The sequence below is a fragment of the Dermatophagoides farinae genome, unplaced genomic scaffold (assembly GCF_024713945.1).
Source record: "Dermatophagoides farinae isolate YC_2012a unplaced genomic scaffold, ASM2471394v1 contig1, whole genome shotgun sequence".
NCBI classification, from domain to species: Eukaryota; Metazoa; Arthropoda; class Arachnida; order Sarcoptiformes; family Pyroglyphidae; genus Dermatophagoides; species Dermatophagoides farinae.
In genome coordinates this window covers 291,907-363,995 of record NW_027461514.1, presented here as the reverse complement: position 1 = coordinate 363,995, position 72,089 = coordinate 291,907, and the positions used below count along the sequence as shown (strand labels likewise).

Here is a 72,089-nt window from a genome sequence, read left to right as displayed (position 1 = left end):
CACTTCGACTAGTCTCGTCTACCAATGTACCGAACACAGTAGCGGAAGAGTATTTGAGTTTTATTAAAAAAAATAAAAAACAAATTGTTATAGCAGATATATCAATGTTTTTGCACTCCAAAATTATGATTCCCGGCCAAGAATACATAATTTGTGATTGATGGCAAAGCGGGAAATTAAATAATTTCAATTCATTTTTTATATAATTTTTAATGTAATTTTAAGCTACATAATTTTTAAAATGGACATTACTCTTGTTAATCAGCTGCTCGATGCTTTACTCGATAAAAGAAAAGAAGTAAGAGAGAATGCAGAACACAAGTTCGATGAATTAACAAATAACAATCCGGGAGTGCTCATCCAATGCTTATACAATATTTTGGAAGTGGGTACTCCAATAAAACAAAGTCAAGCTTTTGTTTCTTTGAGAATGGTGATATCGCGATTTTTGAAAAAAGACAGTACTAGATTTAATATGTTAGATCCGAATGTACAAAGTTTATTGACAGTTAATTTGTTTAGACTTATCACTCCTGAGAAAACTGAGTCATTCTTAGTTTCAGTGCAATCTTTAATTGTACACTTAGCAACTTTTTTGATTCCGGTCGGTCTTTGGAATGATTTTAATAATCATGTGCTAGCACTCACAAGCAACAACAATTTGGTTGTAAAGATTACTGGTGTTGAAATATTAGGTGATGTTATTGGTGAGCTAAGCAACAATCCTCACCACGATCTATATATATCTATACTTGATTCAGTCTTCATGATAGACAATGTGAGAATGCTCAACGCTGCGACTAAATTGTGTAGCAACATTATTTTGTATTCGTCGAAATCAGTTTTACCGAAATACACTAAGTACTGCGAGAGAATTTACCAATCATTACGAATAATTGCTCAAGATTGTCTAAATACGCATGACCCTACACTTTTCACTAACTTTGTAAACATACTAATGGAAGTTATTTTTATAAAGCCAAACTTTTTAGATAGAGTAAACGATAATTTGCTGAAACTGTTTCTGGAAATTTCTGTAAATAAAGGTTTTGATGAGTCTGCCAGAATAATTTCTCTAGAGTATATATTTATGTATTGTGACCGTCGCCCGCGGTGGGTTAGTAACCGCAAAGAACTTATGAATGCAATAATTGACGTGATTGTCTCTTGCTTGAATGAAATTGAAGAAACTAATGGATGGTTTTCTACACCAACTAACAGTGAAGACGAGGAGCATAAATTGGTACAGACAGCCGAATATGCCATCGAAAAGATTGCTTCTTGTTTAGAAACTGTAACCTTTTTCCCTATGCTTTTCAATAAGCTAAATTTACTTCTTAAATACGATGACTGGAGAGCTAAATCGACTGCATTTTTGATTATTTGTCAAACCTGTGAATACTTCACCGAAGAAATTATTAAAACAGAATTACCTGGAATTTTCACATTACTGTTGAACGGTGTGTCTGATAAACACTATCGGGTTCGATATGAGGCATTGTACGCAATTGCTCAGATTGCCGTGGATCACTATCCAGATGTTCAGTTAGCTTTCCACCAGCAAGCTCTTCCTATATTCATTAATGCTTTTAACGATCCAGTAGGCAAAGTTCAAGCTCAAGCATTTTCAGCTTACATTAATTTTGTTGAACAGATCGAACCAGAAGACCTTTATCAATATATTGATACAGTATTAAACATAATCTCTAGATGCTTGAGTGACGATTTTATACCTGACAAGGATTTAAAGATTTCTTCGCAGGAGCGCGACTCGATTTTATTGATGATTCGCGAACTGGCTGTTACCGTTTTATCAGTCACTGCTATTCACTTCCCGGATTTAATAATTGAAAAGTATCCAAACATAATATCTTTACTTAAATACTACGCATCTCTATATAAAAAGCAAGAAACTGAAATACTTTGCAGCCGTTCACTTGAATTTTTGAGTATCATTTCATTTGGTTCTACTTCTGGTTCAATGACCCAGCACTACAACGATATCTGTCAGGCTCTAATAAATATCTTTAATTCAAATTCAGAAAATCAACAAGTTAAAGACTATTCCATTGAGGCTATTAAACGTATGGCAAAAGCTATGAAAGCTGAATTCATTAGATATGCTGAGTATTTTATTGTTCCTATATTAAAAATCTTGTCTCCTAACAGTATTCACAGTATTTTCGATTTGAATTCTGACGCGAACTGCAACAATGAGGGTTACCGAGAAGACGACGAAGATTTAGCTATTAACACTGAACAAACTGAAGAAGTAGAAACGATACTTAGTATTATTAATAACAATAGCAGAAGTCTGTGATGTTGGATTTTCTCCTTTCATTGACCAATTATTACTTTCTTTGAATGAATTATTGAAAATCAAATATCCTGAAAATATTCAATCTTACTCTTTACAACTTATGTCTATTGTAATATCCATTCATGTTAAAGCCAATGTTCCTAAAGAAGTTATTAATAACCTATTGATAAACACAATAAGAGGGTTGTTCTTGTTGTTACAAAAACTCGAAGGTTCGCAACTGAGATATAATCATGCCGTCAGCGTTTGGTTAGACAATTTGATTCTTTGTATCGAATCAGCTGGTGTGAACGTTTTATCAACGCAGGATATTGATATGATTTTAGGTTTTATTATTAGACTATTGGAAAGTAGTACGCTTCGTAGATCGAAGATATTGAATTCTAATGTTATTTCAACTTTAGATGATGACGAGTTAGATTATTTAAAAGATGATCTGGAAAACGAGCAAGCTATTAGAGTTTCTTGTACAAGTTTGATTGAAGCAACAATGAAATTGAATCAGGCTAATTTCCATGGTGATTTTGTAGCCAAACTTATCAGTATCGCAGAACAATTTGTTTCAAGTGATGAAACAGATGATTCCTTGCTAGGTTATTACATTGCTACAGATATTTTTGCAATTTTCCGAGCTAATTCTTTGCCTGTGCTTTCTAACATTGTTGAAGCTTCATTCAAGAGTGTTTATACTCCAAGCGCGCTTATTGAAAGGTGTATATGCTATTTATATTCATTAATATTAGCCACCCCTAATATGAATAATGTCCTTGTTACACGTTGCATTGAGTCTTACGAAGGTCTTTTAACTAAGGATTTTATAAGAAAATCCGAGTTCCGTCCAGTTCTTGAGAACATTGCTAGTGGAATAATAAATTCATTTTTATTTTATCCAGATTTCGTAGTTGGTAAAGCTGAATTCTGGTGGAAAATTGCACTTGATATTATGCCGCTAACAGATGATATAGAGGAATCTGCTAAAGTTCATACAAACGTAATTAACTTATTTTCTCAACCTTCCTATCTCGAGAGGTTTGTTGTGAGCCAAGACTTTGTATTGTACGCTTACAAAAAGTTATATTTAATCTTTTTACAAATTTACAATACTCCTGAACTAGACGATTCAATGAATGCCATGATTGAAAAGTTCTTAAGATGGCTTATTTCCTTACCGACACTTGAACCGATATTAAGATCAATGCAATTAAATCCAAAGCAGTTACGTGGATATAAAAAACTTATAAAATAAACTGAATTAAACTAATCGGCTTTTTCAATAACTATCCATGTGTGTGTATTCAGATACAATTATTACATATTTCTTTAGTAAGAATAGTATATAAATGGGATTGCAAAAATCAACATTTCAATAAGTAGTGTAACCAAACATAAATTTATTATAAATTGACTAAGAAACCATTTCATTAATGACATATAATGCAAAAAAAAGTATGAATACAAATCGTATATTGATACATAATGAAAACTCAAAGAAAAACATCAGGTTTGATCAATTACTTTATAACCATGAAGATCCAATTATTGCTAATAATCGTTATCACCAATTGAAAAAAATGCATCGTCACTCGAAAAAACAAGAACAAAAAACATTAGTTAATTATAACAATTCTTTAAAGCGTTATAATTCTTGTCCAATATTGCAAAACCATTATTTATCTCATGAATACATTAATTCTAAATCAGGTATAAACCCAGAGTATCTGCAATTGGGATTAAATCCAATCATTCCTGGCTTAACTAGCATGTTCACATCTGAGGTAAATTTTAAAACGATGGGTTATGATTTAGAATCCTTCTTGGATAATGGTAGCAATTCTTCTTTGTATATCGTAACAAAAAATAATGTTAAATACGTTGCTAAAGTAATAGATTTACTCTCCAACGAATATTCTGGCAAGTCACAAAATATTCTATTAGAAGCTGAAATAATGCAAAAGATAAACAATCCATATGTTATAAAGTATATAGAATCGTCAATACAAAGAGAATATTTGATTATTGTTATGGAATATTGTGAAAACGGTGATTTGTTTGATTATGTAATATCGAATGAAAATTTAATTCCAGAGAAATTAATAACGAAATGGGTATTACAGATTGCAAAAGGATTGAATTTTATTCATAGCTTAGGCATTATCCACTGCGATATTAAAAGCAGCAATATATATTTAGATAGAAATCTCGACATAAAAGTTGCAGATCTAGGGCTAGCGCGATTTACAGAACAGGGAGCACTACATGCTGATAAAATTCCCCTTTCGACATCAATATATATGAGTCCTGAAATGTGGACGGAGGGTTCTATTAATGAAAGTAGTGATTGCTGGTCCTTAGGTTGTTTATTATTCGAGTTATGTAATAAAAAAATTGCCTTTCCAAGTCCATTAGATTTAGAAGTTAAAGATAATGAGTTATCACTTTACAAAAACGAAAAAGAATCAGTCTATACTATACAAACTTTTCAAACGGCTTTCAAAAAAATTTGTACCAAAAATATTTCAAATAAAAATAAACGCATGCTAAAAATTTTAAACAAAGATTATCAAGCTTTGCTTAATTTTATTTCTGCACAAAACGGACGAATAATTCCTTCTTACTATTCCGATACATTAAATTATCTCTTAATTTCTATTCTTCAACCGGAAGCTTCTAAAAGACCTAGCTTAATAAATGTCATTGAAAACCTCAATCAAATTTATCTTCATTAAGACGATTATAATATATAAAAAATATAGCTTATTGCTTGTATTATCTGCAGCTTTATCTATTTTGGCTCTTATTAATTTTTCAGAAATCGGACATTTAACATATATAAGCGAAAAGGCTGGTGAATCAGTTTTACAGTAAGTTTAATTTGTTGACAATAATTTTAGCTTACGTTTTAAATTTTCACATCTCGAAGCGACAAAAAAACCATGTATTTTACCCACATTATCACAAAATGAAAATTACTGCCATACAAATCCAGAAACATTACAATCATGCCAGAATAACGATGCAACTACCTATGGTTATATAGCTACGCCTCTTGACAATATTAATATTAAGAAGAGTAAATATTCGTTTGCAGATCGCATATTGAAATTATTAAATATCAATATCAAAGACAATAATGCTAATGTTTCTTATTCTGATATTTTAAAGAACAGTGATATAAACGAAAATCTTCTTACATTAAACGTGTTTGAAACTGAGAAGCAACTTGATAAAATTAGAAAAGAAGATGACTCAAATAAGTATCCACTTCAAAGACATTTACACAAAAAATTTATCCACCTTACCATTGCAAAGCTAAATGAATTTTCAAAATTTACGCATCGATTCTTAGCTACTAATATAATTATACTATTAATTCCTTTAGTATTTTGTTATTTTAACCTGACTTATATTGGAATTTATTGGTGTTTAATTTCTTTGACGGGCTACATTGGATATTTACATTTACCAATTTCAAATTTGAATTTGTTAAACCCTGTCAAATTTCCATTCGTAACTGATGAAAATTCTACAGCTAGAAATGATATTTACACGGTAGAAGTATATTCGCGACCATCTTCCAAGTACGGTGTTATTTTAATAATACTTCTAATCTTATCATTAATTGAAATAGTCACTGTTTTTTTAAAACTAAAAGTAGATCGTCTTTCCATTTTTGAAGCATTAAGCAAGAGAAAAAACGAAAGTTATGAAGCATTTCTCACCGACGAATCTGAGTCATCGACCGAACGAATTGGTGTTTGGGGAGTTCAACGAGTTTAAAAACTTTTTTTATTATTGTTTTATTGATTTATACTTTGATTTTCAGAAAGCTTGACCATTTCTCCGATTGAATATGAATGTTCTTTTGTAACAACTCGACCTGCAGCTGTTTTGGTTTTGTCAAGTACTTTGTATATGTTATCATGTAATATTATCTCCTCTCTCGAAAACGCTTTAATTAAGTCTTCTTCAAATGGAGTTATTGGGAAATTGTTTTCTTTATTGTTTTCAATAATATACATTGCGGATTCGAAGTGTTTTAAGTCTAATTTAAAAACATAATCTATTGGGGCGCAAAGAGAAATAACTTTCAACGGGTGAACCGCTATATCAGCCAAGTTTTCTTCATCTATATAATCATTGCCCAAAAAATATTCTAAAACTTTTTGTAAAAAATTTTTGTTCTTCCTATTGACGTAAGTTGAGTAATAATCTGCTACAGTTATGCCAGTAGTGATACTGTCTACAACAATTCCACTTAATTTTTTATTATCATCCTCATAAAGTTTTTTCACCGCGTATTTCATTGTTAGCAATGTCTTTAAAGGAATTGTATAAGTCACTGTTTTATTTTTTTCATTGATATATTTATCATTGAGTGTCTAAAATATAATTGTTACACAAACTTACAGTTTCTTCCGCTTTTAGTTTACTATAATCAACTGATGCGGCTTCCTTTAACAGCGTTAGGATTAAAAAATATTCGTTCTTGAGAAGAATTTCGAATAATCGAGGAGTGTTGATAAAGACCTCCATCATCACATAATAAGAGTTGTCAATTTTGGTTGCGTTTGCAACTTTATCAATTAAATAAGTTAAGAATCTTTTTTGTTCCTTCAGTTTATGTTTCAGCGAGCGTAAAGAATCCTTATCACTATCACTAAGACTTTTATTCAGTTCTACTGCCTCAGTATCTAACTGATCAATCATGTTTATCATAAAATTAGCTTCGATTGTCAAAATATCTTTTGTTGACTGAAGATCTTTTATTAGAAATATAGATTTCATAGCTTTGTTATTAAAGATATTGAAATTATGTGAATCTTCTGTGTATGCAGGTTGTGCAATTGACTGGTTTCTATATTGAGCATTGTGTCCTTGATTCAACGAATACACAGCGTAGACTAAATCATTTTGGTGACAAACTAAAACAACCTCCAATCCTTTTAAAAGAGACTGCTCACTGTACATATTTGCTTCAGAATTAAGGTGAAACACAATTTTTACGTCTATGTTTAGATTAGAAATATCGAGTTTATCATGATTGTTGAGTAGGTGTGATGGATTTGCAGACAGTGATGGCTGTGAAACAGTAATTTTTTTTTGGACCGGATTTGTCTCTGAAAGTAAATTTTCAACAATTTGTGAACTAATTTCTGCACAACTCCCACTAAATATAAAAATCCAATAGAATATTTTGGTGAATAATTTAGAGCTCATTCGATTTAAGCGTATTAAATTTACATTCTAAATACAATTGATATGAAAATTTTCAATAAAAATAACAATTACTTGAGTAGTTATAAAAATAACAAATAATTATAGGTGCAGCATTATCATAATTAAATTTTTTTTTCACAAAATATTTATTACGTTGAAATTTAGTGGAATATAATTTCAAAATAAAATTATTTTATTTATATAATTTGAAGCTTTTAAATTCTCTCGTGTAATAACTATTTTTTATTAAATTAATTATAGCTTTTTGAGTTTTTTATTCATACAATTATAATTGAAATAAACAAAATGCGTTGCAGTATTTTATAAGTGATCTATAAATATTGTCTAATTGGCTATAGTAAAATAAAAACAAGATTATGTCAGAACTGAATGTTGATTCTATAATTGCAAAATTACTGGAAGTGAGAAAAAGCGTTCCAGGTATGATGGTGATGCTCACCGAAGAAGAAATCCGTCAACTATGTCGTAAAGCTCGAGCAATTTTTTTGCAGCAACCGGTACTGCTAGAATTAAATCCACCAATAATGATTTGCGGAGACATTCATGGGCAGTACTACGATTTACTACGTTTATTTGAATATGGCGGCTGGCCACCTCGATCGAATTATTTATTTTTAGGCGACTATGTCGATCGTGGAAAAAATTCGATTGAAGCTATATGTTTAGTTTTGGCTTATAAAATAAAATATCCTGAAAATTTTTTCTTACTTCGTGGAAATCATGAATGTGCAAGTATCAACCGAATTTATGGATTTTACGACGAGTGCAAAACAAGATATAGCATAAAGCTGTGGAAAACATTTATAGACTGTTTTAACTGTTTGCCATTAGTAGCTTTGATAAGTGGAAAAATTATTTGTATGCACGGTGGTTTAAGTCCCGATCTACATAACTTTAACCAGATTAGAATGATTGCACGTCCTACTGCTATTCCTGATTCTGGGCTGATTTGCGACCTTTTGTGGAGTGATCCCGACAAAAATGTATGTAAATGGGGGGAGAATGATCGCGGGGTTTCGTACACTTTTGGGCCGGAAGTTGTGCAAAACTTTGTCAAAAAACATGATATTGACTTAATTTGCCGAGGCCATCAGGTAGTCGAAGATGGGTATGAATTCTTCTGCGACCGCAAACTCGTAACATTATTCAGCGCTCCTAACTATTGTGGAGAATTTGACAATGCTGGAGCCATGATGATTGTAGACGAAAATTTGTTATGTTCGTTTAAAATACTTAAACCGCTAGAACACAAATCTACAAATAGGAAATTACAATAATAATGTTAATATTATCAAAAGCTTATTTTATCAGTTAACCTGACTTGTAATTTGAATTATAATTATAATCCATAGTTAACTTATTATTCGTACATTCTAATTATGAAAACTTTAGGCTAATCACAACATGATAGTATTTTTACATTAATATGTTGACGTAGCAATTTCAGAGCGTCGATTCATTTTCTGTTTTACAGTTAAAAATTTTTCATTATATATCTAATATATTTGAGGAATAAAAGTATATTATTATTCTAATATAATACTTGATCAATTATATTGAAAAGTAATTATTTTGGCATATAACGTGTCTGGTTAAGTAGATGAAATTAGCACAAGTTAAGGTTCTTCTTGCTATTGGCGCCTTGAATTTGATTCACTGCAAAGTCAACAGAGAGCTGATCAGCCAACAAAATGACCCGCTATATATTACGTTAAAGCCGCAAAATTACAACGCTATCAGTATGTTAATAAAGTTTATAAAAGTTTAGAACAAAGCTCTGAGTTCCAGTATGTCAATCAGCCAAACAGTAAGTTCAATCAAAAATAAATTTTTAGTCAAGCTTGTAAAACCTAATTTTCGTATAAACAAAAAATCAAATACGTACAATAACACATTTGAAAATTTTAATAATATTATTTAAAATAATGGTTAGAAAGTTTGTCAAAGACATCAATGACTACTATTACGTGCAGTTCAGTTCGCTATATAAAAACGAAATTCAAGAATTTCTGATATATTTTCGAACTGAATGTGCTAAATTGTGTAATCAAAGGCTAGAGCATTTCAGTCAACTCGAAAATGGTCTACTTACGAATCTAAATTCTGTTTCTGAAAAACTTAAAGAAAGGAATGCGTTCATTGAAAATGCGTTAAATCAAAAACTTGTGACGGTAGAGCAGATCTCAGAGTGGAAACAACAAATAGGAGCTTTATCCGTTGATGAAACGAAAGAATATGTTAAGAAAACCGAGGAAAGGTATCAAGACGTGGTTAAATGTTTAATTTATTTGCATTTAAATAATGATTTTGTGAACAAATCAATGGTCTGGATTGAATTTTATCAATTTGAACAACAACGAATTGCTGAAAAAAAAAACATCTGGAATTATGAAAGCAAGGTTGCTGAAGCAGAAGTCAAACAAGAAGTAGAAAATTTTATAAAAAGACAAAAGGTAAATCGTTTAGAAAAATATTTTTAGGAAAAAAGAAAGTATTATTTGAACTTACGAAACCAAATGATCAGTCAAAATAATCTGAAAAAAGAAAAATATGAACTAAATAATAATAATAATAATAATTTAGATCAAAATTATAATACAGTTCTACAAGAGTTATGTTTGTAAAAAAAGTGTGCACACACACCATAGATAGTTATTAGTAAAACATATTGATATAATTCGGCGTAAACCTAGTATAAATGAGGGAAATAGTATCAATCCATTTAGGTCAATGCGGAGCCCAGCTTGGAGGAGCAACTTGGGAACTTTTTTGTTTGGAACATGGGATTTTTCCCGACGGAACATTACCTTCCAACGGTGACGGCTTCGAAGGGTTTGAAGACGACGCTCATTCCACTTTTTTTAGTGAGACGAGCGAAAATAAACTAGTTCCCCGAGCTCTGTTTTGTGATTTAGAACCTAGTGTAATTGATGAAGTTAGAAATGGAACTTATGGACAACTATTTCACCCGGAACAGTTGATAAGTCACAAAGAAGACGCTGCTAATAATTACGCACGAGGTCACTACACAGTTGGAAAAGAAGTTATTGATAATGTGATGGACAAAATTAGAAAATTAGTTGAAAATTGTTCGGGTCTTCAATCGTTCTTAATGTACCACGCCGTCGGAGGTGGTACCGGATCAGGATTAGGTTGTTTAATATTGGAAAAGTTGGCGTTGGAGTATGGAAAAAAATCTAAATTAAATATTTGTACTTGGCCCGCTCCTGAGATATCAACTGCCATTGTAGAGCCTTACAATGCTGTTCTGTGTACACATTCTTTCATTGAACACACGGATGTAACATTTTTAATGGACAATGAAGCTATTTATGATATTTGTACAAAGCAGTTATCGGTTGAGCACCCAAGTTACCACAATTTAAATAGATTAATTGCGCAAGTTATCAGCTCTTTTACTGTTTCTCTTAGGTTTGACGGAGCTTTAAACGTTGATATTACAGAGTTCCAAACGAATCTAGTACCTTTTCCGAGAATACACTTCTGTATGTCTTCGTACGCACCGCTCATCACACCGGAGTTATGTCGTTCCGAAGCAATTTCTGTTCAGGACTTAACTCGATCGATAGTACAACCAGAAAACCATTTTGCTAAGTTTAATCCGAACGCAGGTTCTTATATAGCTATGTGTTTGCTTTACCGAGGAGACGTCGTGCCAAAAGATACGAACGCTGCTATTAGACAAATAAAATCATTGCCTAATGTTAAATTCGTGCCTTGGTGCCCTACAGGTTTCAAAGCAGGGCTGAATTACATGCCACCTACTTATATACCAGACGGAGACTTGGCCAAAGTAAGCAGGGCATTGTGTGCCTGTTCCAATTCCACAGGAATGTCTGAAGTATTTTCAAGGATGAATTACAAATTTGACTTGATGTTCGCCAAACGAGCATTCGTACACTGGTACGTGGGCGAAGGTATGGAAGAAGGAGAATTTACAGAGGCGCGAGAAGATTTAGAAATGCTTGAAACAGACTTGAGAGAGGTCGCGATGGATGCGATCAGTGCCGTGCCTGTAGAAGTCTAAATAAATTAAATTTTTTGACAACTTAGAAACAAAATATATTTGTTTTATACATTATTAAGGTTAAGTTTACTTTTATAGATCACAATAGTTATATTAGCGATAGTAAATGAAGTTTTTCACTGGTAAATTCCAGTATAAGCTAAGCTAAGATTAGTAGTTATCAAATTTTCATAAGACCATGTGGCATATAAATAGGATATGTTATTTTAAACATTGGTGTGATAAAAATCAAAGTTAGGATAATAAAGTAGACAATGGATTATCTTTCGGTAAATTATTTATAATTTTTGATTATAGATTTAAATTGGTCGAAACCTGAGTTGATAAGCGGTTTCTTGTCATTAATTTTGCGTTTGGAAATAATACCATCACTGGAGAGCTCGTTGGACTCCAGCAAACCGTTGCACGTCTGCTGAATCGAATTTTCGGTGGAGTGCAGGGGCAACAGAGACTTGGCAAAAGCAGACAGCAAGCAAGAAGTTTTAGCGAGTGTTTTTTGGTAGTGTGAATTGATATTTAACTGTTCATTATGTTTATTTTCTAGATTTTGCAGATGATGCAAAAGGTCTTTATTGGTTTTTTGAGAATGTTCAAGCCTCATTTTGAGTTTAAACTGCTGGGCTTCCAGCTCCGCGATGTGTGCGTCAAGACTTTTGCTGACAGTTTGGAGTTGTGTAATAGTAGATTGTGAATTTTCGTAGTTGTTTTCTAAAGTTTTCATTTTTTCTTCTAATTTAGCGATGGTGTTGGATTTGTTCTGCAATTCGATTCGAAGTTCAGAAATTTCGGATTCGAGCATGATAACCATACTGGGAGAGTCGGATAAGCTGTGCAAGTTGGATGGTGAAAAACCAGAATAAGTAGAGGCTGAACCGCACACATTAGAATTCAATTTATTAGGTGGCTCGTCAAGTAAATCAATTAAAAATTTATTAATATTGGGCACATTAATGTTTGCCGGGATGGGAACACAAATGATTTGAAACGCGAAAATTTGCTGAGTCGCGATGAGTGGTTTGGACAACGAAATAATTTCTTTGCTGTTGAAGTCAGAGTAGGTGGACGAAACAAAAATTTTGTCATTGTAACCAGGGATGTTTTGCAAAATTGGAGCAACTAAAACTGGTTTATTTGATTCAAGCTTGTTTCGTCCTATCCAAGTGCCGTTGGTGGAACTATCGATCAAGGTGATTGCGACGTTATATCTGTCGTTTCGGGTAGTTGGAGGTTTGGGTTCGCTTTGATTTTGAATTTCAGTCACACATAAATTGATGTTGAGATGCGACGCGCTGATAGTCTGGTCTTGCAGCTTGATTGAGTCGGTTTTCTTCCTTCCAATCGTGATTGTTGTGAAAGCAGGAGTGTCGTTCAGCTGATTTTTAAATAACAAAAAAGAATTAAAGTAGCGCGACTCGTTGGGGAACTCGCTACAATTTTCGATTGAACGAATAACCACAGCGATGTTAGAAATTTCAACAAGTGTAGAAATGTCCATAAAAGCTAAAGCAGGTCTTACTTCATATAATAATAGTATTCGAAAGCGCTTCGAATCGATCTATGGGGGTTTTGCAAATTAAAATAAAATTCACAATTTACACCCACAGATTGTATTTAATTATTATTTACGATTTTGCGAATTTCATTAACAGGGGAAATTAATTATTCGAGCGTGAAATTCAATTATTTACTCACTAAATAATTTCGGTAATAATTCGAATAAATTGTAAGTTTAATTTATGCTATTAATCTCTGTAGAATTTCAATAATTTTCGTTGTGGATGGCGATTGTAAATTCTATTTATTAGTTAAATATTAATTGAAAAGTTTGGCTATTGATATTTTTTGCAGGAAGATGAAAACACAAGACTTCATGAGTTCTAATCAAAAATCAACTGACAACCAATTTGGAAATTCAACGCACAAATCAGTAATTCAACAAAAAGAAAAGCAAGCAGAAGTATGTTTTACTAAAGTTCACAATAAGGTTTCGGAAAACATCGAGGCCACGCCTGAAATGTCTAGAGACAATCCTGACGTAAACTTGATGGGCAAAAAAACCTTGTCAGTGATGCATCAATCCCGAAATTCACGTCCGGTGGTAAACTCAGAAAACTCAGAAAATGTAATCCACAACTATTGGTCTGCCATGGAGCCCGATTTCAAATCTTATTTGCCGGACAGCTACATAACTTCTTCTGCTAACGGATCGAACGAGCTTCCGTCATCAGAACGCGTAGCTGAATCGGGCGAAAATAACCGTAAAAACGACACTGAAATGATTAACTCCGTCTTTAGTGCCCAAAACAACTCTACAGGTTCAGCAGAAGCAAAAGGAATTCCAATTTCACATCAAATTGTAAACTTTGCAGAACCGCAGAGAAAAGACATCGAAACAGTATCTTCTGCTTCAGCAACGGAGGATTCAGCTTCAAACTTTAAATCTTCAAGTGATATGGTAGATTCACTTAGTTCTGATGGTTTAGAGAAAGAAAAAAAAATTTCTACTTGTACTAACTCTAACCAGAATGCTTTTCGAAAGCGAGACAGTTCAAATAATGAATTTATGTCGAAGTTGTCTGAAATAATCAATTACAGCATTGCTAATAGTTACAGCGATACTGAATCTACAATTTCTCTGGTTTCATATGCAAAGGTCTTCCCTCAAGAGATTTACTCTTTGCTCGACGATATCTGTCTTTCTGTGTTGAAGAGCGAAATCCAATCTGCGTTTCACCAGTTGTTAGAAAGCGAGGTAAACCCTGTTTCTGAAGATAGCAACCAACTGATTCCAATAACTCAGCTTGTGCAAGAAGTCGACTTGAACAATTTGGCTTTGTCTCTAGGTACATTCGACTCGTACGCTTTTTTCGAAAAGTACCTTAAGAACGTATTGGAATTACTGATAAACAAGATCAAAAGTTACGATTTACTAAGGCTTCTAGCTAAGATATCCAATATCAAAACATCACACGCGAACGCGTTTTCAAACTACATCATGTTTAAAATGGTGTCAATTAATCAGAACGCGTTTAACTTTTGGAAACGAAATTTCCAAGACAAACTGCTGGTCAATATAATTAATGCTACTTACGACCGAATTCAAGAAATTCACAACAATATAAAGTCGTTGGAGAAGGAGGTAGATTTTGTCACTCAGAAAATCCCCCACATTGAATGCCGAATTAAAGACGAATGTAGCAAAGTGGACCAATACAAAACACTAATTAACGTATACCAAACCGTAATAGAACGTTTTTATAAACTTAGAGATGGTTCGCGCATTAAACTCAGCGAGCTTGAATCAATATTGCAAAAAAGTCACGCTGAGCTTAACGAACTGGATAACCATATCAGATTTGAGAAGCGTTCGATCGAGCTATACAACGCCCGCTACAAGCGGTTAAAAGCAATGACACATACATTGAATTCCTATCTAGACTGTGCACATATAATTGAAACCTGGAACGGTATTAATTTAAAAATTGAAACCGAAACAGGAGTTTTGGAAGTAAGTTACCCAACACGAGGCGCGGTACTTGTGTGCAATCCCTACACGCTTTTTGACATGAAGATATGGTTAACGGAAAATTGGCCCGAGTCATGCAGAGAAGCGGTTTCGCTGCGAGACAAGATTTTCAACGCTCATATGAACCGCCTGACGTATGTAGACATGTTATTGTTTTCTCTGCCTAACTGGAAGATCAAAATCATCATTAAGCCTGCGTTACAACTTGGTTACATTTGCTTTGGCGACGTTGTTTTATCACACAAGTTGTTGCAAACAATGATCGATAACATTTGTAAGCAGCATAGCAGGCAAATATACAAGGCTAAAAAAGATGACGAAAATCTGGAAGAAAACGAACCCCCGAACATTGCGGCACTTTCCTATGAAAATATTATCTGCAAAGGTTTCATGGAAATATTACTTTATCTTTCTAAAGCGTTGATTCACAAGTTGTATAGTATATTTGAACTGTTCAGACCGAAAACTAATTGTATCGACCAGTTTATTGGTGTCTGCTACGTTTATTTCGCCAATATTCAAAGTTTGACGCTACAGCTGGTTTCACTGCACGAGTTGTACAGTGCGAATCGTTCTTATGAAGATATCGAGCTTTCGACCCCTGAATTGTCGGATGTTAGTACTTGTTTTAAAATCCATATTGATGCAGAATACATGTATGTCAAAGTCCCGGTGTCGTCGATGCGGTCAGTTCATGTGATCACTTTGGTTGTTGACATTGAAGAAGCGCTCAAAACTGGGAAACTCGCCAGTGGCATTCAAAAAGTGTATCTTGATAACAGTTTATTGTTGGAGAAAAGCGCAGTGACAGCTTATATATTCGAAATCCTTTTGACCTCTGACTTGACGTCTAAAACAGGCATTTCTAGCTTTATGTATGATTTGTCTACAGAAGAATTAATAGTCAAATTGATTCCCTTGATAAACCAGACAGAAAGTTAATTTTATTACCCAAATATTTAGTTAAAGATACTGTTAAATTTGTTGAATTGAAGATTTTCATAATTTCGCATTAAGCGTCAAATAAGAAATTTTAGTTTCCTATACAGCTCAGTGGCGTAATACGAGATATGAAGATTAATATTTAGAAGGCTGGGTTTTAGATTAGTTTTTCCGTTAGCGTTTCTTCACGTATAACTTCATCAGTTTGACAATTAGTATCATAAAGAAAAAATCCGATCTGATTACATTTTTACAGGATATACGGTTTTCGGTGCCAAACAATTTGATTTAAGCTAATTTATACGTTTAATTATTACAATAATTGATTCCACGGTTTAGGGTTTTCCAATTTTTTTTATGGGTCATTTTTTCAAGTTCTATCATTTGGGAAAGAGTATAAATGTCGTATGATAATTTTTTTTAAAGTAGTTAGACAATCATGAGGTTTCTAAATAAATCATTATTTGCTTTTACTATTGTTAGCGCTTCTAACTTGAGATTCAACGATATTGTTAATGATAAAATCTCCAAGGACATTGATTTTGTAAACATCAATGTCAGCCCAATTTTGGACGCTGAGCAAACCAATTACGCCAAGAGCACTACTACATTTGATTCTTGTGATGGATTATCTCCAGTCGAATGCACCAAGAAATACACAGTTCTTGAAAGACCCCGAACTGTTTACCCATCAAGAGTATACGTCGACGAACACCGAAGATTAAACAGAGCTGAAGCTTATGGACCTTTCAGCAACGTGTACGGAAACGAAAAGTACGTTAGCTACAACTCAGCCCCTCTTGAAGAAGTAAACGAAATCATCAACATCAACAACCCAATCAACATCCGCAACGTTGCTAGGAATCAGCACGTTACAACTAAGATCGGTGAAACTATTTCTGATGGAAACGTAGACTCAACTGTTTTACCCAAGACTTACGTGGAACACTTCAACCACGCCGACCGAGTCGACTTGAACCAAGGCATCAAGAACATTCTTCCCAGAGACGAAATTGTCAACACCAGAACTTACGATAACTATGGTGTATACACAAGAGGCCCCATCTTGAGCGCTGCTGACAGAGGAATATTCCCAAACACCCAAATAAACACTGGAGGAATTAAATACACTGAAAAAGACGTTTCTAATGTTAATGTTGTTGACGCTGGTTACTTGAACAAACTGAGATCTCGCTTTACTCCCGACGTAACTTCATACATTGACACCTACGCCAAACTTTCAAAACCAGAAACCTATGTAATTTCCAAAGGAGCTGAAGACTCTTACAAAGTAGTCCTTAAAGATGCTGCTACCGTTGAGAGCCAAGTTTACGGACCTTACGAAATAATGTCCTACAAACCATACATCGACGGATCCAGCAGAATGGTAAACGGATACGCTTCTGTCTACGACTACTACAGCCGAGCTTACCCAGCCTACTCTTACCCAGTAGTATACACTCCTGCTTACTCTGTATACCCAACAACCGGCTACTACAGACTTGCTCAATACAACGACGCACGTGACGACATCGTACGAAGCGAAAGAGTCGACATCCTTAAAAACACTAGATACCCAGACACCGTTGTAAGCAACAACAACTACCTCACGCCTCGTGAAGTATACTCAAACAAAACTAACAACCTAGTTTACGACGTCAAAGTGACTGAAATGAAAGATGTTGGTAACACGTATGAAAAATACAACATCAACACTCCAACAACAGTTAACCACTATGAAAAGAAACAACAACTAGTAGAAAGTCAACCAAACTACGAAGGTCCAGCTGTCACTGGTTCTTACCAACCAGTTAAAACTGGTACTGCTGTCTATCCAGGATTGTCTTACTAAATAAAACTTAGAGAACTCTCAGAAATTAATATTTCTAGACTAAGTGTGGATTTCTTGCTAAATCCCAACTTAATATGATATAATTCTTTTTAATCTTTTTATTAAGTTATAACTTCCCTTTTATTATATTTTACCTGTAAATTACTTCAGCTAATAAAAAGTATTAATTAATAGGTTTCTAGTTCAATCAGTCTATTTTTAAAGTATGTTTAACACACTTTCCTGGTTGCAAAAAGCGGTCAATTTTCTTGACGACAAAATCACAGTGCCACAAACAGATACCAAAGTTTCTATTCCTTTTTTCATCGACGTAGGTCGTTCTATTATAATTAACACGGCTTGCTTTGCAATTTTTCAACCTGTTAATTACAAACTTAATTCTTTAAACACACTGACTTCAACAATTAAAGTTAATCAGTTTGTCGATAATTTACATTACGGAATGCACTCTGGAGCACAATTAGGTTGTTTTTATTCTGTTTCAAGACTGTTGTCTTCACATATTTCACAAAAAATTAACGAAAAAGAATTTAGGAAAACCGATTATGCGTTATTAGGTTCACTACTTCTTGCATATGGACTAAGTAAAAAAAAACATAAAAAAACTCAATTAGTTTCTGCCCTGTGTTTATATGATCATGATACGCAATTAATTAAGCCACTTATCAAAAACTGCTTTAACAAGTCAGTAGCGCTAGTAAAAAAGTTTTCTACAGACGAAAATATTGTTATAGATTTTTAATTTAATAAATCAAGATTATTTACGGAAAGGCTGAATATATCTAAAATACACTATAAATAAAATCTTAAAATTCATTACAGGACGAAATGACAAATGAAACATATAATGACTTTGTAATTGGAGACGTTAAAGATGTAAATTGTGTCGCAAGTTCTCCGTTTTCAAAATTCCTTGCAATTGGAACTTCTGATGGCTTAATAAAGTTTATTGACGATAAAACAGACTTAGTATTTACTCCGCTAAACGCGCATCAAGGCATAGTAAATTCATTAGCTTTTGCAGACGATCATTTCGGAAACGTTTTAGCGAGTGGTGGCGTTGATCAAACTGTGCATATTTTCAGTCTGATAAACAATAGTTGGATCAAGGTTTACTCAAACAACAAATTGTCAAGCGCTGTGTCTACTCTCACTTTCGTGTTTTCCAACGCAAACAATGAGGGTATGGAAAAAGAAAATGCAACTGAATACACAGGACTTTCGCTCGTAGTAGGTTGTTCTGACGGTGCACTATACTTATTTTCGTTAATGAAAAATTATGAATGGCTAATGACTAAAACCATAGCACATCAAAGTGCTGTAAAAGAAATTGCTTTGCTAAAAAAATTTTACAATACATCATACGAAATGTTTTATTATTTTATCGTTACTTGCAGCGATGACATTACTATCAAGGTCTGGGATATATCAAATGACTTTGAATTCAAACTAATCAGTGTGTTGCTCGATTGCGACAGACCTGTCCTTTCAATTTCAGTTTCCAATGACACCAATGAGTTGGCGGCGCAGGAGATAGATGGAACTATAAAAATTTGGGATATAGGCCCTAACCCTAGCTTTGATTTGAAATCCAACTTGCCGAATCAAGCAATTTCTGGTCACAACATCGTTTGGAACGCTGATGACACTAAAATTTTGACATCAAATAATGGAGAAACCATTAAATCTATAAATGTCCAGCAAATCTTTGAATAGTTTTAGTGCTTTTAAACATTACTCTAAATCTTAAACGCTTTAAAAGAGTGATTAATTATAACTTAGATCAAGATGTGTCAAAAATTTATTTTGTTGCTGCTATAGTATCGCTATCTATACTAAAATCTACTGTTTCATTACTAGATGTTTCTTTGAGAGTTTGCTGATCAGTGCCGTTTTTAAAAGTTTCAATCTGCGGAACATCATCAATTTTATTTTCTTGAAGCCCATTTTCGATATTTGTATCCACTGCAACGTTTGCACAATCGGATAAAAGGTCTATTCCAGATAGATGCTCGATATTTTTATCACTAGTTTCTTCTTTCTGGCTTGGCGGTGGAACAAAGTAGGGCAGTTTCCCTCTTTGTATATCATAAATTACTTTTACTGCCATTTGAGATATCAATGGTACTTGGCCTTTTCCAAGTTTACCTCGTTTAATCGCCATGAGTGTGAGTAGTTCTTCGGAAGACTTATTCGGTTCATCTAGTTTCACATCTAGGTTGTAGTGTTTAACAAACTTTTCATAGCCAACAAGATCAACTATATCTTGAATGTATTGTTCTGGTTCAAGTAATTTTTCCGCCCTCACAACTGCACGAATTACTTTTTGGTTGTCGGTAAGGGTAGACTGGCCCATTCCATGAACGATACCTGGGCAATCAATTATATAAATGCGGTTGCTGAGTTCAATGTACTGCCATGTTTTGGTTTCTCCTGGAATCGGCGCAACATTACAAACTTGTTTTGATCTAAGGGTATTAATTAGACTGCTTTTACCGACGTTAGGAAATCCGATCAATCCAACAGACACATGTTTTCGGTTAGAAAGCATCTTAGCATATTGGCGAAGTAACGCGATTAACGAATATTTTCCAAAAGAATGTTTTATGGAAGCTTTGAAAGCGAGCGTGGGGAATTCTTTGGAAAGAATTTTGACCCATTTTCGAGTTACAGATTCAGGCACAAGGTCACATTTGTTTAAAACCAACACTATGTGTTTGAACGGTCTGTCTTTCTTGATATGTTGTTCTAAATAATAACAACGAGTTCCCATGGGGTCGCGCGCGTCTAACACTTCGAGCACGACGTCAGAACTGTCTACAACTTTGTAAAGCTCCCCCCAAAGATTCTTCGAAGTACCTTTAGACAGTATCGCGTCTGGTTGTGGTTTGGGCCCGTCTTTCTTTTCTAGATCTTCTTCGGTCTGGTTGCTTAATTTATCCAAATATTTAGTACTTTCTTCTTCTGCTTTACTGGACAAGTCGGCCAAGCTCGAAAAACCAAGCAAAGGCTGTTTCTGCCGTGTTTTAGAAGAAAACGTAGAGGAAAAACTCTGCAAAGCAAGCAGGTTTTTGCTTTTTTTGTTGTCGCTCTCGTTTGAATGGTCGAACAGCGAAACAGGGAGTTTTGTGCGTTTCACCATCACACTCATGGGGTCGTCTTTGTGATTTTCTAGCGTTTGTCGGTATTTTTCGAGTTTTTCTTGGCTTACTACGCGAGTGTTGTTAAACCATTTTCTACTTGGTTCAATCCGCACTACTGGCGCTTCATGCGGTTGCAACTTTGTACGCAAGACACCCTTGTCTTTGTACAGTTTGACAATATTGCTGACAGACTTGGTTCGGCCGAAATTACTGGCTTTCTCCGATCCATGGTGGACTTTTACCGCGTTTTCATCTTTGCGTCTGCCTACATTCTGTAATCTTTCCTTTCTTTTGGAAATTGACATTTTTATGTTTAAACCAATTTCCACACAAAAAGGTTTTACTGCACTGAAGATAAGTTTTGAAAATGCAAGTTATATTAAAAAAAAAAAATTTTTTTTGTTATTTACCTCGACTGGCATACAGCAATTTCATGAGATTAAATTATGTTCTCTTTTTTCCCTTTTGAATCCTTTCTTTTTTCGATCATCATGGCGACTTCGCTGCCTGTCAGTGTGTCAAGAAACTCATAACAGGCCTGCAGCAGCAATTTATCTGATTTACATTTTTTGGCTGCTTCCTTATACTCAAATACATTGTCGACTGTTAACTCTTTTTTAATTTTTTTAAGTAATAGTTCGTAGAGCGAGTCTACTTTGTAGTTGTAAGCCGCAATCAACAGCTCAGCTTGTTTGTTGGTAAGCGCGTTGCTATCACACAATGTGCTACACATGTTGGACGTGATGAATTGAAGCAGCTCTTCAAAAATATTTAGCTCAACGTCGTCAATTTGAATTTCTCGCGCGTTGGCTTCTATCAGTGTTCTGAACTTTTTGCTCCGGATGAGCAAGATCAGCGAGCTAACCTTGAAAAGCTTGCCCTCGCAATTTAACGTTATGATGTTGTCTATTTTGTCGAGCGTATAACTGTTTATTTCGTCCAAGATGGTTTTGTTAATTTCTTCCAGTTTATGTTCGTTGGTAGTGTTGACCCCTGTGAAAACGTACGAGTCGTGATAGATAATATTGACCTTAAATTCAATCTCCAACGCGTTGTTATGCAGAAGATGCAGGTAGCGGCGCTTGCCAAACCAATTCCGGCTCGACAATTTGAGTTCAATTACTTTTTCGTTTCTCGACTCAGAAGTTAAAACCACGTTTTTGGAGCTGCACATGATTCTTTGCTTTCTGCCTAAAACGTTGAATTCGTAGACAATGCTGGCTTTTCGCATGTTTAGGCGCGTAGGAATGTTAATATAACAGTATACATGCTTGTTTTTCGCTCTCGGGTTCAAAGTTAAAAAAATGCCGGAGTTTTCGAACGTAGAGGAGCTCAATAATGGTAGCTTGGATTTCGAAGCCGCAAAACGGAATGCCTGGAACTCATTGATTTTCCAGCGCAAAGTAAACTGATTCGCAACGTTTGATTCTATGAATATTTTCGTGGGCTTGCATGACGCTTGGTCTGTTTTTTGTACCACGATCTCTGTATTTTTTGGCGTACAAGATTCTAGTTCTTCCGTTCTGTTAACGTAATTGATAGTCTCAATAGTTGATTTTTCCGTCCCAAGGTCTTCTGGATTGAGTACGTGAGGCTCGGTTTCGACGGATATTTCAGCTAAGGTTAACTTAGACTGCACAACATCTGAACTAGAATTTGGTCGTATATCTTCGTGCCAGGTATATTTAGATTGTGGTTTGAATTCTTTCAAAAAATTATTACACTCGTAGACAATCTCAGCTGTATTATACTTAGGCATGTTCGGTAAATTATTGTTTGTTGTACAAACATTAATTAAATTATTTGTTTCTTGCGAAACATAGTCACAAACAATTCGTTGTTTCTCACTGTTGCGGTAGAAGTCTTCCGTGCTCAAAGCTTTGAAAAACTTGCTCAGATTGACAAATTCTTCTAGAGTCTTTGTTTCCACCACTATGTGATTCATTCGAGACGCCATGGACAAATATAAGTTGCAGTTCATTGCATTGAACGCCAAAATGTTAAACTTGTTTCGATTTGCCAACCAATTCTTGACGACTTCGTGCAATTCGATCGCTTTTTCCTGTTCGTCTGTATCGTTCTTCATTGAACGCTGCAACATTAGTAACGCGTTTGCTCCATCCTTTGTAAAAGTATTACTATAATAATTCACAAAGATAACTTTCAAATATAGCACTTTTTGAGAACCAAGACGAACAATGAGCGGAAAGTAGTGGGTCACCTGATTGTATAAGTTGCCAAATGACATCACTCTGCAACGATTCAAAAAGGTGTCTTGATAAAACCCACGTGAACTAACGTAGATTTTGTTGACTGAAAAGTCTTCGAATTTCAGCCCTTTTGAATCGCAAAGGGTGAAAGACTCAACACTGAATTTCCCGTTTCTTTTTCTGTCAGGTTTGTAATTACGTAGAAAGAGATTGCACATAAACTCGAAGTAATCGTGCCAAATAAACGAGTTGAACAAGAGTTGGTGCTTTAAGTAGTTGTCTAAAATGACGGCAGCCATGTTTCTCAAAATTATATTTTTAGTATTTTTAACTGTATGAACTAGACCGTCCAATAACTGGCGGGATAATATGTTGCTACAGTTTATATAAGGCGCGCACATGGGCTGCAAACTTTTTTTGGCATCCGTGGCAACGATCAAACGAGGATCATTACAGTCTCCTGATTCATCCCCCGAGTAAAACTGAATGTCTGAATCTTCATTTACCTTCGTATTGTCCAGCACGCTACCAAGTTTTTGAATTATGAAATTGTTTTTACTAATAAAACTACCCACTCTCAGTTCACTTTCAGAGAACTTAGATTTTTTTTTTTGGCTGTCCTTCCAAAGCATGGAGTTTAAGTCTTTTCCAAACTTTTTCGCTTTGGTTACCAAACTAGCCGGCATAATCATTTGTCGAACTTTATCTATTTGCGGATTATCAGACACTTTTTCATTTACTGAAAAAAACTGTTCGTCTTCTTCATCTAAATTGACTATTAACCCTTTTCGGTCTTCGTTAAAAGAAAAGTCTTGAGAGTCTGATTCAACAAAGTCATTTTTGTTGAAACTGAAAAAAAAAGAAGGTAGCAAATAGTTGTCGCTCAAGTAAAGACGTTCTTGGTCTTCATTGTAGTTTATGCATTCTATCAAACTATTCCACTTGTGCAAACAGTTGTTGTTGAAACTGACGTTGGAACAAACAGAAGAAGGATCAGTTTCGCTTAATTCTTCGTTCACATTACTTGTATTTTTTGACGGCAAAACATTGAAAAAATAATCTTTTATTTGAGAATTTTGCGTTGCATTGTTTTGCTCGTTATTATCAGATTCTTCCGAATGGGAATACTGATTAACAAAGGATAGAGCTATGTATTTCTCAAGTTTAAACTCATTTTCTTCGATAAATTTACCCTTGCATTGTTGTTTTATTCTCATTACATATGCTAAATAACAATCATTTGGTGTGCGTGATGAAATAATATCGTATACATAGATTAGTGTTTATTTTTTTACTGGTTTGGTGTGAGAAATGATATTTATGCTAATATGTGCAATCTGAATTGAGCTATTATTATTGAAATTTCTGCACTTTATATTCGATATTTTTTTCTAAATTAATTATAAATTTACAAAGTCAATTTATTTTAGCTAAATGCGAGCAACTTTAATTCTGACTGTAATGACAACGTATGGATAAAAATGAAAATTTAGCGATTTACGAAGATGATAAGTACGCTGGTATCATTCTGCCTAGTAAGACATTCAAGGATGTCATAGATAAAACAGTAGATTTTTTAGTTGAGAACGGAGACGAATATATTAACAGTTTTCTTGAAAACGAAGAGATCGCTTCGAACTTTCCTTTCTTGAAAGAAACCCATCCTTTTTATCAGTACTTCAAACGCCGCCACGAGCTCCGTAAAGCTAACATCGATGCTTTAGTCAATCTTTCTGTTCCAAAAGAGATAATTGAACTGCACGAAATCCGAGACAGCAAAAAATTGGCTATCAAATCTCACAGTGAAAACTTGCTGATTCAAAAAGAATATGAAGGTTTGTTTACCAACGATCAAATTGCAGAATGGCAGTTTTATCCGTCTAACTTTTTCATTTATTCGGGCTCCATTGCCAATCGTAAACTGCGAGTTTTGTTGCTCTGCGCAAAATATTCCGCCGTATACGGCATGAAATTCATTACGTACTTGGTAAAAAATTACGCCAACCGCCCCAATTTTGATTTTATAAATCCTAAACACGAGTATAACAAAATATTCTTGTTTTATATTTCAGCTTTTAAGAAAATTCTGTTTTCTCAAGAGACGCTCCAAACTTGGATGCAGCAGTACTCAGAACTAATTTCAGTTCGAGAAAAGCTACTGAAGTTCAAAAAATCTCAGGAAGTCAAAGATACAATTCGCGCTCAAGAAAAAGAAGCACAGGAGCTCAAAAAAACCGTCAAGGCAGAAGAAACCGTTTATAATTGGTTTCAATTTGAGTTAGTTAGTACTGTCCGCTTTACTCAAAGAGATGCAAAAGAAGATTTGCCTGCAATTGATTTAAGTTTGGATACCGTCGAGTTGGAAAAGAAATCGAAAGCTGATCAGACTACAATTGACCGTGAACAATTAAATTCCGACGAATTAAACAACAAATCTCATATCGAGTCTGCAAACGTAAAATACGTCAAATCTAACGTGTTTGACGACGAAGAAATCATTATTGTCAAAAACTTTAAAAAAAATCGAACTAGCAGTTCTAACAAAACTGTTAATTAGTAAACTATTTCGTCACCAAACAACAATTCATCGTTAGAACTTTCATTGGTTCTTCTATCTTTTTTATTTTGTCGTTCGTCTTCTATTATTCGTTTGCCCACATTTACTAACGTGTTCAGCATCATTGGCAGTTCCGGATTTTTCAAGTCCTTAAGATTGTTAAGGGTTCTCATATGGTTGATTGTCAGTGTATTTGCGAGCAGCTCGTTGTTTTTAAGCATTATCTCAAATAGATAAATTGCATATTCGATAGCAAACTTTTTTTCAGCTTCCTTTTGTAACTTATAAAGCCCTTCTTCTTTCCTGTTAAGAGATATATCCTAAAATTGTTATGTGTTATGACTTACGCTTCTCTTTTGCAACTCAAACAAAGAGTTCATCGAAGTAGAATCCATTACGTATACTGTTACATTGGGTGGCAGGATTTTATTCTTGGAAAAACCTTGCTCTGGAATGTTTTCAGTGCTATTTGTTGGCGTTTTATGGCCCGCTTTCTTAGGCAAGCCAATAATTATCTCCAGCTGGTCTGGATTGGCTTCTAAAGATTTTTCTTTGCTTATTCGATTTTCTATTGTGGATAACGTTTTAAGTTGTTGTTCTACCGTTGATAATTTTAATTTGAGCTCTTCATCTATTTTGGCTATATATGCAAGCTTAGATTTTATGTTTTCTTGATCGTTTTGCTTCTTAGTTTTAGCGTCGTTAATGTGTTTTTTCGCATCGATATTTTCCTGCATTTTTTTTAAACCGTTCGGTTTCTTCATGTATTTTTTTAACGTATTCATCAGGATTTTTTAAAGACTTGTCTTCGATATTATGTTCTGTTTTTGATTCTACAGTTCCGTCGACTACATCGTTACTTTTAAACGTATTTTTGGCCTTGGAATAAGTATTACTAACACTATGCCCAATAGGGTTTAAAATTGCTAAAATAAGTATTAATGTGTGTAAACGTACACTTTTTAAAATTAAAACCTGAAACTGCGACTAACAATGCAATATGTGGTCCGATCATGCGTGTCTTTTAGTCTAACTCACTTTGATCAACTTGTTTCTTAATGTAATGCAAGTCGAGTTGGATAATACACAAAAAAAAATAAGAAACAGTAAAAAATAATATAAATTTGGATAAAGAATAAGTAGCAGTTTAGCGTGACTTTTTATTTTTTTTTTTTTCCAAAAGTTCGTGAAATTCTTTTTCCGCCTGACTCTTGAGTCTAGCCAAATTCATTGAATTTGACACGAGTTCGTATTCATCCTTTATTTTTTCGTAGACAGGAGGAAAAGCCTCTTTGTTGTCTCCAAAGATGGCTATTTCTATAGATTTATATTGAACGACATCGTTTTTTGTTACAAAAGTAAATGCAACTCCGTGCTTTCCAGCTCTTGCTGTCCTCCCTACACGATGAATGTAATCTTTATAATTAGTAGGGACGTCGAAATTAATGACTTGGTTGACATCAGGAAGATCCAACCCTCTTGCACTGACTTCTGTACTGACAAGAATGTTGTATTTAGAAGATTTAAAGCGGTTCAAACTAGCTAATCTATTTTTTTGATCCATGTTTCCTGTCAACACTACGGACGAAAACCCGCAGGTGTTTAGAAAAATCGACACGAGAGTCGCGTATTTACAAGTGTTGCAGAAAATTATGGTTCTGTAAGCTTTACGAGGTTGCATAAGAGCTACTAGATACTCGAATTTTTTATCTAGTGGGACGAGCACAATGAACTGACGCAAATTGTGAGCAGTCTGATTTTTCTCGTCGACTTTGATCCTAATTGGGTTTACTAAGGAAGCTTTCTGCAGTTTGCTTACTTTGCTTGTCATTGTTGCACTAAACAACATTGTTTGGCGATCGCTATTACAAGCTTGGCAAATTTCGTATAGAGCTTGTTCAAATCCATAGACAAAAGCCGGTCAGCTTCGTCCAAGACCAAGTATTTAACTGTTGACAAGTTGAACCCATTTAAATTTTGTAAATGATCAACAAGGCGCCCGGGAGTAGCTATCAGGAAATTTGGTTTTCGAGCAATTTTCTTTAGCTTGCTCTGTTTGACTCAATCCTCCTACAATTGTGCATACTTTAACGTGAAACAGACAACCTAGTTTCTTACATTCATCTGCGATTTGCACGCAAAGTTCTCTTGTAGGGCTTATTATGGTAGCAAAAAAAGGAAAATAACCCGTTGGTGATAATGGAATTTAATATTGGAAGCAAAAAAGCGCCAGTTTTTCCTGAACCTGTCACAGCCAGCCCAATAATATCTCGACCTTTCAAAGCATGTGGAATTGTTTTAATCTGGATCTTTGTAGGTTTTTCCCAATTTCTTTTTTTAATTATTTTTAACAAATCTGGGTGAAGACCTAAGTCTTCGAAGGTTTCGTATGTCTTACCCTCATCATCACTATCGTCGTTTGCTTCGATTAAAGATTGAATAAGCGTTTCATGAGCGCCAATTTCGACAGTTTCGAAGTCGATTTCTTCCTTTTTTACTGTTTCATTTTTGTCTTGCGACTCAGTTTGTGACATCACCTCTTCTGCTAAGAAACATTTTTTTTTTTGCGAAAATAATTTATTTTATTTATTTTAATAAGTAAAATAATCAACTTTATCGCAATTAAATAATGTAATCAGTTCTTTTATCTAGATCGGTCAAGCTTTACAACACTGAAATCCATTTTCTGAATGAGCAAAGGGAATTACAACGATTTAACAAACAGAAATAAAACAAACTTTTCAGCCAATGATCGAAGCAGAGCCAAAAACGGACTTGTATATCCTACTGATGCAGCACATATGAATGAAAAGCACGGTAAGTTTGCCTAATAGTTTTAAAAATTTTTTTTAAGAGAACACAGCCGGCTCAAACGCTAATACTCAGTATTTTGATAATTTTTATTATAATTCAAATTCCAATAACGTTGAGCGAAATGAGTCTATACATTATCAACCCAGGGTTGTTAATCACACATCGCCATTTCCAAACACTAATAACGCGCCAGTGAATGGTTATAACCAAACTTACCAAAATAATACTGTACCTGCTCAAAAGAATTTGCAGCCACCGTCGCAACAGTATAATGCTGCGAGTGACGATCCATTTTACCAGGCTAAGTTTAAATAGCGGAAATAACACTCCAAAAAATGGATTCCTACATTCCACTATGGGCAGTTTTTTTGAGCTGAATAACCCAGATCCGTCCACTGCACAGAAATTAAGCAATGCACAACAAACAAATTCGATAACTGATGACGACGATTCCGTTCCATTGCTTGAAGAGCTGCAAATTTTTCCACGAGAAATGTTGAGAAATTTGTTCAACATAATTTTTTTCAGACGCATCAGCGTAGACAAAATCTCCAATTTGGATGTTTCAGCTCCTGTTCTTATCTTTTTGTTGATTTGCGTGGCATTACTATTCAGCGGTAAATTACATTTTGGAAGCATATACGCAACGTCTATTTACGGTATTTTGCTAACGTGGTCACTTTGCACTCTCTTAGTTGGCAGGGAAACGGCTTCGCTGTATCAATGTTTTTGCATTCACGGTTATTCCTACTTTCCAATGTTATTATTCAGTTTGTCTCTCATAAGAGGTAATTTAAACAAAAAAAACCGTTGTGGTATTGGCTGCTTTTTTCACGACTTGGAGTGCACTTGCAAATTTTTTTATTTTCAAAAAATTGTTTCTACCAAGTGAAAAATGCTTCCTGATACTCTATCCGCTTTGGCTTTTTTATGTGTTTTTTGCACTTATGATAATTAACTAATTTTAGTTGGTACATCTTCGGGCCGAATACTGGTAAGCTTAGTGATCAAATTTATAAACGATGCTTTTGACAACGTTATGTCGTTTGTAAAGTAGTCGGAACTGTGAAAAAATCGGCTGTATACTTTTTTTTAACAATTTTTCTATGTTGAGCATAAACTTTCTCAGTTCGTTAAAACAATAATTAAGAGATTGGTATGTGTAGGAACTAAGGAAAATTATGTGAGCATCAACCATGATAACAAGTGTCTGTAAGTAGATTTTAATTAAACAAAACAGTATTAATTCGATTTGCTTATCAGTGGATTTAGCTTCTAAGAAACTTTTACAATTCTTGTTGATAAATTCAATAAAGTTTTTTAACTCTTGTACAAATTTGCAAACTTCAGTTTTACTAAAAGTCAGAATGCATAGACAGGCCATTAAGTGAGTAATGAGGAATAAGTTGAATTGCGAATTAACTATGATTTGAAGTATTTTATGTTTATTTCTACTGTAAGTTTTTTTTTCGTCAATGAAAAAAGCCAGTCCACTCAAAACTGTGTAGATATGCTGTTGCATTTTTATTCAATTTTTCACTAGGATAGTTAACTGTGTAATACACAATGGAGGATAATAAGTTGTGTATAAACACTGTTTTTACGTCATTTGTACTTTGATAAAACACTGTTGTGATAAGTTTTCGTTCGCTCTAAAATATCTTCCAAGCTTTTTTTGTAATTATTTCGTGAATCATTTGTTTTCAGGGAAAAGTCGAACGGCTTGCGTACGAGAAAAGATAAAAATTTGCAACTTGAAATATTTGTATTGATGGCTGTTGAATTAAAAAAAACAAGCGTAGGTGTTCATTGCTGAAAGACGTTGATATTTGTTGTGTGATAAAAACCCATCAAATGGGTTTAAGTATTGAATATCATTTATTAATAATTCTTTATTTGTAGTGATGAAGTGGGCTCGAAACACTGTGTCGATATTCTCGAGCTCTGAAACGAAGATCTGATTGTCGTAAAAGTTACTGGATTTTTAAATATTCGTCAATCGAAGTTTCTTCGGGCCGATAAATTTTCAATAGAAATAAAAAGTAACAGATATTGTTTAGCAGTTTGATATTTTTACACGTTTTAGGGCTAGTTAAATTTGCGATGAATTTTTTTAATTGTTCCGCTTTTACATATTGAGCATAAATAATCAGGATCAAATTGTATTCTATTAATACAGAGTGTTTTTTTTTATTTTCAACATTGTATAGACGATTCGACTAATGTCAATCAGGCAAAAATTTTGAGCTAGCAAACGTTTTGACAAAACAACTTCTGATATTAATAATAGTAAAAAGGCACAAACCGTTTCATCTGTATAAGATTCAGATGAATCATGTTCATAGAACTTTAAAAATTCAGTTATTTGATCCTTTGAACTATTTGTTTGTATTTCGCCATTATTCGTATTCTTCAATACATTAAACAGATTTGTACACAATTTTTGCAAAGAGCTCGAATACGCGTCACCCTGCTGAATAAGTATCGAAAGTACTTCTATTAGCAACTCTGATAACGTCGTCATCCCCGGATTTTCGTTTGAATCTAAAGTTTGGCTGATAAAATATAAAAACAATTAACGATTTGCAGTTTTGCAAGAGAATGTGAATTTGGTGTTAAGTTCCCTTGACTAACATCTTTGAAAACTTCAAAACAAATCTGGCATATTTTCAAATGTATATTAAATTTAATAAGCCTTTTTTGTGATGTTCTTTGGTTTAATGTCAGTATAGAGTAGAACTGGTAACTGAACGATGGAAACAGTTTTTTGCGTGAAAATTTAGTATTAAAAATTTTTTTAGGAGTTTAGTTTTTTGGACTAAATGCTTGTTATCATCGTAGAACAAAGCTTCTAATATGAAGCTTTCAGGACGTAGAACTTCTCCTTCTAAAACTAACTATACTAATAACTATCTGTTTTGATAAAACAAAAAAATAATTATAATAAAAGCCAACTGTGATACCTCTAGTTCGGTTTGCAGATTTTTTAACTGCATTATTAACGGAGCCATGAAAGAACTTTTTAAATTGGATTCATACATATTGTTACAGCAAACCAATAATTTTTTCAGAATGCCGAATAAGTTTATTTTATTGATTTGAACTAAAATGTTTGAATGATGTAAAAAAATTGCAAGTACGGATTTTAAAATACACTTAACAATGGATGAACGATCAGTAATGTACAGAGCAGTATCAAGAAACAATACTGTAAAGAGAAAAAAAGGTCGCTGATATTTTCCAGGCACTTTTTTGTAAAAGATCTTTTGTAAGAAAATAGAAAATGATCTATCAATTTGTAAATAAACTTGGCTGCGTATTCGAGTGTTTTCAAATTCATCTGATTAGTCAAGCTTTTTAATATTTTAAAAAACGGTGACTTGCAAAAGTTCATCTGACATGGTTAGTGAGATTTTCATTACAATGGGAAACAAGAAGTGCAAAGAATCGACATCTAAAGACTTGAAAAGTGCTCGGTGTAATTGATTGACTAAGTCAGTAAAAGTACACGTCAGATCGCACAAACCCAGACACATAACTATCATACAAGACAGATCTGAGCTGTTCATAATCCAGGTGTAAGCTTTGTGGCAGATATCAAATTGAATTTGGCGGTTATTTGATAATTTATTTAATAGTAATATATTAGACAAATAAAAAAAGCTTTGAATGAGTGATATATTCTTGAGTTTCACTGCTTATGGCTTTAAAAAAGTTAATTCTTTCGAGTGTAAGTTTTCCAGAATCAAACTTGTTATCTAAGCTTTCATATTCTTGTAACGCTAATTTATTTTGCTTAAATTAGTTTCATCTAGCAATGAAATAATTACCCGTGTATAGTTCACTGTTACAGTGTAAGCTATAATCCGTTCGTTAAAACTAGCTCCATAACTGAGAAAAGATCTTAAATACATTACACCAGCTGTTAAAAACACTAGTACAAATAAATCATTGTAATATTTAACGTATTTTATTACTTGACTAATCAAGGTATTTATCTGAAGAACATTGTAAGTTCGAAACATTTTTTCAAACACGTTTCTGGTGATTGATTGAACTATATCAAGTTTCAAATCATATACATCTGTGCTGATCGTTAAGAGTTCTGCTAGTTTAATGATAAGTAGTATATAATAAATGACGTAGTCGAGTTAAAATCTTTGTTCGGATTAACATCAAAAAGATATTGCTTGAGTTGAGTTTTAGTGTATTTACCGTTTGATATTAATCGATTAATAAACCGAACAACACAGATAGTGACGCCAAAATCTTTTATTCTAGCAGCTAAAAAAAAGTCAATAATTGCCTCGACCGTTAAGTCGTAGAAATCATAAATGTTTGCTTCTAATACATGAATTAGTACCTTGGTTTCAAGAATCATTTTTGTTTTTTCTTTGCCAAAAAAACACATTCTGAGTCTTTTTGGTTGCTCGATTTAGTAACTAAATTGGAAAAAAAGCTTCAATAATATTTTTTGAGTTTTACTGTTTGTTACAAAGTCTCGTGCTGCCAGTATTGTTTCTGATAAAGTTACAGAGATTGAATATAAAATTCGTAGTATGATTCAAAGCTAGCTTCTCGAGCTAGAAGTTTCTCTACCTGATCGAGAATATCACTAGAATAAATAAGTCGAAAATCCTGCTTTTCACATCTCGTTTTTTTTGGTTATTAGCCTAAATCCATCCGTTTCGAATAATTTATATTTATTATATTTGCTGTGCATTGGTTCCGTTATTTTTATAGTTACACGCTATATATAAAATTATGGTGTGCGATCATTTGTTAATATGTACAGCAAGTTTATTTCGGTAATAAAAAATTTTAAGCCGTTGCAGTTCACAAATAATGAGCGAGCATTTCTAAGAATTCTGATTCGGAATAGTTCTGGTTCGCACTTTTGTGTGAATAATATTGCTGGTTTCGATTAAGATAAGAATCGCTTTTTAAGATGTACTGATTGAAGTCATTCAAAGTTTCTTCAGTTAGTTCCCATTTGTTCTTATATTATTCAACTGATCTTGATTGATTTCACTACTTGTTTTGAAGGATTTTCTTGTTTTTTTTTGTAGTTTTAGTTTTTTCTAATTCATTAACGTTTAGACTTAGGTTCGCGTTATTGATTACGTTAACCGACTGGCTATTTGGACTGTCGTCTGACAACTCGCTTTAAGTCATTTTCTCCACTAAGTTCAGACTTTTCAAACTTTAATATTTTTGTAATTTGATCACGTGGACTGTATGACGTAAACCGTTTATTTTTTTTTATTGGTATTTCGACGTCTGACAAACATTTAGTTAAGTTTCGCGTTCGATCTTCAATAACGCGCCAAAGGCCGTCGGGAATTTGAAGTCTTGGCTGAAATGTTACTTTCGTCGCTAATCGCAGCTGCTTCTAATAAATTCAAGTTCAACTTCGCATTTGCAATTTGAAGTGTTATCGACTCTGTGCCTGAACATGTAGAAGCTCGGTTGCTAGAGTTTTCCGAATTAATTAAATTTGCCCGCAAATTTTCATCTAATTTAATCGAATTTTATTGTTTTATGTTTATTCAGAATTAATTTATCCTCTGTGCTCGTTTTGTCAGTTATAGCGCTTTGATTATTAGTGATAATAACTTCACAAACGTCAGTGTATAAATTATTTTCTTGCTCAGCTGTCATTTAACATTACGTGATTGGAACTAAATTGAAAAAGACTTTTTTGTTGAATTGATTTACATTGTGTGAAAAAGAAAATATTTGATAGCATATGCTTCAATGTAATTTTTTTTTTCGTAAATTTAAACGACGTTTAACATTACTAATTATATTCTTCGGCTCGGTTTGGATATGTTACTATTTGCGAACACAAAAAGCAAATTTAGAACTATTTAATTTTGATTCATGAATATGCCACTGCAAAAAAATACTGCTAGTACGAACATTTCGTCTCGATCTTACAATAAAGTAATTGTCGATTTGTTTGCAAAACTGCAAAATTTAAATTTAGTCACAGTTTCTACTTGAGTGTACGGTTTACATGGTAGTTTGTTGGTTGCTGTCGTATGTGTTTTTTTGTGCTGAACATCTTAATCGTCAACTATATTGTCTTTAACTTTATCAAAGCTCGCTGGTCGAACATCTGCAGATTTTTTAATTCTTTATTTAAAGCAAATTTTGATAGCTTGTTGCGTTGTTCTTTTAGCTATTACATTGGGTTTTGATATATTTTTCGATCAAACTTGCCAACGTCTATTTGCAACGTAAAAAAAAGTCTTGTACAATATACAGGTTAACAATCCTGCTTCTAATTGCAGCTTTCATGGAACTATTCAGGCAGTTGATGTTAAGGGTAAATACGTTTTGCGCTACTTTAACTCATTTGTACTGACCATTCCAAAACAAGCCAAATATTATTTGCTATTCAACTGCTTTTATCATTTGCTCAACAGTTCCAACCCTTTGAGAATCACTGTCAGTGGAATAGTGCTAGAGCTAATCATTATTTTGTCCTTTGTTGTTTGTTTGTTTAGCTTGAATTCAGAAATTTCAACTTTTGTTTACTACTTCACGCGCTATGAACTTTTCTCCTCGTGGGCGAGGAAGTTTTTCCGACTATGTTTTTGGTTTTATCGTGAAAAAACAAGGTGTAATTGACTTTCTCGCCGTTTGTGAGAACGTTCGTGCTATTTAACTTAGTTTTGCTGACCACACTATCTAACGACTCGTTGATTCAGTATATTTTCATATATCTGGCCGAAAAAGCAAACCGTTTTTGTGGTAATAAATTTCGGTTACCACATGATTCCAGTCTACTTGGAGAATAAATTGATTGGCAAAAAAGATTTGAGTCAAACTAAAAAGTCTATTCAGGGTTTTTCAGAACGTACTCTGCGACACTAATTAACAACAAGCTCAGCGCTTTTCAATTTTAAAACTAAGCTTTTGCCGCTTTTCGTCATTACGATTAATGTGATTTTTATTTTAGTATTACCGTACTATTTGCTGCTAGTTTTTAGAGAACTATTTTTTTGTTTTCACCTACCCCAATAATCAAGTTGACCACATCCATTATTACTTATGATTACAAAAAAATAAAAAAATACAGTTACTATTTTTTAATTATGCATATTGTTTCCGAGCTTTCCCTAAGTAATTATAACAATACGCATTACCTTTCCGTGCTCGTTGCAAATGTGCGGTTCAGAGTGCTGATGTCAGTTTGTTTTTAGAATTCTTAGTGATCAAATTATGAAACATAACCATGTTTTGTTAAATGATCAAATAGTGTTAAAAAAAATTCCTAGACTGATCACGTTAAAACTTGGCTGTGAACGGTTTAAATATTGATGAAACTTGTTATTTATTTCTATTGATGATCATTGAAATAATGTAAAAAATAAAAAAATGAATAATAATTTTATCAATTTCGTTACTGGGTCTATCTAGGTGGGTTTTTTTTTTTGAAATCTATGACGGGGACGTCAAATATGGTTAAAAGTTATTTTTTTATTTTTCTTTAATTGTTTTTTTTGCGTTTGGTAGGCTTGAGGCCGCGGGAATCGTGTAAGGGTCGTTCTATAATGGAGATCAGCTGATTTCTACGAGAAAGTTTCTTGGATCCGGAGTACCTTGCAATTGAACGCGTTCTTCCACTTCTGAATTAAACAGCTTAAGCACTATGTATTTTTTGTGGGTTGAAAACAGAAGGTTTTTCCCATGCATTGGCTGGAGGACAGAATAAAACTTGTTCTGCTTAATTACGTAGGTGTACTTGAAACTATTAGACAGATTTATTAACATAGAAGATATTTTTATTGTATCGGTGTGTAAAAAAAACAATCTTCATTGACCGTAGTTAAGATGTTTTGTTATAGCCACCTGCTGTTGCGCTGTTTTGCTAATGAAAGGTAGACCGGAAGAAGCTGAAGTCAAAAAAGATATGTGCACATAGATCCATTTTTGGACTTTTTTGAGATCTGACCAAGTAGAGGCAAAGGTGAGTTGCTTGTAGTCTTCCACTTTTGAGCCCAATTCGATTAACTTGCGTTGAAACGATGGATGTGTAATTGCTTCGTACACTTGCTCAATAGAGAGATGGTTCTCAGGAAAGATTTTTTGTATGGTATGACCTGCACTATTTGTCATGATATAAATATATCAAAAGTTCGACAAAACAAAGTGTTTAGGGCTTTCTAATTACGTTGAACACTGATGCAAATGGGATAGCAATATATTACATGACCTGTAATTTCGTATCCAGTTACGTAATTACGTATTTTAAACCTATCAAAAATAATATTTTTTATTATTAGTTTTGAGGGAATTGATTATTATTATTATATTATTTTGTCAGAAACTTCGATTAGCCAGGTAAAAATCGCTAATCAATTTGTAGAAGTCATCGTATGTTGTCAAGTTCTCGTCAATGTAAGCCTCTGCGGCTTCAACTTTATTGTTGATGCGCCTAGTCACCTCGGGTTTCAAGTTCGAATGAGCGGTGTTTGTGATCGCAACTAGCAGAGAGTAAAAACTCGACACGTTCTTGTACACTTCGCTCTGTTTGAGCGGGTACCAGTTGTGGTTTGCACCATCAATTGAGTCATCATATAGCAGTGAGCCGTCGTCTCCTGTCGAGTTGCATAAAGGGCCTTCGATCGAAAACAACCCATCTGGAAGTGTGTTGCAGTTTTGATATTCAATGATGGGATCTTGAATAGATGGTCGTTCCTTTTTCGTGTGGGTTGCTTCGTAGCATGTCAATGCGGCTTTCCGGCATTTTGAACTCAGGCACAAAGTTCTTAAAGCTCGGTTCGGTCAGTTTTTGCTTGCACTTTTAAGATTTCGGAACTTTCAAACTTTTTTAGTTGTGTTTTGGGAGCTTGCTTGTTCGGCACGGGTGTTGCTCTTCTGTTTTGGCGAGCGTTTTGGCAACGTAATTATCCAACTCAACATTGAGTTTGGGCACTGTGGACGGCCTTTTAATTAATTTTGATTTAGATTGATTTGGATCTATCACTGGCTCGTATGCGGACTTCGTTCTTTTTACGTTTTCTATTTAGTTCGGCTAGGGCGCGACTCTCCAGTATTTGCCGTAGTATCTTGAGTTGTCAGTGGACATGCATTTTCAGCTTTAACCGCTTCAGAATGAGTGCCAACAGCGAATTTGTCAACGGTGACAAATTTTGAACTCGCTTTTGCTTGCGCTGTGATTTTTCAATCCATCTTGCTGCATTTGCGTAGAATTTGAGCTTAATTTATCTTCAAAAATTATTAATTTTTGAATAATTGAATTCTGAAAAAAAAATGTGAGTCCTTGGCCTGTGACTCATAAACGGATACGGTTGATGTCTCGACATTTTGAGTTGAAAATTTTGATACATTTTTTTTTTCATCAGGCAAACTTAACGCAAGGTTTGAAGCTTGTTTAACTATCTCTTGTGGGCTGTTTCCGTAGTAGTGGTAATGAGAATCTTGGTTTTTCTGAATCTTAAGATTTGTTGAAAAGTCAACAATCTAGATTGCACAGGGGTTCCTGAATTTTCTTGATCTTCAGTTAGTTTTGCATCAAAGTAAACCGCGTCCGGTACCACTTTTGTAACGTCTTCCTGAACGTTCTCGTCATGAACTATTTCAGCTTGTTGCTTCATCCGACGCTCCATCAATAACTGTTCAAGTTGTTCATCTGTTAGCTGCCTGAGAAGGTCTTCACCCGTTTCGACCGACTTTTTTTGATAGTGTGTTTTTTTCTATGTTAGTTGAATAAGGATAATACTCAGAAGAATCGAAATTGTCTATCAGAGACGTTTCTCCACACGTATATTCGGCTTGGCAAATTACTTGGTTAGTTGTTTTCATTAATTCTGGTACAATGTTTCATATTTTTCAGATCCATGTCAATCGAGGTCAATTGAAACGCCTTTGGAGTGATATGTTTTAAGGGATTCCATGAACTGCGGTTTATTCTCAGGTTCATTGAGAGTTTAGATTGGACTTAAAATCAGTCAAACACACTACTTCTAATGAAAACTTGGTCGTCCAAAAACCGGCAAAAAACTAACGTTTTCAGCTTGAAGTAGTTGCAGCCATATAAACAGGATCTTTCCAATTAACGTTATTCCACAGCGGGACGTAAATTTAGCGCCAACGTCGCTCTTATATCGTTTGATTTAGTTTTGTCTGAAGTAATGGTTAAGTCGTTAATGTCAAAAATATGTGCATTTTCTTCATTTTCAGTCTGTTCGCTATTATTTTGCATACTATCTCAAAATAATTATCAATAATTAAAACTTCTCTCTCTAATTCTTTTTTTTGTAGACATCAAAAAAAATATGCTATAAGATAAAATCCAAAAATACCATACCGGTTTGAATTCTCTCAATAATATACATTTTATTAGTAGTATTTGATTTTTTGTGATGGAAGCGTCATTTTTTTCACTATACCTGAAGAATTGTCTGAAAACGAAAATGAATATAAATCAGATTCTGATAACAAAACTACCAGCTTGGTTTTCCCGGCTTCAGAAAAAAAAATAAGAACTGCCAACTGAGTTTGAACAACCGACTAATATTCTTAATGGTTATTCCTATGAATCTTCAGACGAACTTGAAAATGAAACCGACCTGAATCACGGTTGTAAACAATACGGCTGAAAGCAGAATAAATGATGAATCAGTCAAAAATTAATCGCTTGATTTATGAAAATTCAAGCATTCTTCCTAAACAACTCACTCAAAATTTAGTAAACAGAACAAACGTCTTAAGTAGAATGAATGAAAATCACGCCTATAATGTTAAAAGCTTGTTAAACGACGCTTTGCTTCAAGATCGAAAAAATTCTACAAGAAGAAAATAAGTCCGCGGTATAATTAAATTATAATACGGTTTTTATTCTATTTTTTATAATAATTAAATTGCTTCTTCCTGGATGAGTTTTTCAAATTCTGCTTAATGACTAAATCATGAAAGAAAATGCGAATCTCACGCAAAACTGTTCATGAAATCCATTCGACATTGCAAGAACTGCTAAGTAAGTTTTCGTGTCAACGCATTACTAGTCCAACTTGAAACTGGAAAAAAAAAGTGAAATACAAATAATTAATCAACTATTAGTCTTACAAAAAGACACACGACGCACAATCGATTTTTATGTAAGTTTTATAAAGAAATAAAGGTATTTTATATTTTTAGCTAAGTAACAAAAACGTTTCACCCTGATTTTGACGATGAAAACAAAAAGTTCATTTTTACAGTAGAAAAGTCGTTAAATGATTTGTTTCTCTATGACGAACTTCCCATCAATAAAGATAATACTTTGAAGTGGCAATTTGAAAGTCATAAGTGGTTTAAGCGACGAGTTTTACGTAACTACAATAATTTATGCGTTTCTTCAGAAAATGAAGTGTTATACTAATTATTTCAATGAGTTTAAATGTTTAAAAGAAAATCTTTTGTTTTTCGATATTCATACCCATGTAGACATTTTATCTGAAATTTTTGTTTTTTTAGACGGCGATATTGCTGAATTCATTATCAGTAATAACGATTTAACGAAGAATCATTACCAGCAACTTGCTGCTTTTAAAGAGAAATGTTTGTTTATAATTTCAGAGACGATTTTTCAATTTATTTAATAATGATGAAACTGAGCATTGAAAGTGAAACTATCTTATCAAAAAATTTTTCCTTTCACAAAACTTTTTTCAAGTAATTTGGGCTCAATGTCATCTACATCAAACAGCGGTTCAAGTTCATCGAACAAGTCTTTACTTACGCAGATCGACCAAATTACAGACGTAACTTTGAAGTTGTACATGAAAAAACAAATAGTTACACTTTTTAGAATCGTTATTGGATCAACTCTTGTCAAGCATTCTAAGAATAAGTTTGTCAAATATATGTTCTAGTTTCTGCAGGTTGAGCAAAGGTTGTAAGCTGTTTTTAGTTTTTTTACTCAAGCCTTCACTACGATGAGTTAATACAAAAATCCATGCTTGGGCATTTAAACAATAATTGACAAATTCATTCTATATTTTACAAAACAAACTAAGAATTTACAAAACGAGATAGAAAACGTGCTGGGCGGCGATATTTCAACCGAATCTATTCTCAACCAAATTCAAACTCTATCACAGCTGCCGAATTTCATCGACAATCTTGCTTTTTTTTACAACGATCAATTGTTTTTCTATGAATCAAATAACGAATCGTCTATATTAAAAGCGAAAGAACTTTATAGCCACAGTTCTGACTGCAATAGTTTCTTAAGTACTATAGAGAATTAACATAATAACTAAAATAGAAACTGAATTTATACTCATTTTGTCGAGCTTTTCTGAACTCGTACCTATGTATACAGATTTAACTAAAACGAAAAATGTGTCATATACATCTAAACTAGGCTCGTACGTAAAACCATTTAACAATTCGTTGTCAAAGCGAACTTCGAAACCTAAAAAAGTCTTGGAAAAGATAAAAAAAATTTCTCCGATTTTTAGAGTTAGTTCTGGTTTCACATTCGTTTGATTTCGCCCTTCAAATGCCGAGATTGAAGAATTCTTTCAGCGTTTTAATTTCTGACGTGAAAAAGCTACTTGATGAAAATATGGAATTAAGTGAACATAAAGCAACAATAAACTTGTTTACCGATCATTTAAGTTTGATTAATATGTTATTGTTAGAAGAATAATTAAGCCAAGACTTCGTCACACTGTTTCAGCTTGAGTCTCAAACTGACGTTTAGCGAAGCGAGTTCGTTGCAAAGATATCTGTATACGTACGGTAAAACAACTTTTCTACATAAAATGTTGCAAACATTACAGTAAGGCTTGGTCGTAAATGAGTTATCAGCCAAAGTTTGCTTTTCAGACAGTATTGAACCACATTTGTAGCAAGCCCAGGCTTCGTGACCGTCGGAACAAGTTATGAATCTGTCTTGCAATACCGCTACGGCGCCGTGAGAAAGCAAAACCATCACGTTCCATTTCTCCTAATCTAACTCCTCCTCCGCGTTTTCGTCCTTTAAGTGGTTGCAAAGTCAAAGCATCAATAGGACCCGTGCTTCGGCACTGGAATTTATCATTGATCATATGTCTCAAACGTTGATAGTAAATAACTCCAACGAATATTTTGCATTTTGAATTCGCAACCATAATGGCCAGAATAAAAAGTTTCGGTTCCGTAATATTCATATCCTTTCTTAACAAGGTTTTGTCCTATGCTATGAACGATCTTAGAGCTGCTTTGATGGCCTGTTTTGAATTCTTCATCAATAGGGCATTCATTATAATCGCGGAACGGAGTTGCGTCCATATATACACCATTCAGGGCTGCTAATTTTCCACACGAACTTTCAAGTATCATACCTATAGTCATACGAGAAGGAAAACCGTGTGGGTTGAACATGATGTCAGGAATGATACCCGTTTCCGAATAAGGCATGTCTTCAGCGTTATATTGCAAAGATAGAATACCTTTTTGTCCTGCTCTAGATGCGAATTTATCTCCTATAGTCGGTTTTCGTAGATATCTAAATGTGATTTGAACTTGAGTAACATAAGTCTTTTGGTAAACGTCTGCATTACTAGAAGAAGTTTCAGGAAAGATAACGTGTATTTTATCTACGTATGAAACTTCATCGTCTTGGTAATAATGAACGTTTGTATCTTGTTCTTCTGTATGTGATGAAATTTTATGTATAGTTCTTAAATCTTGCGTGCGGTATAAAGGAGTTCCCTTTTCAAGTCTTTGACCAATTGCAGGTAATCCATCTAATCCCAAACCTTCAAACTATTGGTGTATTGATAGGAGATTTGTTGTAAAAAATGAAGAAAGGACTGTTCAGACCTAATACAATCACGCGGTGCAGCTTCTATTTGCTTAGTCTTATAAACACATCCATCAAACATGCCTTTGTCTATAGAATGTTTGTTAATAATCATGGCGTCTTCCATATCAAATCCTGAGTGACTTATAACAGCAACTACTGCATTGGTGCCAGAAGGATATTGATCCATACCGGAACTGTGATAATCCCTTGTACGGGTAACGGGTTTTGTAGGCGTGATCAAACGGTAAGACTTGTTATCGTTTCTCCAACAAATATTGTGAAATGGGGTACCCATTGTTTGTTTCAACATTTGGCATTGATACATGTTTCTGGGAGATTGGTTGTGCTGAGAAAAAGGAGTGAAACTTGCAAGTATACTGAGAAAATTAGTGTTCTTACTTTCAACGTAGTCGTACTTAACTAAATTTTGTTCTGGGAAGTAATATTTATGAGCTAAGACCGGATCTTTACTTTCAATATCTTGACCTTCATCTATTTCTTCGATAAATTTAGTTAAACGTTCGGAATTTTTTACATCATTTATGCTAGTTGCAATATTTAGCCAGGGCTGTGATAAAGGGCCAATCCACTCGGTTTTATTAACCTTCAAATTATATACTTCTCGAATCAAGCGACCAGGGATACTATAAACATAGATTGCGCAGTGCATACCAGTTTGTAAATCAAAAAAGCATAATTCGTCAGTATTTTTGATATTTCTTTTTTCGTTGAGTTTACATTTTATTAAGTAATCTTTGAAATTATCGAATTCACTAACGGGGATTTTGCATATAACAACACCGTCAGCTACAAAAGGAAAAGTCAATTCACCTATATCTATATTTGAATTGGGAATCAAAACGGTTCCAAATTGACTGGAAGAATAACCAAAAGAAGCAGCAATTTCTTCGCATGCAAGTCTTAGTCTGTTACTAGTTGGTTCACAAATCAATTGAGCAGACTGTGATAAATGCAGTAAAAGACCACACGAAGGACCATCTGGAGTGTTTACAGGACAAAGAAAACCCCAAGACTCTCCTAATAGCTTTCGTACGTCTGTAGTTCGCACCGTTGTAAAAAACTGCCCTCTATGCACCGCTCTGAAATGTGACAAAAATCTATTTTGATTCAATCTTTCTGCAGTTACTACCCAACCAACTGTTTGTTGCAAATCTAATTGAGTGGCGCGAAGGTTACCTGTTGACAAAAAGTAATTTACGTTTTGAGCAACCGTTTTAATGAAACGAGAAACTGTTTTTTGGAAAAAATCTTCGGATTCGAGGGTTTTTAATGCTTCGTTCATTGATGCGCCAGAGTTTTTGATCGCAATATCATATGCAATCTTTATATTTAAGAGCACACTGAGAAGCGAATCTTTGATACAACTGGAAATCATGGTTCCCGGGTGAATGACTTGTTGGTAAGTCAAGCTATCCATATTTTCGGCAGAAATGAGTTTATTCTTAAGCATCCAAAGTTTTTCCCACATTAGTAACAAAATTTCGAATTTCTCAATGTAAGAATCTGTGTTGATTAAGATATAATTATCTATTATGTATCTTGCTGCGTCAGAGTATTTTTTAGAAGGTGGTAATCGAGCTTTAACGGAATCAAAGAAGTAAGACCCTAAAATATATAGATAACGATCTTCATAAACGTCGATGTTGTTGAATTCAGTTTCAGACTCGATGTACTGTTCCCAAAGTAGTTCTGCTTCTCTGATAAAAATCGTATTGCTACAACACGTGGTTACTTTTTCTTGAATAATTTCTTTGTCCAGTTGGGGGAATAAAGCTTTAAGTAAAACCCAAAACGAAAAAATGTATTCTGTTCTATTAAGCAATATTCTGAAAGCGCAATGGTTGTTTTGAGTGTAAAACAAAATATTGTTCATGGTAGTGCCGTCAGAGGCCTGAGCTCTATAAGCAACAGCATATTCAGAAAAAAAAATATCTCTGTTTTCAAATCTTTTATTGATTAGGGCCAAAGGAAAATTGGTTCGTTGCTGAATAGTGAGACGAATCAATTTTTCAATTCCGTTGATGATAAAATAACCGCCAAGTTCGTTCAAATCCTCTCCTGCGTATTTAGCTTGTTCCTCAGGCGCCAAATACGTTAAATTACACAAGTCTGATTTTACCATAATGGGAATCAACCCCGCAAACGCTCTGTAATGTTTTGTTGTAGCACTATGTCCGTCATCCAAAGTAAAAGTAATAAACATGGGCCCGGAATAGCTTACATTCATTAGTCTAGCGTGTTTTGGAAACATAAGGTTGCTGAAATTTGAACCGCTTTTCTCTGTCTTTAACATTGGACGGAAAATTTCAATTTTCTCGACTGATAATTTCAAACTGTGCATTGTAGCGTCGGCGAAGTCTAGAATGTTGTCGTTCTTTTCGTCTCTGACGTTAATGTATATAGGAGGAAGATTGCCTGGAATTTCAGCGACATAGTGATTCAAAAACAAATTGAAACTATCAATATGTGGAGCTGAAATTCTCAACAAGTTTTCATTAACTTTATTTGATTCATCAGTGGAGGCCAGCATTATTTCTGCCTATCATAATCAATTTTTTTAGATTTTTAAAATTTTTGAATAAATCGAAATTAAATTTTATTTTTCTCACTTCTTTTATCGAAAATTTGTACTCAGTGTGCTATTTTCGTGGCTAGCTCAGTTCAATTGCTTTTATCTTAACAAAAGACATTATTAACGTTTATTATTATCAGTTTCATTTATTAATTAATTAAGTTTATGGTTCTTTCTTTTTGGAGTTATTGTTTTATCTTATCTGCATCAAAATTTGAATGAATATGAATGCTAATTTCAACGACCCTTTGCTCTCTGCAATTCAGTCAGAAGTTAGTTCTGAGATGCAAATCAGTGAAGAAAATAGTCAGAAAAGCTACAATGCAGAGTTTGATCTATCACTAGACGTTTTAGATATTGAGGACCAGAAAAATTTTGATTATGAATTCGATTTCACTGGCGAACCTATCGCAGGACGCAGAAAAAAGAAAAGTAGAAAGCAGAATTATAGTCCTGCAGAAAAAAAAAAACAAATAGTACCAGCTTCATCTAAAAAATCTCGTTCTCTCAATGCTGACGCTGAAGCCATATTGCAAGAAGCAAACAATTATTATTTGGACGGCTTGTATGAGAAGAGCATAGAATCATTAAAAGAAGTCATTCGTTTAGCTCCAGGAGCGCATGATCCGTTTCACTTGTTAGGGTTGATCTATGAAAGCGTTTACAAAAACTACACCAAAGCTATTGACTTTTATTATATCGCGGCCCGGTTATTGAAAAACGACACGCTGTTGTGGTTCAAATTAGCCGAACTTGCAATCAAAATCAATCGAAACAAGTTGGCACTGGTAGCGCTACGCAGAGTGGTGCCGAGTTCTTGCTTAGATCCAGGGTTAAATCAAACAGCTTGTGCTAACTTGATTGCACTTTATTCCGAACTCAAAATTTACAGTAAGGTTTTGCAATACAAACTAAAATTGTACATGTTGAATCCCTGCAGTTTGATTTTGGCTAAAAGTGTGCTCACTACTACGATCGAAATCAACTCTACCGTTCTAACAGCAAAAATTCTTTATAACATTCTGTTTTCTACACTGCCTCTCGAGCTTCGCGACCTTTTTAAACTAAATTATGATTTCACCGAGTTTCCAGAGAACATATATAGCAATTACAATAAAACCACGGTTATCTCAATTAAGTATTGGAACTACCATCTAAAACTTTTAAATTTGAACACACAGAAAGTAAACCCGCATAGTTGGGATAATATCATTGACTTTAGCTTTTACTGTTCAAGCTATCTACCTATTGTGTCCGCAACTTTGTTGTTGACGGTTTGCCTTCTTTCCACAATAAATATACCTATGACGCAACCTTCCCCTAACAATGGAATGAACAGCATAATATTTGACTATATAGCAAAATTACCAGTTTTGGTGGCTGTTGCCTACACATTGCTTTTGTGTCGCAACCAATATGCCTTTAAAAACAATATAAAAGGGCGCTATTCAAACGCCGTTCATGAAACACGATTACTGGAACTTATCTCTTCCGAAGAGTTGATTGCAAATCTTCTATCTATGATTGTCAAGAAACTAAATCTACTTAACTGGAGTACAAATACAAAATTAATATCGTTTCTGACTTTATTGCTTAACTCTCTTATCGAAATCAATTTGCCACAGCACGCTCTTGAGCTTTATGAATTATTTACAAAAAATGATAAACTTTCAAAACAAACTATCAATTATTGGCTGAACGCCGCCAAATCGTACATTTTGCTAGAAAATTTCGACAAAGCTGCTGACTTCATCAATAAATTAATTCCAGTTATGTCGAATTCACAAACTTCCGATGGTCAACATCAAAGTAAATTTTTCGAAACTAAAACGTTATTATGGAACATCCTTGTTAAAAATAAAAAGCTCAGTCACTTAAACACTTATGGAGTCCGTGACGACGACAATCCTGATAATTTTGAGCAGATTATATTTAATAAGAAGCTAAAGTCTTTAATCAACCGTTCATCTCTCCATAAGACACCAAAAAACTTCATATCTGCAGAAGCGAAAAGCATTATTTATCTAAGAATTTTGGTTTTTTACTCTATGCTTATTGACATCAATGACCATTGCTTTTGCCACACAGATTTGTTCTCTTACTTGAATAAATTTAATATCCAAAACCTTCCTTTTCCAAATGTTGATATGGATCTACTTGAATTACTTTTAGATCCGTTTTTCTTTTCAGTTGTTAAACCTGTATACGAAAAAACATTTTTGTTACACGATATATTAGACGTTCTGCCCTACAATATATATGATAACAATCGGCACTGCGATAAATGCAAAAATACATTGTGCTACTCAATCATTAGAGATCTGAAACGTGTTGTACATCTTTTAATTGCGGGAGAATATATTTTCTTAGTTCGAGACTCTTGTCTCGACGTGCAACGTATTCTATTGAAATCATCTGAAAAGAAAAATGCTTTACTTCAGATTCGAATGAAAGAAAAAAACTTGATGTTTCCTTTGAAAGAACAAGATAGCATAGAGTTCAACAATACAGTTTCAGCTTCTAACGATTTTTCAAGCGACTCTGAAGGAAATTATCTGTTTAGCGCAAACGAAAACTCTGATGATGACATTTATAAAAACGCTATCAACGAAGACGAAGACTCTGATCACACAGCGCAGAACTCGACTTTGATTTTTACAGAGCCAACAACACAACTTACGGAACGGGTGTTTGAAAACTCCAATTCTAACAATGATATAAGTTTTCAACATCGCCACTTAAAAGATGAAATGAATTTGGTGTCTCTGCAAGATGCAATATCGTGGCCATCCTACAAAGATCTAATCACAATAGGATCATACTTGTTAGCTTATATGAATAAAGCAGAGATAGCCATTGAACTTTTGGACAACATCGAAACTTCTTTAGGATACGTACGCTCCGAAAACATAGGCGATGGCACAATGGGCAAGTCAAGTTTTTTCAATCATTTACATTTTCTTATGATTGACATTTGTCAAACCAACAACCAAAACAAGCTGTTTTTAAGTTTATTGCGGCGTTACTACTTGTTTACCAAAACTAGAAAACTCAACAATAGAATACTTAAATTTTACTATCACAGGCTGTTTAAATTTTTACGTTTCAATCATTTTAATTTAGCTTTATCTGTCATGCCAGAAAATTTTCTTTATCTCTCTAACAAAGCATGGACGCTGAAAAACCTTTGTAAATACCCTTCCAACCAACTTCTCATCTTTGCTGCAGCTCATTACTGTATGATTACACAACGGTACCTACATGCAGTTTGCGAGTTTCGACGTGGGTTCGAGATCAACCCTACAAGCAATACGTTCAATCTTTGCTTTGCTAGTTCGTTATTTCATCTGTCTATGAGCAGTCGTCTCCAAAATAAAAATAAGTATTTCATCTTAGGATTAGCCTTGTTACAACAGAATTCAAAAATCAAAAACATCAGCCTGGCCCTATTTTTCAGAGAAATCGAAACTTTTGTTTTCAATAAGTTACGTGACGTGCTTTTCAACTGCTTTACCAGTTCAGACAAGAACCAGTTTGCCGAATACTTGTTTAGCGAGCTTGGTTTGTCTTCCGAAAAAAATATCATCAGCGAGATAACAACAATGATAACCAACTTTTTAAACGTTATCAAGAATTTTTTTGTAACATATGCTCGCAGTGAACACAACTACAACCTTGCAAGAGCGTTATTAGGACATAATTATATTTCTGAAGCTATTCCGCTTCTATTAGCGGTTACTGATGACTTAGCAGCAGAAATGAAAGTTGTTTTTCCGTATGTTGATGTATTGATGGACAAAATGCGTTTTTTATCGAGACTGGCTAAACATCATGCTTCTTCAATTGAGGTATGCAGAAATTTTCAATCGTCGCCCTACCAACTTTTAGGAAAAGATGTTGATCCAAATCTTTACATTAAGTTTGGGGACTATTATTTTTTAAAAAAATCTAACCTGGGCATTCAGACAATTCTTTTGTGCCAAAAAAAATCAGAATTACTCCTAAACCAGTCAGCAAAACTGAAGCAGGTAATGCAATTTGGAGACTTTGTACCCGTTTATGTTGACAGTTTAAAGCAATTCCATCATGCAGACGACACTGGTGACAAAAATTTTTATTCTAAAATTGAACTAACGATTTTTTGCACAAAACTTCTCAATGAAATATTTACAAACTTAATCTCCAATCTATCCATTATAGCTTTTGATGCCCCAGCTTTGGTTAAATTAGCCGCTTATCAACTGCATTTATTTGAAAAATATGACGAAAATAACTCAGTACACGAGTCTATCGCTTATAACAAACTTGTTTGGAGTCCACAGAGTGTCTAAAGTTTAAAAATAACTTATTATCAGGGATCCAGCTTTTTAAATCGGTTCGCAAATTTTAGTTTTTAAAATCCAGCAAGAGCTGTGAATAAGCATCAGAAAAAATCTCCTAATTTTTTTATCTCAACATCCCAAAACAAATTTGCGATTCCCAACAAAACAGATAAGCTACTTAAAGAAAAACGTTTTGCAAATCCAGTTCAGATAAAATGATAATTTTAGCACTACCACTTGTAATAATATCGTACGCAGCAAGTTTGTTGCCGTGCAATGCGCCAAGATTCCAAAACGGACAAATTTATTGCAAGAACAATATTCCGGAATTGGTCTTATACAAAAATTATCTCATTCGCTGCAATAAGCAAACAATAGGATTTGATTCAGACATTCTCAAAAAAAACAGTCCATGGCATATTATCCTAGACCAGTGTCAAGACCTTACTTCAGCTGAGCGATCTAACAACTATTACCAACAAAGCCAAGCCAGTCCAAATACTATGCCAGTCACGAAAGATGCAACTACGGTAAAAATAAGATACTTATGTTCAAAAAAAAATGCTAACTCCTTTTAAATGTAACTTTACAACTGCCTACCATCTATATTGATTGTGACAGTATATTTTTTCGTGATACATATATTGTCACCTAAAGTCACAAAAGTGTTTACAACATTTTGGGTTAGAATGTAATCAAATTATTATAAACCTTGCAACTACAATATGCAAAAACTCACTGCCATTCTGGGTATAGTAAAACTGCTAGATTTATTGAATTGTAACGATATACAGGTTCTAGACCGATCTAAAAAAACTTGTGAAGCAGGTGCTAAGTATAAATACAAAGACTACGTTTATTTGTGTAACTTTCCTAACGATTTAGATCCAACCGATGAACAAAGCGATAAAACTAATGCTTGGAGTTTGCTCGGTATTTGCTACGTCGGCGGTGACATTAACCACGATAAAACCAGTGCAACAACTAAATCGACTACCAAGTCTACAACCAAGTCGACAACCGATTCAACCACTAAGTCTACCACTAAGTCCACAACTAAATCAACAACTGATTCAACAACTAAATCAACTACCAAATCTACCACTAAATCCACAACTAAATCCACAACTGATTCAACAACTAAATCAACTACCAAGTCTACTACCAAGTCGACTACCAAGTCTACTACCAAGTCGACTACCAAATCTACCACAAAGTCTACAACAGACACAACTAAGGTAGTTACCAAAATCTGTGATCCCGAAGATCCTAATCAACTGAACAAATCTGCCAAGTGTGGTTGCTGGTGCCCAATAGAAGATTACTTCAAAAAAGAAATTTGTGAGTGTTGGTGTGACCATGAAAACCCCAACGGGCACGACGACCCAGATTGCCTGACAGATGATGAAGCCAAGAAGCACGGCATTATTCCACACCATAAGAAGCATCATGACGACCACCATGATGACAAAAACAAATATGGCCTACCAAAATACGAATCAAAAGGCGCAGGCCGAATAGAGCGTGAAGGAAACAACTGGGAAACTCAAAACCCGAACCAAGAAATTACCCCAATCACAAACGACGAAGTAAAGGCTGCGTATAAAAAAACTGACGGTAAAATAATTACTATCTTCCAGCCCTGGAATCCTAAATTTAAAACAATTGAGCAAAACTACGCAATAGAAGAAAAGATAAAAAATTCCACTGACACGATAAAAGAGCTCGTTAAAACGTTTACACATTCAGATCTAAAACTTTTAGATAATATCACGCCGAAGAACCCCAATAACCCTGAAAATGTTAAGCGTGTCGAACGTATTTTGACCTCGACTCTTTGGAACAAATTTTTCCCAATAAGACATGTTTCATATTCCTATGAGGACTTCTTAAAGGCCGTTGCAACATGGCCCGCTTTTTGTCAAACATACGACAAGAAGAACAGTGATGATATTTGTGCTCGTCTTCTCGCAACGATGTTTGCGCACTTTGCTCAAGAAACCTCATTGAGACAACCCGGAGTTACTATAGAGCAGCTTCAATCAAACAGCAACCACTATAACCCAGAAGCTTTGCAGGTATACGGCCGCAAACAACCGATCAGTCCAATTAACCAATCTCTATGGTACCTAAGAGAAAGCGGTACTACTGAAGAACATCCTATTGCAGGACGGTACGATAATCTACCAGGCCAATTTCAATTTGTTGTACCAAAACTTGCAGATAAATATTACTTCGGTAGAGGGCCGTTTCAACTTAGCTACACATACAACTATATGTATCTAGGTAAGAGTATATTCAACGACGCATACAAACTGGTCGAAGAACCAGAAATCGTAGCGTCCTCGTGGCTGAACTTCGCAAGCGCCATATGGTTCGCTATTTCTCCACAAAGCCCTAAGCCCTCCATGCTTTCAGTAGTCGATGGAAGTTGGGTCCCTAACGACGCCGACAAGCAGCTCAACATGTCACCAGGATTCGGAGCTACGATTGTTATCATCAACGGAGGAGTTGAATGTAAGAACTATAAAGTAGAAGCTGTGCAGTTTAGAATAAATGCATACAAATATTTCTTACAAGAATTTGGACTCGAACCGAAGGAAGGCGAAGAACTAGACTGTAAAGAAGGAAAAGAATTCCCCACCAACTCGGCGGGCGCTATTCAAATGTACTACGACTGGGATTGGGCAGACAACAAATCTTGTAAGCTTGTCTCATGGCAAACGCCGTTCCAGGTGACAAACATCGGAGACTACAACAGATGTGTCAACCTCAACTCTAGATCTATTTCTGTTAAAGATGGTACAATTGTAGGAGTCAACGGAAAAGCTGTGTAAAACTTTATATTTGATTGTACTAAATACTAAATTTGTTTTTTTCCTATGAAAACCGTCTTAGCGGAATTTTATAGAAATAAGTTGCCTATAATTCAAATAACAAACTTATCTATTTACTACTCAATTTTAGTATAATTTAGGAGTTCCGGTCAAAAATTATAAAAGCATTTGTGTCAAACATCACATTTTTCATGCATGCAACGAGATAAAGATCGAGAAAAAAATTGAGCGCTATTCACAAGACGATGGGAATTTTTTTTACAAATCTGAATCGCAAAACCTCTGTCATTAGTTCCTTACTCCAAGCTGCTCCAACAGCAAAAACACTTTGGAGTCAGCTCAAAAGCCAAAACTCAGAAACAGAAAATGCTTTGCAAGCACTCGAAAAAAGTGCTAAGGAAGTATTGCAAAAAGAAAAATACAATATACTGGGCGGTTTTATTTGCAGACTCCTGTTTTACACATGCTGCTCGAATTTGAAAAACGTCCACTGATCGCAATTTTAAAACAATCATTATTTTTTCATAATTAAAAGAATTCGTATTTTCGGGTATTTATTTATTTAGCGTGCAAAATATAAACATTAATATATCATGAATGAAGGAATAGTGAGTCGCTTAGTCGCAAACGCTAGTAACCCAGAAAAGATCAGAGGTTACATCTCGGAACATAAAAGCTCTTTCAATTCGTGGTTAGGTTTTGGATTTACAGTACTCTTGATTTACCTTTTTTTGTCTGACAGGGGCTTTTCGTTTTTGCTAACTCTGTCTAGTCTTATTTCGACATTTTCATTTGGGATGATAATTTGGAAAATAAATAAGAATCACAGCTTTAGAGGCGTGAGCCGTAAAATGTTTGAGCTGTACATTCTGATTCAACTGTGCCGAACTTTCAGTATAATTCCCTTTCAAGGGTATTTACCGTACGACCGCACAGGGGACTGGCTATACCAACTTTGCGAAGTGTTGTCCTTGGGGTTTGCATCGATAATCGTGTACTGGGGGCGAACCATATACAATTCTAGTTACAACGAAGCCAACGATAATATTCCGCTGTTATTTTTAGCTCTGCCAATGCTTGTAGCGGCTATTTTTTTTCACCCCAACTTAAATGGGTTCCTACTAAGCGACATAACTTGGACGTTTGCGATTTACTTGGAAATCGTTGCTTCTTTGCCACAACTCATTCTGTTTCAACGTGAAGTAAGTTAAAAAAACTACACATGCTTTAGAAAAGCGTTGAGCCATTCACCAGCCATTTTTTAGCTGGTCAAGTTTTAGTTAGACTCATGTCGTTCATATTTTGGTGTAAAACTTTCCATGAACTAAACGACTTCTCCAAGAGAGGAAAGTCTGTTTCAGGAGTTTGTGTATTGGTGGGACAAGGAATTCAGTTGATCGTGCTGGCCGATTTTATACTGATTTATTTCAGGTGTCTCTCTCGCGGAGTTCCGTTCAACCTCTACTACCATGACAAACTTTAATTAATTTTTAACCCTCAAAACAAATTAACATTCATATTTTGTAAGTTACAATCACGATTTTTAAGTTTAGCGTGACGTCAGTTGACGAGTCAAAGACTGTCTTCAAAATTGATTGACAGCGCAAACTTAGGTAAGTCTTCGTCACAGTAAAAACACACTGTACAGCATTGATTCCATAACTCTTCCGATAATTCTTGTATTTCGTTTTTATTTAAGTTGGGGCTGAACTTCGATTTTAAGCTGTTATACTTTGCAACGGCGGTTTTGTCAAACGTGTGAATTCTCAACGAACGTAAACAGGCTCCATGATATACGTGTTTGCATGAAAATGCCGCTAGCGAACACCAAAACGTCATGATTTCTATTTTCGATACGCCGTCAGGCACAATTGGTTCTGTCGTGATCAATTCGCCGCAAAAAGTACACCGAAAATCTGAAAGAAGTTTTTTCTCAGCTTCCGACAGCGACTTCTTGTCTAGTTGAGCGTCGAGAACCGACTTGTATCTCTCTATATCATGAGTAGCCTGGATTCTGTTGCCAGCCTTCAGCGTATTGTCTATACGTTCGCAAACGGTATCTGTCGAGTCTTTCAGCACGTTCAACGCTATTAAAAAAAACTCAGTTTCGTTCAGCTCCAGTTCAAACAAAATGTCAAGTAGTTTATGAAGGTCTAATGGCGTACTCACACAAATGTTTTTATTTGTCATTTTATTGAATATGGCTTTATATAATTCGAACGAAAGTTTTTCGTTTGTTTCGAGTTTTCTTTCTGCAAATTCTTCGTACAAAACCGGAAATGATAAGAGATCATACGAAATTTTAGAGTCACACAGAAAGTAAACCCCGTAGTAAAAGGGCAGCCGATTTAAATAATTCAAATATACTAGTAGATGGATGCTGCTCCCGTAATCTAGTTTGTCAATGTCTTTGATAAACTTTATGCTTTTTAAAATCATTTTTTTATTGTTTAGCAAAATAGCAAGGCCCCAAAACAGATACAAGTTGCTCAGAGTTTGTTGATGCGTATTTACCAATGTTAAATCGATGTCAACGTAACTTTTTGTCAAATAACACCAGATGAGCAGGAACTTCTGTTTTTCTGCATTAGACGAATGAGCATCCAAGAATGTGAAGAGCTTATTTTGGTTACTTTTGTAATCTTTTAAAACAATGTCATTGAGCTGTTCAAGCTGTTTTTGGCAGTTTATTACAAAATTATTGTTAAAATCTAAATTTTTGTGCATGAGAAAATTGATAATTGATTTTAATACACCGTCTGCCCAGGAGTTTTTTAGCAGAACACTGTCGCTTTTGGATAACTCATACAAAATCGAAAGTTTTGATTGATCGGATAGTCTATTGTTTTTATCGCTTTCTAAACAGTCAGTAGAAGAAAGCTGCATTTTGTTGGAGTCGATTACAGTAAATAAAAGTTTGAATTGTTTAGGTGAGCCGCCGAACAAAAGCTTAGCGACTATGTTTGAGCACATTAACTTGATCAAAACCGTTTTCAAGTGGTTAAATGCATTGTTTTTCAAAACTTGATTGTAAACCAATAGCGATACCTCAGCAAGTAATCCGGAATAAAATGCAAATTTTTCAGCGTTGCCAGTCAGCAGATAAATGACACAAAAAATGTACGCTTCTCCAAGAAGCGTCAGAGAATTTTCAAATGACAAGTCCCGCATTAAGTTCACATCGATTTTAACAAGAAATATAAGTCCAAATTTCGGCAAAGGCTTGCTCAACTTTAAAAGTCTGTTTAGCGTTGCAAAAATAGTGTTTTGTTCAAAGCTGCCGTTAACCCAGTAACGAGAATGCTCGAATATGTTTGTCAATCCACAAATGTTGTTTCCTTCCTGGTCTGTTTGGTCTGCATTGAATAGCACAAATAACGCGTTGTCTTGGTTGGTGCTCAAAAAGTAAAAAATATAGTAGATTTCTTTTCCAATAGCTTTGAGAATTTCAAAGCCAAGCGGTTTGTTGAACTCAAACAACTTACAAAAACTCGGCATTAAACATGGTCTGAAATCACTGAAATATCTCTGAATAGCAGAATGGTTAAACGAAGACAAGCTAATGTTGTAGCCTTTTGAGTAGTTAAGCAAAATCCAAAAACCATTAACAAACTTCATGTTCTCTAAATTAACGCAAAAATTCTCGGATTTCAGAAGTTCATACGACAAGTCAAAACTTGGTTTGTCGACTTTATTGATGATACAACTTGAAAACCCTGTCTCCGTGATGGAAGTTTCGAGAGATTTGATTATCTGTTCTAAATGCAGTCTCTCAAAAGATTCGAGCCAGTTGCCAGTTTCGAATAACCATCTACAGTGCGCTAAAATAAGCCTGAGCGTTTGAGAATTCGCATCGTCAAAACTTTTGAGATCGTGGTGTTCAATAAAAGTCAGTTTATCTCCGTACGAAATTTTGCTTTCCAGTACCCAGCGAAGAAAAACGAACTGCAAGTCAGTGCCTTGAATGGCTGACCAAACCTCGGCAACAATCTGGCAAATTAAATTATTATTGTTGTCAAATATTAATTGAAGAGTAGTACAACCTGAATCATCAAAGCCTAATCCAAGAGACGTCAGGATGCGTTTTTCTATAGAGTTGTCTTGCAATAAGATTTTGAAATAATCGACTTCGACAGCATCAATGCCTACACAAGAAAGAATTGCAATCCAGCTAAATATGCCGAGTTCAGTTAAGATCTTAAAGTGCCATTTTGTGAACACTTACCTTCAGCTTTACGGCTGCACTCTCAGTTTGCACGACCAGGTTAAAAATAGATTCATAATATGACTCCAAAGATTTCTCAGTTTGGACATTCATAACCAAACACAGACTAAAAACGAATAAACTCGGAGTTTACTCTTTTAATCTTAACGTTATTAATTTCTATCTTGTTTCATTAAAAAAGATTATTTTTGGTAACGAGGGGAATAATAAATAATAAAAAATACAGCAATTTACTCCATATGAAGCCAAACCTCGTTGGCGAAACACGATTTTGGTTCATAGACGATTAGCATTTGATATTAGTTTTTTAGTTCTCATTGAAAATCATTTGTTGTCTTGTTTCAACTGTCTCACTAAAACTCCTTTACGATAAAGAGGTTTGAAGACGATTTTCGGAATCTTTTTGTTTTTTAACTCATTACAAGCTCGTCTAAAGTTTTCAATCCATTGTTTAGGCGCTTTGGCGGCTAAACTATTGATCAGCCAACGTGGCACATTACCGCATATGTCTGTTTGAGAGACAAGAAAAATTTCAGTTCCTTTTTGAGAAGGAACGAATTTATATCCTCCTATTATGTTTTCTCCTCTGATAAGTTTTCCAGTAGTGTAGGCCGGGTATGCAGGATGTTCAGCGGATCTGTGCATCACAGCGACTGAGCCGTCATCAAACCGGTTGATGTATCTCCACTGCAAGAAGTCCCTCGAACTCAACGGCCAAGGAGCTTTCAAAACATTATACACAATGTCGTTTCCATTAATATTGGTTTCTACTAATTCAAACACGTCAAAGGTGTGGTCCCATGACTTTCTGCGTTCAGTACAGCATAAGTTGTACAAAACGTTATCTACGGTTATGCCTTCGAAAAAAGCATATGCCTTAATCATGATTAAGTCACTGCCCCCGACGTCAGAAAATTGTTTGTAGATACGTACATCATCGGCACTGTAACAAAAAATCCAATCCAAAAGCGGTTTTTCTGGGTAAAAGTCGTTTATAAACCTGTATTCAGTGGGTCCAATCGGCATTTTGTGCTTAAGCGCCAGATTGAAATTCTTCATGTCGTTAAAAGAAGTGAAAAAACAAATCTGGTTCGTCGATTCTTGTTTTGCAAGGGTATTTCCTTTGCTTGTTTTGACTTTCGTCGAGTCGCATTTTTTTATTGTAATGGAGCAACTATCTGTATCAGGATCGTTAGTCAGCTCTTTTTTATCTTCCACCTGATTCTCTTCTTTTTTCGAGACTTTATCACCTTCTATAGAGTCAAGTTTTGAGTAATCTGATTTAGCAAAATTCCACTCGTCCTCAAGCTGAGTCGGTGATTCTTCCGTTACAAGGCAATTAACGTGTGCGTTAGAATGAGCAGATATTTTATGTACTTCGTTTCTGACGGAACTACTGTCACACTTGTCATTTGCTTTGTTTGTAGAACCATCGGAAAGTATCGATTTGTTGTCATTTAGAATCTCTTCTTTGGAAGCTTGTATAGATTCCTGAGAAGCTCTAGTTTCATCTTTCATGCTTTGTGTTGCAATTTCTGTAGGCTGATCTATTAGATTTGGTTCGTAGATATAGAAAGAAGACAGATTCGACAAGTATTGCGACTTTTCATCTCCAGACTTCAACATGGTGTCTTTTCCGTGTTTGCAATGATCACAGAAAAGTGATCGGCAATAGTTTGAATTTGAACAAACCGTCACATTAGAACTGTTGAGTTTTTTTGGCAATGTCGTCCAATCTGTACCCTGAGTGTCGAGAATCTTGATTTCTTTCAAATATTTATATACATTCAAGCGTTCGTAAAGTTCACTCATGTACTCATAGGTTTCTGGGATGTTTTTTCTTCCTTTGAACGCAAGTTTACAACAAGCCAAATTTACTGCGAGTTCGGTAAACTCTGTTTTCGATATCTTCTTGCTGCTGACAAAAATATCGGCCAAATAATTGTTCCATAATTCTTGCGTTTCCCATTTCTCAAGAATTTCTAGATACTCCTGCACGACTTTATTGTCGTCTAGTTTTTCGCTGTCGTAATTGTTCACTAAAAACGGCATGATTGAATAGTTCAAGAAACTAAGTAGCTGTATTGAATTTTTAGTCTTTCCGATGAAAAATGAACTCCAACGCAAGATTTGCAAATAGTTCTGCGTTATATCAGGTTCAATTTTTTTTTTTTGAGTTCTTTTGAACAGTGTCATAAACAGTTTAATGACGAAGGCCAAAAAAAGACAAATGACGGCGCCACTCAGCATACCAAGCGGTCCAAAGGCAAGACCTAAAATGAGACCTATCGGTATAGCATAGTACAAGTAAATCGACTTGACAGACTCAAATATGGTTTCACTATCTTGTTCTTCCAATTCTTTGATAGTATCATTATTCAAGTTAGAAGAGATCATTATTATTTACAGCGAGTCCAGCTACAACTAAAAGATTAACATTAAGCGCCATATCACAAATATCAATTTAATGGTGCAAAAAAATTGGATAACAGATATGTCTAGGTTCAATTATTATATCAGCTTGTCTATTTTTCAGTCAAAATAAATGTGTAATTAATCGGTTCAAAACTTAAAACGGGATTTTTCAAATTTGTTTTCACAGTTTTTTGATAAACTTTTTTTCATTTAAGCTTTTTAGAAATACAAACTAAAATGTTGCTTAATCTATTTTTCATATAAGGCATTTTATGTGCCGAATTCTGCACAATATTAATTATAGTTTGAAGAAAGTATTTGACTTAAGACTATCAAATAGAACGTTTTCTGATCCAGAATAGGTTCAGCAGGACATTTAGGTTAATGAATGCCTCACGCAAGAACACTTTAAGGATTAGCAAAGATAAAAAAAAAGTATCAAATCTAAGTAATTCAGTGGAAGCGATCGTAACCCAGCACAGCAGCTGTTCGAATAAGAACGATGTGTATGAACAGTCAAGCAAAAGTGTTAACTCCACAGAAAAATTAGACCTTAATGCTATTCAAACCACTATCAGGCATTTCAATTCAGATCAAAAAATAGTTCTTCATCACCAAAATGATAGTACAACAAACACACTGGACACTCCAAACGCAGACAAAGCTTTTGACACCGCAATCGAAGAAAGAAAAACTCGCGTAATCGATTTCGCCATGTGCAAATTAAAGTCGTTGGAAGATCCAGTTCACTCAATGGTTTCAAACAAATTCGTGCTGCAGTCGCTGCGGTATCTGCTAGGCAATCACTTGTTGCTAAATCCTTCTTACATTAATCTTCTATCTGTCAATGAAAACTACGATCTATCAGATCACTACAGCGATTTCAAATTTGGATCTCAAATTGAACAATTTTCTAACGGCAGTTATTCCCAAACAAAATATTTTGAGAAAAACATACAAGCGTGTGGAAAAAAAAATGACCCTTCTATTGTTCCTAAAGACTTTCGCGAATCTAATAACTCCAAATTTCTGCAAAAACTACAAGCTTCTAGCCAAGCAACATTAAACATAATGTTTAAGCAAAAAAAAAACGAATCAACTTCAATTAAATTAGCAGCAAATGGCTTGTATGATGAAGATAGGTATGTCAGCACAACGACAAACACAAGCAACATCTCTCCAGTTGAACACTACGGAAGGACTGTTCGTGAAATCACTTCGCCAAGTAGTTTGCAAGCGTTTTCCGAAGAAAATTGTGCTACACCGGTTTATTCTGCTAGTCCATCGTTGACCAGACCTGACAGTTATCCTACGAAGGTCTCTTCATTTGCAATAGAAAAGTGCGAAACGGCACTTATAAAACCACATTCTGTCGATACAGCGTACACTCAGGCGTTGGAACACATTGTCAAAAACGGTCAGAATGCTTACCGTGTCAGCAATTTTGCTACTATTAAACGACTTAAGAACTGGGAAAATAAAAATCAAACTGTAAATAAAAAACTGTTTGTAACGCGTACATCTGCGTTTAGTTATCGTGCCGGTGAAGACTTTCCGTTCAAAGACTGTGAATATGATAAACTCAAAGACGACGTTTTTTTCTGCGAGGAAATATCATTGTTCAGTTTTCTCAACAAGTTTCGCAATCAAATTAACAACTTTGCTTCTGTTTCCACGGATGTTTACAAAGTTAGAATAAAAGTATTCAACAAAATAGTGGCCATAGCTAGCAATTTTCCATCTGCACAAGCGACCATAATTACTCACACCGCGCTCAGCTATTTAGACATATTTTTAAACAACTCAGTGACGAAGACTATTTTCCAGGAAATCTCGAAGTTCCAAATTGAGATTGCGGCTGCGTTTGTCAAAATTGCAACGAAACTAAAAATATCGAGAAGCAATCGCACATTTCACCTAAACTCAATCACTGATTCTATTATCAAGCGTCCTATTGAAAAAAAAGTAATTAATCATTGGGAGAAAAAAATCTGCAAGGTTTTGAACTTCGACTTCAACATTGTCACGCTGCCAGAGGCTATTGCGATGATATTGACTCAAACTTGGTTGAAATTTTTAACTACAAAATACAACGGCGGCAGAGATGACTATAGCGTCACACAACTAGCACAGTTTAGTTTGCCTGAAAACCAAGAAGCTCAAACCGAGTCACAATACTTCTTTCTTTTTGTCAATACGCTGAAATCTCTAATCAAATATTTTTTAGCAATTAACCCGGGCCACTCCAAGACCGAACTTTTGACGAGTTTCTTGACTAAGCATCTCACCGACGAAACGTTCAAGAACGAAATCAATTTGATCTTGAACTACTCAATATTTCTAGCAGAGCTATTTATCTCACACGAGTGCAGTCTTAAATACAACTACGTCAAAATAGCTGAAAGCTGTTTGAAAACCGCTATCTACTTTCATTACTACTCCCGCACGGAAAATTCAACGCCAAATCCACTCATCGCGATGTTCAGCTTTTATTTCCTAACAAACATAACAACTGTTTTACCGGTGCTCAACGTCTTTGTCGAATATTTGTGCACCGACAAGCACTCCGAACTCAAATACTACGACCAAATGTGCGAACTCATTCAAGACCTCAAGTATTTTTACGACTTGCCGCCTATGGAAATGCATTATAAAAAAGTAAGAAGTATACTCAACGAAAAAAACGATTCAAAACTGGCTAGTTCGCTATATCGGTTTCTTTCAAAAACAACCAGCATCACAAAGCGAAAATATAATTTGAAAACTTGCAAGATTTTCGCAAGATATATCGTGTACCAAGAAAACCTAAATAATATTCACTTTAAAGCGTCCACTTTAAAGCTTCCATTCAAACCATACAGCTTCGGCAAAGAAATTGTCAAACAAAAATTCGAAATTTATAAGTCACTTGAAACATGTTTTGAAAAAACGCTTTTCAACATCATCAGCTAACACGTAGTTCGCCCACTAATGTACAAATATGGGAAATTCAATATTTATCTATGACTGCAGATTACTGAGCGTTAGAGGTCAAATTTTGTCCGATGCTAGTCCAAAAGTTTTTGGCAATCAGGTTTGGGTCAATATTAATAAATTCACGAAAATAAATTTTTGTGTGAGTACTCGCGACGTTATTGTCTTTTCGTATGTAGAAATATTTGTTGGATGTTTTAGTGTATTTGGAAAGTGTTTTATCTAAGTAACTCAACTGGACTTCTGGGTCGCTGAGAAAAATGGCAATTATGTTAGGGAACAAATTGTTTGGCAATGAGTAAAAACTGGAAATGGGCAAGCACAACACTTCGCAGTCGTTGTCTAAAAAGTGCCACTTCAACACTGTTTTTTCATTCGATTTTTTAATATATTTGCATGAATTTTTGGACTCAAAGTAAGACAGGTAGGCTTCTGCATTTGAACTGTCGATTTGGCTGGTGTTCCACTCACACTTTTCATCTGGCACGAAAATGATCAACTTGTTGTTCAAGGCTTTGAGTCTCGCCTTGAGTCCGTCTGAGGTGGGTTTGAACGTTTTGAAAAGGTTCTTGTTTAGAATCTCTTTGTCAAACAAATTAAAGACTTGTTTTTGAACTGTACTGATGGTCGACTCGCTTAAGCAATCGAACTCGCTCCTTGACTGGGGGTAACTAAGCAGTCTTGCGTAGATAGACATCCGTTAAGGAGTTAGCACCAAGATATAAATTAGTCTAAATTACCTAAAAAGCTAAATAAAAATATATAATATAAAAAAGGCGAAATACGAAAACACAGTACGTAGTCAGCTAACAATAAAAAGTTGACCAAACACAATGGGTTTCTGCGTTAATAACACCGTTCATGGAAACGAAAGTAATTCTAACCAATATTGATCTTAATATTCGATAACGAAAGAAAGCAACTGTAAGGCGTTTACAGTCCTGGGAAGTCGCGCTGGTTCACAGTGATGGCGGAAACCTGTTTCTTGGAAGAAATTGAGTCGCGTCTAGGGCCTCTGGAAACTCCGCGTGGGCGTTCAGATTGCTTTTCGTTGGCAATCTTGCCGGTGGACTGTTCAGCAGCTTGTTTGTTGTCGCCAGATTTCTCAGAGCGAGCGTGGGATCCTGAGTGATTTCGACCGCGGTGAACTGGGCGACGATGCGAAAAGTTTCGCGGACGACGGTTGTTTGGGCGTTCCTGAGCTTTAATTCCGCTAGAATAAGTCAGTTTAATAGGTTGTTCGTCTTGAGCTAAAACAGCGACTTTTTCTATTATGCTAACCGCGCTTTTAGCAGTGGAGAAGTAGTCGACCTTCTTGCTGTAAAGCTCTTCTTCGTTTTCGGCAACCTCGGTGACAGGAGCGCGTTTTTCAGGAGCAATATCTTCAGAATCGCTTGGTTCGTAAGCAGTGTACTTTGGCTCTTCGTGAGCAGACTTCTTAAATCTTGGCTTTCCAACGTTCTTGCGACCGCTGTTACGTCGTTCTCCGTTGGGAACAGACTCGATACCAGTACCCCATGAGTGTGGACCAGCTCCGTCTTTACGGACTTCACGACCACGGCCGGATCTCGAACGTCTTTCTTTGGGAGTAGCATCGTGCTTTTTGTCAGAGTCACGCTTGTGCTTCTGGTCTCCACGAATTTGATTAGCCGTTTTTTCGTCGATGGTTTTCAAATCTACTTCTGCGTCGTTATCGCTTTCTTTGGTCTTGCCTTGTACAAGATTTTCGGGAAGACCGATTGGCTGAGGAAAGTTTTCCTTCGGTTTCTTAGGCGAAACAGAACTGATAGAGGCGTTAGTGTTTTTAACCTAAAAAATATATCCATCCGCACAGATACTTACATTAACTTTTTTGTTACTGATAGTAACGTTGTCGTCACTGTCGGAATTTTCCTCAAAGGCCGCAAAGCGATTTGTAGTAGCTACGCTGTATTCTTTCGTCATGAAAAATTATTGAAATAAATAATTTGTCAAACGACTAAATGTCAATTTCTGTCTCAGGTAATTTTAAAATCATTAGATTCTAGTTCTAAAATCCTATTTTGATTTAAACATGTTAGAAAGTATGTTATATAACGACTAAAAATAGTTAAAGAATTTATTTCTTTCTTTTCAGCACACATTCTGTGCTGCGTCTCTAGATTTTTTTAATAAGAAAAATTTTTATGGTAAATTCATTGCGTCAAACTCTTGCAATGACACAATGGAACAAAGGATTTATAAGCGTAATTTCAGCCTAACAAAGCCTTTTCCTGTCCCTGCAGTTCATTTTTTAATTCTTTTTTGAATATTATATTTTTAATACGATTTCTGATATTGTTTCCAAAATATTCGCTGCAGGCTTATTTATATCAAAAATAACAGCGTTCAGCATTTTCATTTTTAATCTAGTGATTAAATACATTTATTTTTCGATCTCGTAATTGAACATATTGATGTATTTATGGAGCTTACGCTTAATGATACTCTTCAATTAAACGCCGTATCTGATATGGATGACACCGAAGATTTGGATTTCAATGTTGATGAAATTAATACTAATATTCATATAGGTAAGCACAAGTAATAATATCTAAAATAGTTTCTGCAGCTACGTTTGACGAAGATGAAAAAGTGCCTGAAATCAAATTAAACGATTTTCCTGCAATAGAAACTTCAGCTGCACTAACATTTCCACAAACTATTTGTCTAAATGAAGGGACACCGGAGACATGCGATGTCAGCACTGAACCAGTTAAAGTTCAGACACCAAAAGTTTTGGATTGCAATCATGACTCCTTTAAAATTGACACAAACAAAGAAGAGGTATTTCACACCACTATTAACAGATTTTATAACATTCTCGCGCAGCAGAAGGATAAAATATTAACCAAATCGATTGACTTTTTAAAATACTACAATGATAGGCTTGAGTTGTTACCAAACTTGACAACAGCAGATTTTGACATAGTCATCGAGGTAATATTAATATTACTCTCTGACAATACTGTTTACAAAAAAACAGGAGTTCATGTCCTAAACGAATTAATCATTCTTTTAAAATCTTTGCATTTTATCTTTCCTGTAAAATCAGTTCAGGACTTATTGCCTGTTATAGTTCATTTCATCGGTTACATCATCAACAAGCAATTTTCAGAAATCATGTTGTGGAAATGTATTGAATTATATATGCAATATAAAGATTCTATTTTGAGTTATTGTGAGACTACTCAAAGCTATTTTTATTACTGCGAGCTTTTACCGGCAATGTTTTTCATTTTTTCATGTGTGGAAAACGAAGAATTCAAAAAATTCGCCATGGACATACTTAACGAGTTGTTTTGCAAGTTGCTAAACAAAAAATATGTCTTAACAAGAGTCTATTTTGAAAAGAATAAAGTATTAGATATTTTGAAAACATCAAGTAGCTATAAAAACATTGAATCTCACGGTTTCGAAGTCACTTTTTTCCGGCTTTCTGAATTTTTTGCCATCGTTTCAAAAAACTTTCAGTTTGATACTCTTATAAGTGATGTTTATAAAGCTTTACTCACTAACAATGATCAAATTTCGATGATATTTTTAAAATACATATCAGTATTTTACCTAATTCATAGTAGTGGAAGTGCCGAACACAAAATAAATAATGAAAACATCGATGTGTTGACTGGGATACTCAAGTCAATTAATAAACAACTTTTAGTCATGGTAAACGGGACTTCTAAAGTATATATGCAAAAGTTGTTTGCTGGCCAAATATTTTGTTTCAAGTTCACAAACCTGTTATTTATAATGTTATTCAAACAAAAATCAGATTGTCAGGCTAAAAAACTGTTAGCTACTGAATGTTCCGATATAACCAATACTTTTGCCGAAAACGTACTAATAACTAAAAGCTCGATTTCGCCTGACATGAAATACTTCTTATGCACTGTGTTAAGTCCGATATTGTTGACACTATTAAAAAATTCGCTTACTCACAAGCACAACGTTTCTTATTATCATTTCTGGATTCTCATTTATTCGAGTGCTTTGGATTCTACTATTTTGTTTCATATAATTAATTTAGTCAAGGCTACTGAACCAATCGCGCTAGCTTTAATAATGACCATACTCGCAGATCTTAAAAACTGGTCTAACACTTTGTTCCAAGACCTTTTTAACTCCAAAGAATTTACGATCTTTCTTAAAGAAGTGCATACTCTTTTGCTTGTGACTAACTCTTTATCACCCGATCAGAATGAAAACATTTACTGTGATTACCAACAACAGAATTTATCCACAGAAACAGGACTATTCCTTGATTTATTGAACAATAAATATAAAATAAATTACTCTCCAAGTCTTCTAACCACGTATAACAATCACGTTTTCGACTTATGTGAATGCAACAACAATGTCTGCTACAGCACGGAAAATACAAAAATAATAGCTTTAGAACTTTTTAAGACTTTAATTTCATTGATTTGTTTGAACTACTCAAAAACGTTAGACTTAACTAAGTTTCATTCAATTTGGATTTTCAAAAACGAACCTAATTTAAGTTCAAATACAGTTTTATCTTTGATGGAAATGACCAAGACTATACTCTTAATTCCTGCATTTGTTAAAAGCGATTTTTTCGTCTCAATAGCGCTTTTCCTGAATGATTTCGACCAGCTCCCGATTGAAGCCCTTAATAAGTACGTTCTGATCAGAATTATGCTTCACAGAGGAATGACTTTAAACAATCGATCTTTAAACAAATTAGTCAGTGAGATTTGGAAGCAAGATCACTTTTCAACTTCTCATTTGGATGTTTTAAATAAAATCAGAGAAGAATCGCTAGCCTCTTATTTAGACGTACGTCTTAAATCTATTGCAATTATGCTCAACAGTAAAATAGAAGGTGAAATCGACAAATCAGCTGACTTGTTAAAAGAAGTTTTATTCTCGCTTATACCTAGAAATAGCATAATTGAGCACGAAATTGGCATTTTATGCCTTCATACCAACATTCGTTTAGATGAAGCAAACATGGACGAATTTTTAATAGAAAAAATAATAGATTTGATCGATTCTTATAGCAAGAATGACACATTACACATTTATTATCCAAGTGACGATAATCTTGCATTATTGTTAATACAAAAAACTTTTCTGAAGAACAGAAACTTAAATACTTATTTGGAAGTTTTGGAAAGATATACTTTGAACGCGAGCACAAGTAACGATTTTATTTCAAATTTGTTGCTATTTTTCATTATTGTGCCTCATCTGAATGATCTTCAAAATTTTGGTTTTAGGGATAAACAATCGCAAAGCGCTCACAAAATGGAAATAACGCCAGTCTATGCTAAGCATTTCACTCCGTGTCTACATGAATGTTACGAACTGTTGCAAGTGTTTATTAAAACGCGATTCAATGAAGTTTCTCGGCCGATTTCGGTGTTGCTTTACTATCTCTGTCATGCAATTTCGATAAACTCTAGTTTTTGCGTCAGACTTTGCACATTAATATTTACAATAACTTCCATTAGCAAGAAAAACTTCACAAACGTCGACCAAAGTTCAAAGAAATACCTTTATTATCGCACTGTCGACCTATTTGAAAATCATGATAGCAATCACAGCAAATTCACTATATACACTACTGATGATAATCAGACAGATTTACTGGCAAACATTTTGATAGACAGTCTGGTTTTATTTTGCTCAAGCCACGTGTCGAATATCGCAATGTCTGCGTACCCGATGTATTTGCGCCTGATGGAAAAAAACAAGCAACTGGACAACTTTGAAGACCAGTTCGTTCAAATGATCAATAATTTGTTTTACAACATTAAAAAATATGACTCTTCAATAAGCCATAATGACGAACAGATACAGCTATATATTCAAAACATCGATTCTTCTGTCAAAGCGCAGCACTGCTTGTATTCTAAGTTCAGCATGCAGACAGATATAGCCGTTGTTCGCTACGCCCTCTTATTTGCACTGAAAATGAAAAATTTGTCGCTGCTATCTCCATTTCTCGCCAAGTTCAGTTCAGATTACTTCTTTTGCATCTCTATTATATTTCACACTTTATCGTCCCAACAAGAGCTTTTTGTAGAAAACATTCCTTATTTCATCATTGAAATATTTATATTTTTCAAGAATAAATTCTCCAATTTGAACCACAACAACAATGCATTCAAATATGAAACGTTGGTGAACAACCCAAAAAAGATTTTAAACGAACCACTTAAGCTTAGCATCCAGACTGTAATCAGATTGTCCATCGACGAAAGTGTTTTACCAGAGAATGTTTCAAATGTATTTTTGAGATACTACAAGATGATCGACGCCGCAGTAACTAAAAAAGAAACTTTAGCCGTAGTTTACAACAAGTTGAACACGTTTTTTAGTGAGTCAACCACGATCGACGAAATTGGCGAGTTTTCAGCTTTGATTTGCATTCTTTTTATGCACAAGCTTCATATGCAACTGTATGGTAAGATTTCTGATTTACACTGGACATCCAACATCTGTAACTATTTACTCATCATGCCTAAAACATTTACAGGGTGCCAATGTCTTTTATTTATGATTTTGAACAATATTTTGTTGAATATCTCTTTAGAACCAACGCCAGAAAAAAACGAAATTTACCAAACGATCATTTTGACCGTTTATAAAATCATAGATAAAGATGATAAATTATGGACTACATTTATTATATTTAATTTGCTTCCAAGGTACAACGACTTACCCATTGACTTTTTAAAAAATAAGTATGCAGACGCAAAGAAACATTTACATATTGTAAATTTACTTTTGCAGATTGAAAAACCCGATAAATTCATAGAACTTATTGAGTTTCACGTACAACAGTATTTATCGATGATAAATAATGTGCAAGTGGAGAATAACAACATTTTCAGCCGTACCCTTTTCAAAACTAACAAGACATCTACTCTAACGAACAAACAACTGTCAAATGCATTATATGAAAACCTCAATGCTCACGGTGTTTTAAACCAAAATATAATAAATTGTTTCAAGAGTTGTAACATTTCTTTAGCCATGGAAGAGTGTAATGAAAAACAAGGTAGACAAACTTATTAGCCACAAATTCATATGTTAATCACTACGTAGCAATTATCTTTTGATTTGGCTGCACTTTAGCTCGTTTAGCAGCTTTTAACATATTTTTTTTTTTTTCTCTATAACGCGCATCGATAACCTTCACAAAGCTTAAAAATTCATTCAGGAAAACACTAGGTTTAATTTGTGCGATTGTTTTATCAGTTTCACCAAACATTTTTACTGTATTATAATAGTTCTCTTTAGTGTTATACAACAGTGCTTCTAGATCATTAATTGCTCGCTCGTTCAGTGCGTAAAATCTTCGTAAAATATTTTCAAGAGGATCTGGAACGGCTTGGCTCTCGTTTTCTTTAATTATAGTGTTTAATAAATCGTGATATTTTTCAAACTCTGATTTGGCTTGAGTGATCAGAGCTTCAACATTATTCATCTCAAAATGTTTTAACTGCTGTAGCGAAGAGAACTCGCCCATGAGTTCCAAGGTATCTCTGTCTCTGTCGTAAAAAATATCTACTAGATATTGGACAAATGTACGTACAGGCTTGGTAGTAGTTTTAAAATCTTCCAGTTTAGATAAAATATTTATCTTGAATCCTAGCGCATTGGATTGATTTAAAATATTACCTATCTTCAATATTGCTGCGATAAGTTTTTTGAGGCGTTTAGAACTTTGAATTGCCATGCAAGCATCTGAGAAAGTAGTAAGCATGAGATTGATATCCATGACATTTTGTCGAAATGTTTTGATGAAAATAAAAGCCTCCAGCCGAGGTTTTATTTTTCGTACCGTAGACAAACTTGCGATAAACTGCTCAGGCTTTTCTAGTTTAGTCACGTCTTTTCCAGCTCTAATATAGTCAGTTATAAGCGTTGTTTCTTCCGGAGTCGGTGCGATATTGACAAGTTTTTCAGCTTCTTCTAAAGACAATTGGTCATCATCCAGATTCATAATTATATCTCTCAGTTCTGCAAAAGTATAATTGTTGAACCCGGAAAGAATAATGGTAATTTTCTGACTACGCTTTCTATCAGTTAACAAACTGATAGATTTGACTTCTGTAGGTTTTTCGTTCACAAGATCTGTTTTCATAGATTTTTTACCGAAATATTCCTCCAACTCTCCCAAATTCAAGTTCCTCAAATAATCAGCGAAATCAGTGCAAAAGATTGTACCAGACGGATCTTCAACTGGATCCCAAGCAATTTTACGAAACTTAGATTTGTTGATCACAAGTTCTTTGTTACCGGCTTTCTTCACAGGTGGTGGAGGCGGAGCTTTCTTAATGCCTAATTTTCCTGCGAAAGTTTTTTTGGCAAATGCTTTCTTTGGCGTTTCAGCTTTCTTAGTGGCTGTAACATCTTTTTTAGCCGCTAAGTCGGCGGTGCCTTTTTCCAATCCATCGCTCGACTCATCCATATCTTCATAGTCAGCGAGGCCTCCTACTCCAGTAGCAACTCTTTGAGATTTACGATTCTTTTCTTTAGCAACAGAAGACTTAATTTCTAAGAATTTTTGTATCAAGTCTGAATATTCAGTCGGCGTATTAAATATAGCTTTATCTTCTTGAAGCGCAAGTGTAGACAAATAGTTTAGTCCGCCTCTCTGAATGATTTTTTTAATTTCTTCGTCCACAGAAGCATCTGAATCATCCATTTCATCTGAATCAGAATTTCCGAAATTAGGTATTTGTGCAGTAAGAATCTCATCGGCCGTAATAGCGTTGGTCTGGGTATTATCGACGTTTTCATCTTTTTCACCTAGACCCTTTTTGAATATACTGTCTAAATTTTTGCTAGTAACTGCATCAGGCCCAGTCTGTGTAGTAAAGTCTACAGCGCTACTAAAATCTGAAAATCCTGGTATTTTGTTTTTATCGATGTAATTAATATTCTTCGTCAATTTACCAGGCATACCTACCGGTACGGTAAGCTCGACTGGAATGTTAGCCCCTACAGCTCCGTAACCTCCAATACCTTTTGAACCAGACGCGGGTAGCGAACCGAACACAGTTCCACTGAGCCCAAACGGTGCTCCAAGCATAGCTAAACCTTCTCCAATGTCAGCTATTTCTTCTTTGTTGTTTGTAAGTGCTTGAACAACTTTTTTCATTGGTGGGATTGAACTTTTCTTCTGTAAAAATCTATTTTGAATTTCGGAACAAATTATAGCTATTCGTTGAAAGTAAACTTCTTGATCGACGAAAAAAGGTATAGTCTCGATTACGCTGCCCGATTTTGAAATTAAGTTTAATGCAGGGACCGTAGTGCTCTCAGCCATGGTAGTAGTGTTTGCTACCCCTAACACGTCTTCTTCTTTAGCTATTTTACAATAATATCTAACAGTCCTTTGGCTAGTTTTCATGAAATTTGAAAAGTTTTCAGAATGCAACGCTTGCTCAGATACATATTTTGCTTGTTTACTGGCTTGAGTATGGTTTTGATTATCAACATTTTCAGAGCTGACTGATGCTACAAAAAAGATTTTTGTCGTTTACGAATACTTACTTTTACTTATGCTCAAGTTTGGTTTTTTAACTTCATGCGGCTGCGCAGTTTTAGACGCTTCGTGATCAAATTTATCTTGACTATATCGTATGGGTTCTGACAAATGGCTAGCTCCTTTTTTCAGAAAATTATTTAACTTTGCTATTTTTGACGGTCCTAAAAGTTTCGACGAATTTATAAGTTTTTTGTTACTAGTAATATTTGCAGGACTTAAGTGTTTTTTTAATAATCCTTTCCCCAAAACTCGAGCCGCCTTCAAACCATTAACCAATACAGCTTTAGAAACTTTTTCAGCAGGATTATAATTCATTAGTGCTTTGATTGGGCGATTATTTTCGGATATTTTTATATTCGCTAGATTTGGTAAAGGAATTTTTGCAGCAAATGACTTCAGAGTGACTTTTTTTCCTGTATCTGCAATTTTTAAGTTTTTCTTTATGGGCAAATGATTACCTGATAAACCTGGATCTATTTTAATCTCTTGAGAACGTTTAGTTTTAAAAAGCATAGAATGAGCTGCAGATGTAGTGACAGGCGGTTTACTATTGCTAGAATTTACCAAACGGGGAGAAATAATCTTTTTTGCATTCGCGTATTCAAGCTTCGATAAAGCTAAATTTGGTTTAACCAAAACTTTTGTTATACCGCTCGGTAGAGATCTATTTTTCATAAATAACAAATTTTCGTTTTTGACTATCTCTGATTTCGC

The 72,089-nt window shown here is 34.7% G+C and overlaps 5 protein-coding genes across 5 annotated transcripts; 2 read left to right on the top strand and 3 right to left on the bottom strand.

Moving 5' to 3' along the window:
• Positions 1 to 7,914: 7,914 nt before the first annotated feature.
• LOC142597889 (serine/threonine-protein phosphatase PP1-gamma catalytic subunit-like) lies at positions 7,915 to 8,835 on the top strand. Its single transcript, XM_075734903.1, has 2 exons — positions 7,915 to 8,099; positions 8,238 to 8,835. Exons 1-2 carry the CDS (start codon positions 7,915 to 7,917, stop codon positions 8,833 to 8,835), a joined length of 783 nt encoding a protein of 260 aa, XP_075591018.1.
• A 1,418-nt stretch (positions 8,836 to 10,253) lies between these two features.
• On the top strand, positions 10,254 to 11,606 carry LOC142597888 (tubulin alpha chain-like). The gene has a single exon (XM_075734902.1). It carries the CDS (start codon positions 10,257 to 10,259, stop codon positions 11,604 to 11,606), a length of 1,350 nt encoding a protein of 449 aa, XP_075591017.1. The 5' UTR covers positions 10,254 to 10,256.
• An 8,121-nt stretch (positions 11,607 to 19,727) lies between these two features.
• Positions 19,728 to 21,374, bottom strand: LOC142597887 (uncharacterized). Its single transcript, XM_075734901.1, has 2 exons — positions 21,339 to 21,374; positions 19,728 to 20,942 (listed from the first exon to the last, which is right to left on the bottom strand). The coding sequence occupies exons 1-2, from the start codon at positions 21,372 to 21,374 to the stop codon at positions 19,728 to 19,730; spliced, it is 1,251 nt and encodes a 416-aa protein (XP_075591016.1).
• Positions 21,375 to 26,983: 5,609 nt separating this feature from the next.
• LOC142597886 (putative ATP-dependent RNA helicase T26G10.1) lies at positions 26,984 to 28,370 on the bottom strand. Its single transcript, XM_075734900.1, has 2 exons — positions 28,024 to 28,370; positions 26,984 to 27,383 (listed from the first exon to the last, which is right to left on the bottom strand). The coding sequence occupies exons 1-2, from the start codon at positions 28,368 to 28,370 to the stop codon at positions 26,984 to 26,986; spliced, it is 747 nt and encodes a 248-aa protein (XP_075591015.1).
• A 12,117-nt stretch (positions 28,371 to 40,487) lies between these two features.
• Positions 40,488 to 58,834, bottom strand: LOC142597885 (DNA-directed RNA polymerase I subunit RPA2 homolog). Its single transcript, XM_075734899.1, is given in 6 exon segments — positions 40,488 to 40,658; positions 41,447 to 41,599; positions 41,601 to 41,777; positions 41,779 to 42,160; positions 57,843 to 57,984; positions 58,690 to 58,834. Coding segments are annotated over 6 exon segments (1,170 nt in total).
• Positions 58,835 to 72,089: the final 13,255 nt, after the last annotated feature.

Coding starts and splice junctions, on each gene's coding strand:
- LOC142597889 (XM_075734903.1), top strand. CDS start 7,915: ATGTCAGAACTGAATGTTGATTCTATAATTGCAAAATTACTGGAAGTG. Junction 8,100..8,237: donor ATAATGATTTGCGGAGACAT/TCATGGGCAGTA, acceptor TTTGGCTTATAA/AATAAAATATCCTGAAAATT.
- LOC142597888 (XM_075734902.1), top strand. CDS start 10,257: ATGAGGGAAATAGTATCAATCCATTTAGGTCAATGCGGAGCCCAGCTT.
- LOC142597887 (XM_075734901.1), bottom strand. CDS start 21,374: ATGTCAATTTCCAAAAGAAAGGAAAGATTACAGAAT. Junction 20,943..21,338: donor GAAAGGAAAGATTACAGAAT/GTAGGCAGACGC, acceptor AAAACACGGCAG/AAACAGCCTTTGCTTGGTTT.
- LOC142597886 (XM_075734900.1), bottom strand. CDS start 28,370: ATGTCACAAACTGAGTCGCAAGACAAAAATGAAACAGTAAAAAAGGAA. Junction 27,384..28,023: donor AATTCCATTATCACCAACGG/GTTATTTTCCTT, acceptor TCAAAAAAATAG/ATTAGCTAGTTTGAACCGCT.